We start from the raw sequence: 61291 nt of genomic DNA, 5'->3' as shown, positions 1-61291 counted from the left end.
CAGCAGGATAACAACAGTGAGGGGTGAATGTCAAACAGTGAAATAAGTGTGCTGTACTGGGGCAGTAACATCAGTGTTCTTTTACAATGTTTTAAATGGTAAATACCATACCTATTATTTTCATAGCATTTGAAAATTCATTAGAAACAAGTCCCTTTGAGCAAGCTTACTCATAAATGCGATTATAACCCAGCCATGGAGTCTTAGTCATGGCCAAGCTCCGCTAAATGCTGTCTAAACAGAGAAAACAAGCCTGGCCTGGAGTTGTTCTTTCATGGGATTACTTCATATACAGGCAGCATGTGGCCTTTCCCCCCCCCCCCAAGTTGTTCCATGGGGGAAGAAAACATTCAAAGGAAGTTCAAATGTAAAGTCTTCACAGGGGGCAAGCAGAATGGTTGGCTCTAGCACCTGAAATGGAACGCAAAAGTGGCTATTTTTGTTAGGGGACAGAGGGGGCTCTGGGGTGCTTGAAGATGCAAACATGTAGAAAGCAGAATGGCATCTCTTTTCCGTGCATCCTTACCTGAACAACACTCCTGCTTGTCTGGTTCAATGTGTTATGTGTATCCGGAGAGAGATTATATCCAGGCCAGTTGGGCTGAAGTTTGCTCTTTCTCTCTCCAGTTCACTGGACAAGTGTTTTACGTTTTCTTCAGGATAACTTCAAATGGACATTGTTTACCCTCTTCTGGGAAGGAGCTGGTATTTCTACAGCTCATGCTGTCACATAAGTAACCTTTTTCTTTTCTGAACAAGGTCATTGCATCATGATGCAGTAATCCTCTGCCTGTGGGATAAACCTTCCTCTCTGTCTGTGTCTCTTGTCTACTGCTCTTATCTGTGTTTTGTTCTTTCTTAAAGTGTGCGCAGGGGGAGGAGAAATGAGGGGAGAGCAAAAGTTTTGATGCTGGCCTGCTAAACTATGTTTAGAGAGAATAATGCATGGGTTGTGAGATGCAAAGGGCTGTTGTCTCATACAGCTGTTGCTTTGATACTTTATCCATAAAGGGAAGCTCCAGAGTCTCAAGTCAGAAGAGCCTGGGGATGAAATTACACCTTTGCCAGGCTCTGACAGGTTAAAACTTCATGGAGATGCAGGGAGCAAATTATCCACAGACTGAAATGCAAAGGAGGGCTTTAAAATGGGCTTTAAAAACCTGCTGGGGAGGTGGAATGAATAAAAATAGTTAGTTCTTGTGTTCCTCTTTTTGTCTGTAGAGCTAAAAGCAATCAACAAAGGAAGGACAAGGTCATTATCTTGGTCTCAGCCCAGAGGAACCTGAGGGATGGAGCAGCGCCACTGTGGATGGACTGGGTCAGTAGGGGAGCCAGCAGCAGGACCGAGCATCCTGCTGCCCATCCCATTGTCCAGCCATTAGACTAAGTTGCCTCCCTGCTTACGGCAGTTTCTCATTTGTCTTGGATGTGTCCATGTGCTCCTTCCCAGTCAGTTTAGAGCACAGTGTATCATTCCTGGCCAGCCTGGGGTGTGCCCCGTGAAGCAGCTTTCATAACTATTTTTGATTCATTTATAAAGGGATTAGGTGACGTGGTTGCACAGCAGAGCAGGGGCTGTACTCGGTGACCTGGTGGGTCTCTCCCAGTCCTGTGTTCCTATGTAACCTGAGGTGATGCCATCTAAGCTGCACCAAGATGCCAGTGATGTAATTTCAAACTGTCTGGCCTGAGCGCCAGTGAAGTCAGGGAGGCTGCACACGTGTAAGATAGGATTGGCTTTGATCCTGTTTATTTTGTCCAAATAATAAGTGGAAGATAGGCAAGGTTTGATTTGGAACCAGTTACCTGAGCAGAGCAAGTAGAGCAGATGCATTCATGGTTGACTCCATCTTTCACCTGCTCTGATAGGAAACAGCCTGTTGTGTTTTACTGTGTGACTCCGAGGTCCTGTTGCAGATTAAGACAAATAACTAAATTGAGTCATCAGGTTGTAGTATCTCAACAAACTACTTTAAAAGATGTCAGGCCCTCACTGTGGGTGGATGGTGAAGTGGCAGAGCTATCAAAGAAACACATCTAGAATCACATGAAGACTTCACTGTTAGCGTCATGCCGTACTTTATAGCTGTTCATAGCATTGCAGTGATAGAGCACATGTCCTGCAAGCTGGAAGCGATAGACTTCTGACTGCTGTCAGCAGGATGGGACTATGATGGACACCTTGCAGGGAGTGCTGGCATGGGTACAGCTCTGCACTCACATGCCTTTGCAGCTATCAAAACAGACACGTGCGCCAAGTTACTTGGAGTGCAAGCAGAGGAGCTCAGCTTGGGCTGTGCTCATCTGTGGAGACTTAGCTCTGGCTGAGCAGTCCCTGTTCCAGTCAAAAGGAACACCAGTAACAGCACTGTATCTTCATGATAATATTTCTACGTTTTTACTTGTACCCTAATTTATTATATCCTAAAATCCAAGTGTCTTCTTACAGAGATGGCATCGCTGGCAGCATCTTCACCCATGTTTCAGCTGCGCTGCCTCTGTTGATGGGAACAGGCTCTGTGTAGTTTGGTCCAACGTCAGAGTGTTTTAATGGAGGAGGGGCATTTCTAGATGAGATGAATTCATTATGCTCTTTTATCAGTGCCTGTTACGAGAAAAATTTCTAGCAAATGAGCTTGTACTACTTCATTATCACTGTTGGGTTGCTTCTGTTTAGTTCCAGCAGAATCTTTGGACCCAGGTTCCAAGGGGATGAGAGTGTTGTAGGAAAAACACGGTCACAGAACATGGTCACAGCAGAACTTCACAGCCATTAGTTACGATAGCTTTGACTTGTCTACCAGGCTAAATTTCAGAGCAGCATTGATTTTTGTATCTTCATGTAACTTGTGATTTGCGAGTTATAGCTGACACCAGCTTTTCTCTGTCCTTATGGGGTCATTCTGCGTATGCGTATGTTTGAAAACTGCAGAATCACATCTCAAAAAGAAAGTCTGCTAAACATGCTTAGCTGGGTGTAATACCTTTCCCTTTGCACTTAGTTTTAAAGCCAAAAGTCGTAAAAACAACTTTCAGTGCTTTGATGTGGGCTCATAATTTTCTCATTGATGCTATTAATATTGCATGCCCACTTGCTCCGTGGTGGGTGTCAGCGCTTGCTAACAGCAGCCATCTGTGAGAAAGGAGCTGCTTCCTGTTAGGGAGTAAAATTTAGGCCAGCTGTGGATGCTGGAATCACATCTTAGAGCCTGTCCCTTTTGGCTCTCCCTTCCCTGTGCTTTGCCTCAGCCTCTGCACTGAGCAGAATGAGTGGTACCCAGGATCCCACAGCCTGTGGAGCTGTACTGCTGTATTGATGTCTGTGCCTTGCACTCTGAAGGTAGGGCCTGAATGATGACCACGTTGGGCTCGTGCTGTTGTCATTCCAGAAAGTTGATATCCCTTTCTCAAGGGACTTGCCTGTTTCAATCCATTTAACTGTGAGGTGGTTACCAACAAATGATGCTCTTGTTCCATTTGGGCAATGCTTGAAACCTAATGTGTGTTCCTGCACCCGTTCAGTTCAGCACGAGTGGTATTTTATGGGTCTGGTGAAACAAGTCAAAATGCAATTGCAACTCTGGCCTGGTAGTTTGGGGAAGTCAGTTTTCCAGGCATGTCAGAAAAATCTTATCACTCTGCCCTTCAGCTTTAATTCCTGGAAGTCAAAATAGGTTAGAATAGAGAGAGCAGGGGAAAACAAACTCCAAGCAGCATCCCAAGTTAGTCTTGCCTATAGAGGATGTTTTGCCACATGTTGAGTTGTTTTGAGATGTGGATGGGTTCTCAAACCTGTGCCAGAGCTCGGTGGTGAGACTACTTTCAGCAAAAGGGAAAAACAAAAGCTGTGCACTGCCTTTGGTGTGCACCTCAAACAGGCAGTAAGTTCTGTGTTGCATTACTGAATCCCATGGTATTCTTTGAAAGCAAATGAATGTAGTTTTAGTCATGGTTGGCAAGAAATACATGGTAAGATGTGCAGCACAGGAGTTTTGTTTCAAGGAAGTCCAGGAAGTAGATGCTGGAATGGTATGGATTCGGGTGGAGATCTTGAACGAAGAGCAAACAGGCTGTGCAGTGAGGTCTGTCAGTGTGATGTTTCTTTGTGAATGAAGACTGGGATGAGCATTGCTTTGCCAAACAGGATATGGAGGCTCTGTGTTTCCTTGGTGGATGCTGTTTGTTGTCTCCTTCATAAAATCCTTGACGCAAGAAAGTTCTTTATGGTGAAAAGTGCTTGTGCCAAGTAAAACAACAAGAGGAGGTGGCTTGAACAGAGTTAAGTATTTCTAGAAGAAGCACAAAATGGATTTTATTTTCAGTGCTTGCATTAATGCCACATCTTAGCTTTTCCTTGATAGCGTTTGTAATCAGCAGGCCCTTATCCATCCTCTACCAGTATTAGTCGCAGCTTAATGACATATAATTATATTGGTTCTTTATCACTCAACTTGCCAAGTCGTTTATCTCTTGGAAGGAAAGGCTGGAGAGGAGAATTTACAGCCTCTCTGGCTCTTGATGTTGTGCAACACAAATGCGCGTTTCGCCAAAGCCCTGGGGAGGTGCATTGTCTGAAGCTGCAGACGATTGCACGCCTAGAGATGGAGGTGCTGCATGCTGCCTGCACCGATAATCTGGCCGAGTCTTTTTAATATCACATTGCCCTGTGCCCTCCAAGTTTGGTGAAAAGGGGATTAGTGAGAAACCAGGATGACACACAGGAATTTCCGATGTGTGCACGCACAGCACTTGCATGCACATAAATGGGATTTTTGACAGCTGTTGCCAGCAAGTTTTCAAAGTGGATTTTTTCCTGAGGATAGATAGGTGAAGAGGAGAGGTGTGTAATTCCTGGGGCACCAGAACAACTGCGGTGGTCTGTTCCAGGGCACGAGCTGACGCTGTGGCTGGAGGGAAGTACATCTCCTCTCCAGCTTCTCCATTAAAGTCAGCGTGGGCCAGTCTCTCGCCAAGCACGTGCTGCTGGGAGAAGAGAGCTCTTGGGTGCATCTTCCAGAGCTGCAGGCACAGCTCGGGCTGCAGAGTGGATGTTTCCTTGGTTCTTTGGCTTGCAAAGAAATGAAGGTAATCCGTCGTGTCAGGCTGGGAGGGGGAAGGTCTGGGCTTGTCACGGAAGTGGCAGCGACTTCACTGATCCGGTTACAAATCACCTGCTTTGAGTGGTGTGGACACTCGGTGTCAATGTGCTTGTGCAAATTCCAGCCTTTGCTTTGATCCATTTTGTGCACTTGGGTTGTCAAATGAAGGAATACTGGCTGCTGAGAGAGTTAGACCCACATTAAAGGGTCTGACTAATAGTTAGACTTTAATAAATGATTTTCTAAGAGGAGTCTGGCAGGTATCTTCTGTGGTGTCAGTTTGGGTGAAGCAGCTGAAGAGGAAGCTGAAGAGATCCAGTAGATCCAAGTCCTGGTGGTCCTCTCCTCCCCTCTGGTAGGAGTTACCATTCTTAGAGCCAAGCTGCAAGGAAGTGTGCCTCGACTTTTGTCACTGTGAGGTTGGAAAGTGAGCCCAAATCCCTGCAGTGGCACTTCGGGCTCAGTCAGCAGATGCTCCGTACACATGGTTTAGTTCAGACACATCTTCCTTTCTGCCAGCTCTTCTGGGTGAGCAGTAGCTTTTGGCAGAAGGGCTTCTTCAAGCAGTCTCATGGGGCAGAGTGGTGTCACACGGCTACGTTTGCACGTTAAGAGCATGGCCCTGTGCCCATCTCCAGAGCTCTCGTCAAAGGTTCTAGGCCAAGATCATCGTTCCCTTATTATAACTCATATGTGTGCTTGGAAGAACTGATTCACGTTGAGTCTGGTGTCACAGATACACAGGAAAGACAGAGCCAAGTTGCCTGTGGTGTGTGTGTCAGAGCACAATAATAATGGGAAATGGTAGCAATACCTTTTACCTTCCCAAAGCACTCCATTAACTAATTACTATGTGCACAGAATCCCTGGGAGGTGGCCAGCAGGCTGGTTATTTGTTGGAGGGAGCTTGAGTGGAGATTCTCACATCCTAGGACTCTTGACAGCTCGGCTTGTGATACCCTGGTCACTGTGTACACAGCACCACTTGCAGGTAAATGGAATCTGAGCTCTTTGCCTGTCCTAGGACCAGGTGGGAGATGGTTTGCTCTTCTCTATCTCTCTGGCACTAAGATGCTTTAAAGCTTCTTTCAGAAAAGAGTGGGAGTGGACAAAGTGCTATGAAGAAGTTTTCACAAAGGAGTGGGGGGGACTGTGCCTGGGGAACCTGGATCCCCTGAAGTGTTCCAGGGCAGGTTGGACAGGGCTTGGAGCAACCTGGTCTAGAGGAAGGTGTCCCTGTTCATGGCAGGGGATGAGCTTTAAGGTCCCTTCCAACCCAAACCATTCTATGACTCTTCTGATACCTGTCAGGCTGGTGCCTGCACTGAACCCAGGTTTCTCACTCCTGTTAGCAGCCCCACAGCCACACTTTCTTCAGCTGCTCTCTAAGGAAGCAAATAAGCTGTTCCAGAAACATCCCTCTGAAGCCTTCCAGAACAGTCGCATATTCCAATAAAAAGATTCTTTTTCAAGCCACTGAGATGTAACTTGCTGAAAAATTCATGTCCAGCTCCAGTCAGAGACCTTGGCTCTCCCAGGAGCACGGCCTGTGCTTGTTGGATTGCGATGTGCCTGCAGGGAGGCAGAATCCTAAGTACAGGATCAGTCCCAGGTGACCAGGGATTTGTTACAGTATAATTGTAGTCACTGAGAAATGAGGGAATTGAGGCACATTGTAATTATGCATTTGGCTGGAGTCAGCATGATAAGTTGGTTACAGAGCAGAAGAGAACATCAGATTCTGTGGTGTCTCCTGTGTTCCTTCACAGGGAGGCAGGGTGGGAAAAGCCCTTCCAATATTTGGACTTGATTTCGATATTGAAGGCTGTATTTCTGAAAGACCTGAGTGCCCTCTGGAGAACAGCAGAAACTGTGGGGATGACAGGAGCAAATTAATGAGATGTTTTAAAGAACTCAGCCACTAAGTGTTGTAGGTGAAGGACATCAGAGGCTGCAGAGGGGATGTGGTCAGTGCATGTAGCAGAAGAGTATTTGTATTGATGTGACCAGGTACACCTGCCCCTGTAGCTGCAGGCCAGTGTCTGAATGTCAGAGTATCAGGATAAACACAGCAAAGGGTATGCACCTTTACAAGGAGGAGACAACTGTGTGCCAGGTAAGATTTAGTGTTGCAAACCACCTGATAAAGCTGACTTTCCATAGACCTTTATCTGGATGGGACTGTTCTGGATGGTGGATAGCTAACATGTGCAGCATTATACCAGGGCAAAAGATGATTTTGCTGTCACTGTTGTTAACTGGCAGTGATTGCTGTTCCGTAGAGTACAGGAGATGCTTTGTACAATTTAATTCAGAATATAGAATTGTTATATTAGATGCTGTGTGTACAGGGTGCAGAGCTGTTGTGTTTTCTGGCTGGAGAGCTTGCAACTGCTAGTGGTGAATGCTAGACAGCAAGAGGAGGAGTTGGGGCTCTTGGGATGTATGTCAGGGACAGGTGGTGGCATGTTTGTTAATTTGTCTCGTTTCTACATCCATAGATTTATTAGGGCAATTTGGGATGGTAATTGAACCTCTGTGCATTGATTTCCTAATTTGTAAGCTCTTTGTAGGCTGGTGCCTGTGTCTGGCCAGCTCAGGTAAGCTCTGCTCAGCTTGTGATGCCGAGGGTGAGCTTTGTCTGGCACGGGCTGTGTGGTGTACAGTCTGCAGTGTCTGGCTCTAGGGTTTTGTTCTCATTTAGGCTGAAAGGCTGAGACTTTTGGCAGTGGAAAACCCAGGATTCAGGCCCTGGCTCTGCAGACAAGTGTGTGATTTGTATGACTAGAATTCACTGATCACTCCGGATGTGCTTTGAGATCATTGGAGTTAGGGCAGGGTGTTACTGAAATTTGCCTATATGGTGAAGGGCTTTGTAAACCTGAGATAAATGACTCTTCGGATGCACAAAATGTTATCATTCTGTGTAAGTATTTTCTAGATAATGGAAGAAAACGATTTTAAAACACAGGAAGCAATACAGGAACAAGATCTGTCAGGCATTGCGTTTCGGAACTGTTGCAGGCTGAATTGAATCGGAAGATAATGAAATAGTCATAAAGCATGATGTGATGGCCCACATTTTCCAGCGGAGGCTCATTCAAGTGTGCACAGCATTCTGCATCAGCCCCGATCACCCTCGCAGGTCCCAGGGTGACATGGAGAAGCGTGCCCACTGGTACAGCAGGACTTGTGTGCCTGGCCTGCACAGTAAGGGATTCAGGGCTGGCTGTTCTGAGCCACGGGCTCTGCCTTCCCTCTTTCTTCCTTCCCAGGGTTTGTGCATTTACTCAGCTGGAGTCTTGGCGTTTGGCTCCCGTGTGGCCGGCAGCCGGGGTTTCAGCATGCTCAGCCTTAGAGATGCCCTTGACTTCAGTGGGAGCTTAGTCCTCTGCAGGACTGGGCCAAGTGTGTCTGAGTCAGAGCAAGGGCAGGCAGCCAAGGCATCTTCCTCACAAAGGCAAGGAAGCTGAATTCATTTAGTTCTTAAAGGAGTGTTTAACTCCTCAGATTGGAATGGCCCATAGAAACCTGATACAGCATTACTGGAGTCTGTCTGTTCGGTGACTTCGGTGGGAATTGAATAAGACTCTAAATGTGTTAAAGTCTTCACACTTTTAGCTGTAAGATGATGCTGATAAGCAGAATTGAATTAAAGATAATAGAGGAAAGAGCTGTCTTTCCTGTTCTGTTATCTGGTTTCTTTAGATAGGAGTGTCTGCTTCTAGATTATTTTAGGTTTTGTTTTGTTTCCCTGTGGTATCATACTCTCTTTAATAAATAATTTGTGGTTCTTTGTAACGATTTCCTTTACTCCTGAAGAGAGGAGATCCAGTTTCCTATCACTTCTGGCTTTGAGGTGTGTAGTTGCAAACAGCTCCTGCCATCTTTTTTCTTCTTCACGTTTCCTCCTGTTTACAGTTGTACCTGCACCTTGGGAAAAGTTGGCTTAATGCAGGGTAAATACTTCTCCTCTGGTGAGCAAGATTTTATTGTCTTACTTTGCTTCTGATGACAAAGAGCTGTTTGAGCTGCAAGAAATGGTTAGTTTTGCTGAAGAACCTTCATGTCTTAAAAGTAGAGGATGCTTTTGTTCAGGTATAAAGACTAAGCAGACGGGACGGGTGGTTGCTGCCTTTTCATAGAGGCTGCTTTTGGGTTTCCCTCTGAAGTTTACCATAAAGGGGGGGGGGAAGAATACCTGGATGTTTACACGAGCAGATCTGTGGCTGGTTTCCTACTGTAGCTTTCTCTTAGCCCTGGTCTGTGTGTCTCACTGGTGGGGATCTCTGAGCTCCCAAGCAAAGACTGGACCGGAGGCAGGTATTTTGGTTGCTGTGACTTGTTTCACGCAGGACGGTGGCACTCTGATGGGAGTGAATGGCAGAGGTGCATGTTAGCAACAGAAGTTCTGAGGACGATGTTGATCCATCATGACCTGTAGTCTTGCAAAGAGAAGGTACTGGTTTTCTCTTGCAATCTGGCCCATCAAGGACCAGTATCGCATTGCTGTGTGCAGCACTCTGAAATCGCTTGGAGTCTCCCATTATGATTGGGTGATAATTTGGTGTGTTCTCTCCTGTCTTCTCTTCCATGGAGACATGCACATTGCATGCTGTAAAGTTTCCCTTTCTACATGTCTTTGCTGCCATTAGTGAGCAACTGGGAAGTGCTGGATGCTGCTGCTCTCTGAAGAACATGGGCAGTTTGCTCTTTAAAGGCCTCGGGTAAATATAGGGCTAGGAATTAACCTCACTAGGAACAGGCTCACTTGGTGATGGTTCTTAGATCATGCTTAGTCTTTATGACCTGTTAGTTACTGTGGCTTTTAATTGTTTTAGTGTGTTTTGTGGTTTTGTTTAGCTTTTGTTCTGTTACAGTACTTCAATCAAAGCCTCTTGTCGTCTAAGGCCTTCCAGAGACTTAAGTTTCTACAAAAATGGTAATACTTCTTTATCATACATGTTTATGATTTCCTGCTGCCAAGCAGCGGATGGGTCTGTCTGTCAGCTTCTGTCAGGCTAAAGTGATAATACCTCTGGTTTTTTGAGGTGGTTTTTTATCAACACCTTGTATTTGCCCACTGGCCTCAGAACATGAGGGGTTTTCTGTTCTACGTTTGCAATGTTTGGTGGCATTTCTCCAGTCTGAGATTGCCTCTTGTCGTTGCAGCTGGCTCTGCAATCCAGCTGGAATCAAACTGGTCTTCACTTCAGTGGCACGGCAGCAGGCATAGTCATAGAATGGCTGGCAGCTTCTTTTGCAGAGCCTGACTCTTGAGAATCAGTTTGGTGAGGTGGTACTGCAGATACCCTTCTTTCCACAGGAGCATCCTCAGTCACTGCATTCACTCTTGTTACTTACTCGATGGAGATACCACATCATGAAGGTGCTTCCTGTGTGGCTTTACCCTCTTGCTCCGAGCTGAGCATTTATCTTTTTCTATATCTTCCTGTACTGTGCTCAGGACCCAAAGCTGTGTTTTCAGCCAGTCTGCCCCTGTGCTTCCTGGGTTCCTTCGATCCTGTTCTTACTGTCACTGTTCCACTCCCACTGGATGGTTCAGGTGTCTGTGCTGTTTGGAGGCATTTCTCTAGAGCTGGATCTGGAGCCCCGCAGCTCCCCTGTAAGTGGGAATGGTGCGTGTCTCAGGCTATTGCCTGTTTCACTGGGGGCCTGTAGTATCTTCAGAGTTACTCATAGGCATGGTGACACACAGCTCTACAACCAGTTCTTCTCTCTACTTCATCATTTTGCCTCGACAGTAGTGCCTTTAGACAGGTTCATTTTGCCTGAGAGCAGGCAATGTCTTGCTTATTTCTCATCGTTTTCTGCCACTTACTAAAATCATTTCATCTCTATTTTCCTGTCTTTTCCTCAGGGACAGGTCAGTGCACAGGCCCTGTTCTTTTTTCTGTACTTCTTTTCTCTAGCAATCCAGCATTTCCAGAGGTTTAATATCCTCCCCAGTTCTCAGCCTGCTTTGCTTCTTACAGAATCTATAGCAATGTAGTTGTCATTTTGTGCTTCATAAAATCCTCAATTGATACATTTCGGTTTTCTTTCAAGGCCTGAAGTTGTTGTAAATGGAAAGTAGGGGGTGTCAAACAGTAGTAGGCTTCAGCCAGCAGCGGGGTAATGCTTGATGAGCTGTTTTAAGAACAAGTTTCTTTGCAAAGCTTTATGCCATAAATCTGATGTGTGCCTGGCACAAGGAATCTATTTTGGGTCCTGTTGTTACCCTCTTTCCTCTTCCCTTGCTTGTTTTCTTTGTTTACTTGTTTTCCTGTGGTTTATGATGGTTCCTTATTTCTGGTACTTTCTCTGACCTGATACAAGATTGCATTAGTGTCAGCTGCTCTGGGAGTTTGTGCTTTCGTAGGGATTGGCATTAGGCTGCTTTAGAAACTCCTACAGAGCAATGGAGGCTCTTCCCCTTTAAAGGAGCAAGTGCACACAGCTCAATGCATTCTGGACAGAGACTATTAGAGATGAGGGTACCCTCATGTGTTGGCAGCAGATGTGGCTTGACTTTTGTCTGCTTGTAGCCAAAGGTTTGTGTCCTCTTGCATCAGAGACTTAAAAATGCACTCGCAAGTTCTTCAGACAAGGCATCTGTGGTTGTATAGAGGAGCCGAGTGGTTTGTCCTAGTGAAAATTTGCAGTAAACAGGAATGAAACTGAGACACGTACCAGTGGCTCTGACAGGGATTTGCAGCATGGACACAGTGCCATTTCCCAAACTAGAATGGTCCCTGCTGGCTCAAGCACTCTTCCTTAGTGACTGAGGATGAGATGTCCTTACTCCTGGATGCCACCACCTTCTGGGGTATTGTTCCCTCCTGTGCTGTGCCCAGTGTTCTTTGCTGTGGTGGTCACAGATGCTACGCAGGAGGCTGTGGACAAGTGCAGATGGATTGGGAGTAGTTCCCAAACCCCTTTATTTTTTCAATTGGGTCTTAAGATGATGGTGAACTGTTTCCCTGTTGTAATGTGGAGTCAGACCAGAAGGAGTAGTAGAGCACTACTCTGGAGCAAAAGATCATTTTGGGGGGCAGTGAGGTGTTAACTCCTGGGTCCCTGTTCTAGCAGTTTAAAAATACCAGACCATTGTGGTAGCTGAGAAAACAACAGATTTAGTGTGTGGATCTTGTTTTGCTTCCTGCATCCAGGTGTCATTTTTCCCCTGACCTATTTAAGAACAGCATTTGTACATTGGCTTTTCCAGTCTTCCCATCCTGCTGCTCTGAAGCCAGGGTCTAGCTGGCAACTGGAAATAAGTAAGTGTACGCAGCAACTGCTCCATTTCCCCCCCCTGACTGCTCCAGAGCCATAATACCCCCAAGGTAGATGTGCCATTACGCACGATAAGATCACTAACGTAGCAGGTGAATATTAGATATATGAAGCTAGTCAGCTGTAAATAAAAGGCCTGGCAAAGAATAAAAGGCAAAATGTTGTCCCTGAGGAAGTAAATAGGGATATGAATGCCTTCCTGCACCAGTGCCCTAAAGAGACGATGCAGAATCTAGACCACATCCACCTCCTGGGTGAAAGGCATGTGTCAGCCTGGGCTTTGCCTTTTCCTTACCTGGAGGCAGCAGGAGCTGTGTCCTTCTAAATGTACCATAATGTCTCAAGAAGATCAGTACAGCAAATCTCATGGTCTCTGTCTCTGCTTGTGGCATTTGGGGGCTTGAAGTCCATCCCATACTCTCCTGATTAGATGTCTTTGTCTTCAGCCCCAGCAGCAGAGCTGGAGACATCCAGAGGACACCTCATTCTTTATTTTTCCCTCTTGGAGTGGGATTTGCCTCTCAACAATGCCTGACAGTCCTGAGGTGGCCTTGAGTTAAGTCTTTTAAGTGCCATCTTCATCCTTCTCCTCTGACGGAGGAGGGATGTGACACGGGTTTTCTGTTGTTTACTACAGCAAGTTTCTCAGCTCACAGAGTAAGAATTGCTATCCTTAGCTTTGCCTTTTTGCAAAGGCAAAAAGACCTAAAAGGTGACTTGAAGGTGCTAGAAAATGGCAATTCTCTGTATTTTTCAGTAACTGGTACTGTATTGCTGCTCTTCACCTCGTCCTCAGTGGTTGTATGGTGTGTGTTTAGTGGGGCATGGGCCAGTGGAGTTGTAGTTGGCACATTATGCCCTCCCTCTTGTTGGCTTCCTGGAGAGCTGCACACGTGTCTTGAGGCAAAACCAGCTCTTAGTCTGCCCATGGGGACCACTGCAGGGGAAGGCACCATGGCCATATCTTCAGTGAACTGGTGTAGGTTGGAATGGTGCTGGGATGAGGGGTTCAGCTTGTTGTGTTTTTCATGGCACGTCTTCTGTGAGCATGTCGAGCAGAGAAAGCACCGACACCTGCAGAGAATATGAGGAACAGGAAGAATGGTCCTTTCTTTTTCCTCTCTTTCTTCTTCTTAACCTTGTTTGATTCTTTTTATGTAAACAAAAAGAAAAATATAATAGGCAAGATGCCAGGCGGTTTATTAGAAGCATCTTAATGCAGGAGCAGGAGTTCAGTAGGAGTTTAGAGTGCCCAAAAAGTATGAACTCAAGGGCTTTTTTATAGATAGAATTCTCATTCTGGAAGTCTGAGCAAGAAGAGGCTTCTTTTGATATTACTTACATGGTAAGAGAGAGAACAGTGATGAGAGCAAGCTTATGTCTGCCAAACCCTGTGACTGGTGAATGCTCTGCCCAGATTGATGGTCTTTAGCCTGTGTATAGCTGGGCATCAAAACTCTGCTTGAGAGTGGCCAAATTCAAGCTCCCTTGGTGGTGTTTGCAGCGCTGCTGGCCTTTCTCTTGCTGCAACAGAGCAGACCTTGGGTCTCTGCCTCAGGGTGCAACAACCTGGATGTGTCAACAGCCTGGATGCTGGTGTAGATTCACCTTTGGAACACCAGAGAAGAGAGAAGGTGCTGAGTTGCAAAAGTTGTGATCCTTGAACACAGTGATAGTGTGCTCCCCACCATATAAATATGGGTATTGTTCAAATGCTGTCAGGTTAATGTTTTGAGTGTCCAGGTGCTGGTGCTGTGAGGAGCAAGCCCAGGTTTGGGATCTCTGGATTGCTTTGGGCCTTGCCTTTTTCCAACTGAACTAACACAACCACAGCCCTTTAGTGGAGACACTGCTGTAAGGCTTCCAGCATGAGTGCTCTCTTGTAGCAGAAGACGACGAAGTCTGAAGAGCACAGATGCATTTGCTCTGTGCTTGGGTGGACTGCCCAGCTGAGTGAGCCAACAAGTGTTCAGCTTGAACTTGCAGAAGTCCAGCAGCATGGGTTACAGAGCCTTACTGTGGCCAAAGGATTACTGCCTGGCAGTTGAGCTGGGGTCAGTGAATAGTCCGTTTTAATTGTCAGTTAGAAAGCATTTAAATCACTTTGAGGATGCAAGAGGCATGGGCAGGCTTTGCTGCCACACTCAGAGGACTCATTCAGTCACAGCAAGAGGATTGCTTGTCACTGTCTCTCCACATGTAGCTTGCAGTAGGGGCCGGCTGCTTGTACCTGATCGTCGACACTGCTTCAGGATTGACTTGAAGTTGCTATCTCAGAAGAGAACTGAATTACTTTATCTTGCCTATTGTAATCTGAATTACAGCTGCAGTTGTGATGTTGGTGTCTCCATTAAACGGCTTCTCTTCGTTTGACTCCTCTTAGAGAACAGAAGTGGACCTGAGGCTGAAGCTCTGAACTAGGAATAATAAAGTCCCTATGGAGAACTATTTCAGGCTATCGACAAGGGTTTAAATCTGCACTTCATTTCACACAGGCACTTTCATGGGTAGACAAGGGCAGTTCTGTGGAATGTGGGTATTTGATAGGCACAGTTGATTTTGAGACACCCTTTTCTGCTTTGCGGATCCTTTCAGCTGTGTAAATAAAAAACAAGAGAGGGACTGGTAAGACTCTTGGGTTTTGCTCTTGCATATGGATGCTTTTCCTAGGTACTTCTCATTATGTCTTATCAATCCCAGAGAAGTGTTTCCCAGTACATTAGAAGAGAAAAACAGAATAAAAATAGACACACCAACAAAACAAAACCAAAACAGGGAAAAAAAGGCTGTGGCGCATGGAGATAGTCGTGGGAGCTTCCACTTGGTTTTGGTGTCCTTTTACCTCCTTCTGGAGTGTCCATTGCTCTGGCAGTCTAAGCCTGGCTCCAGATTGCATGGCTTAGAGCAGAACCTTTTTGTTCCAAACCAAGATTCAAAAACCCATATACAGAAATAACCATGTAGTGGTCTGGGGTTGGGTACGAGAGGGTGGAGGTGCTGGGGGCTCTTCCCAAGGCAGCTAGGAGAGTGAAGTGTCCCCCAGACCCAGCTAGCTTTTTGGCCTCATCAGGGTAAGATGTGACCGTACCATTGTCATATGAATTAACTCACTTTTCCTATCAAAAATAGTTACTTGAAAGTGTGTTTCTGAATGATTTGAAATCCGTCTGCCCTCAATATTTTAAAAACAATAATGACCATAAGGCTGCCTGGCAGCCAAGCTTTGAACATGCCAGTACCTAAAGGAGCCTGCAGGAAACCTGGAGAGGGACTTTTCACAAGGGATAGGACAAGGCGGAATTACTTTTGAGCTGGAAGAGGGGAGATTTAGGTTAGAATTTTAGAAGAAGCTCTTCCCTGTGAGGGTGCTGAGGTGCTGGCACAGGGTGCCCAGAGAAGCTGTGGCTGCCCCATCCCTGGCAGTGTTCAAGGCCAGGTTGGACACAGGGGCTTGGAGCAACCTGCTCTAGTGGAAGGTGTCCCTGCCTGTGGCTTGGAACTGGATGAGCTTTAAGGTCCCTTCAACCCAAATCATTCTATGATTCTATGATACTCTTCCTACCTGTACTCCCTCTTTCCACATTTCATTTGCTTGTTTCTGTTACATGACTGTGTGTGTTGGGTGGATTTGCAACCCTTTTGCCCGACCATCTTCTGATGCTGTGAGGTGCTCACTTAATGCAACCCATAGCCATGTACTTCCTTTCCTTGCTATGCTATTATAAGGCTTAATTACTGAAGGCCTGGACAAGGTTACATGTGGAAAGCAGTTTCTCTGCCCCACATGCTCTGTACACACACTTCTTCCTGGCCATGTAACCATCCCAAAGCTCAAGTGGTTTGAGTAAGCAGCCAGGAGCCCGGCATGAGCACAGTTTGAGCACACTGGTTTTGGTTTGATGTGATTAAATACACCCACAAGGAAAACACATTGGGCTGGTACTCAGCCCTGTCCCGTGGGATGGAGAGGGTCTCTACAGTTGTTCTTTCACAGTGTCTCACAGCTACACTGAAGCCTCAATGTTCATGTTATCTCATACATTAAGCACTGGTTAAGCACAGCCCTTAAATATACCCCTAACTTTAAATATCACTGCCTTTAGTGGTGCAAAAATAATCCATGTTTTGCTTTTTGGGACTGCAGCCTGAAGAGCCATGGCTTTGTCCAGAGAGGGAGAGTGAGAGGTGCTCTGTTAGAACCTGGCCAAGTCCCAGTGCTTCTTGCACTTGGAAAAGTGGAACTGTGTGAAAGAGCCATGAGGGTTTTTAGAGGGAGCAGGTACTGGGTATTGGGAGTCTGCAGAGATTCCACATTGTGGGAAGAGGAGCGTGGATAGGGTGGGCTGAAGGGTGTTGGGAGGTGGAAATCATGCGTTTTGTAGGTCGTTGCCTGTGGTGGCATTGGCAGTTTACAGAGAAAGAGTTGTGGAGAGAAATGTAATTGCAGAGGTAACTGAATGTTTGAAGAGGAGAGATCCTTGAAGGTCTTTACTGGAAAATGCTGTCAAAGGTAGATAAAGCAAGGAAAACCCCATACATTTGCAGGTGACTGCGGTCGGTTATGACAAGCTCCACTGCTTCAGTCCATTCCCAGCTCTTGGCAATTTAACTGGGTGACTCTCGAGGTCCAGACAAGGGGCATAATAATCTAAATTTGAAGAAATATTTAATGTAAACCGTTAAATGCATAGCTACTGCATTCACATCCCTTCTGTACTCATTTTGTGACACTATTGCTGCAAGTGCACTGTCAGGAGTGAATTTTAAACCAGATTTAGTAAGTCACTTAGTAAAACTCTTAATGCTGCAATTCTAACAAGAACTTGTTTATCCCAGCTCAGAAAACAAACAGTTACAAGTCCTTGTGGCCCAGGTAGTTTTGCTTGGACACAGCCTGATTTCAGAATGCCTCCTCCACGCAGGGAGCTGCTTATGAACAGCCGGTTCAGAGGCCAGAAGTTACTTGTAGCAAGTTTTGGAGGATGACTTCTGAATAAAAGAATATATTGGAGGAAATCACAAGCTGCTTACAGGGTGTTTGCAAACAGAGAGTACATTCATCAAGGAAATGACTCAGTTTGAATAATGTGTGCAGCTCAGAGCGTGTTTACCTGCCTGTGAGGGGACTGGGGAGGCTTAATTGGCAAATGTTTGTATTGTGCTTTGAGACAGTTGTGTGAAAGGCAGCATGAAAATGAAGCATTACCGATCAGCTCCTGGGGCTGTGATTCCTCCTCTGGTTTGTGTGAACGCTGCCTGTCCCCAGGGTTGCACAAAGAAGGGGTGCAAGGGTTGTTTTGCCACGCGTGCACGTGGGGAAGTCCAGTGTCATGTCTTTGCTCCCAAAGGCACGGGGCACCCTGGCTGCATCCACCCTGCAGAGCAAGCCTCAGCACCCAGCTCCCAGGCTGCAGGCACCCAGGGGTGCCCTGGGGGCATTATGGACGCTGGGTGCCCAGGCAGAGCTGTGTCTGCTTCAGCTGATGCAGAATAGGGCCCTTTTTAACCAAAAAGTCAGCAGTATTTTATTTTAACTTAGTGCAGCTCTGCAGAGAAGACAGTGACCATCTTCCGAGCAGTGAAACTCCGAGTGCCTCCGTTCTGTGCAAGTAACCAGCTGCTCTTTCAAATGAGCTCTAAGAAAACTGCAAGTAAACAGGCAGATGTGGAAAAGCAGATACAGTTCTTCTGCAGCTGGGCTGGGAAGTACTCCATAAATACCTTCGGATGGTACTTAACAGAGTGTCTCAGTAGTCCATCTAGAGAGAATCCCTCTCACATCACCATTGATTTCTGGGAAATGGCTGAGTGTCACTGGGAGCAGAATTGGACCATATAACAAAGTAATAAAATAGCTTTTCACAGGAAGTATATTTTTAAACAGAGTGAGCGTTGCATCTTCAAGTTACTTTTGCAAAGCTACTGCCTGGGAATTGGCATGGCTCCTTCCAGCCAAGAGATCTTAGAGGCAGTTTTGCTGCATCACAAGCTGCAATTGTATCTCTGAGGCTTTGAAAATGAACACCAGTGTCTGCAAACAGGATACTACTTGTGAGTTTTAATTGGAACCAGTCATGTCTGAATGCTGCAGACTTTGAAATAATGGGAGTAACCTAGGAAAGCTGTTCCAGATCTATCTACAAACAGTATTCCCCAGATACACAGGGGTGAAGGGCTTACTGGGATGAAGGCCCAGGGTGAGATTCTGCTCTGAACTTGACCTGAATTGAAGCAATTTTTTGTGTGTGCTGTTTTGAAGACGTTTGGGTGCTTCAAATATCTTCCTTCATCTCCTCTCCCCAGCTTGGCAAGAGCTAGATGCAAAAATACTGTAAGGCAGGCTTTTGCAAAGGGGGAATTGAGTCATGGGGAAGCTGAATGCCATGTATTTAAAGTCAGTGTTTGCCTTTAACACTTCACAAAGCTGGTGATTGGAAGAGGTGGGGAGGAAGTGACGTTGGATCAACTTCTATAACCCTGTAATAGTTGTGTAGAAACAACTGACCTGTTTGAGGTTTTAATTTCAGCTTTTGCCACTTGGCTGTGAAGCCCTAGCTTACAGACTCGAATGTGCCTTTGTGTTTGGGTGCAACAGTCTGTGGTTTCTTTAAATGCTTCCATAAAGCCAGCGGGCACTGGAAGAACTCTCTGGAAGTAAGTGGTTTTTGGGTATCTTTGTACACATGCTGTTATCTATGAGTTTCTTTTCACAGGGTTACCAGCACTGCCTTGATTGCACTAGTGTAGGGTCTGTGAGGACTGCGATGAGGAAACCCCATTTGGCTGTGCTCTCCATTGTCTTGGTGAGCACAGGCTGGCCTCTTCCAAAGCAGCTCTTCAGCCCTGGTGTGGTGAGGGGCTCTGGTAGCTGTATTGAAGCAGCACCAGCAGCAGGGCACAGTGTTTCAGTGTTTCTGTGAGCAGGGTTTGCCAGGATCTCATCCCTGCTGCAGAATTACTCTGCAGTCTCAGTTCTGCTTTTCTTGAAGTTTACTCTCTAGTGCTCAGAGCTGCAGGAGGAGCCTGGAAAATGTGACAGGAGAGTGAACCAGTGCCATGCTGTCTCCTTGAGCTTGCGAGGGCTGCAGAGTACTAGCTTAGAGGCCCTGGAACTGCTCCCTACCCTTCTGTCAGTCCTCTGGATTTTGTGATCCTTTGGGCATTGACGTGTGCTACTTCAGCCTTGTTCTCCTAGAATTTGCAATTCTGATACAGGTGGGAATTGGGTGGGTTTTTGTCTTGTTAAGGGTTTGCTTTCAATACCTTCTTTGAGAGGTCTTCAGTGGATTATGCGTTTCCTGAAGTACTGCATAGGAACAGCCTGAAGTGAGAGACTTGGGAATTCATCTTGCACCTAAGAAATGGACAATTTGTTACCATTCTGGAGAATGCAGTCATCAACATCTTGCAGGTTGAGTTGAGACAGTGAGTTACAGGGAGCCTGCCAGGAGGTGTAGGCAAAACTCAGGAGACCAGGGTGGAGAGACTTGTGTCTGTATGAACATGAGGTGTATGAAGGGGATGAGGTAGCAGAGATTATTTCTGGAAGGCAGGAATTGGTGCTGTTGCAACACTTAAGGATCCTTAATGAGGCAGTAGTTATTATTTCTGGGCATGGAAAAAAGGATACAAACCCCATCTTATAATCAGGAGGCTGAATGCAATGTTTTGCAGAGAGTTTCCTAAAAGTGCTTGTTGCATGCTTGCTGGTTTGATGAGAGCAGTGAAAGCATTTTGTTTTGAAGGGTAATCTCCAAAGAAGTTCTTTGGTGAACCTTGCATTTGTAGGAAATCAAAAGAATTAGCTTCTAGAATAGACTGTTTCAGTTGGAAGGGACCTACACCAATCATGTAGTCCAACTGTGTGACTACTTCAAGGCAGACCAAAAGTTAAAGCGTGGTATTAAGGGCATTGTCCAAATGCCTCTTAAACAGTGACAGGCTTGGGGCATGGACCTTCTCTCTAGGAAGCTTGAGTTTCAGTGTTTGACCTCCTTTTCAGTAAAGAAATGCTTCCTAATGTCCAGATATGGCATAATCGTTTCCAATAGACAGGAGGTGGGTTTGGATGGGGTCATCCTATGCAGAACAAGACTAGCAGAACGAATGACTTACTATGGTGGGAAAACCTGGTCCCAGGGTAGAGTTTGACTGGGGCTGTCATGCTGTTGGCACTTCCCTGCAGTGTAAACCTGGCAAGTTTCTGAGCTGATTATGTCTTCTTGACCTGTCAGGTTTTCTCCAAGTTTTAAGGGTGGAGTGAATCAGTGCAAAACACTTAAAATCTGAAGTCTGATGCGATAGTGAATGTTCTTTTGTCGTGATGCAGTACATGGCAGTTCTCAAAATTAGAATGAATGGAAGAGCAGATGGGCTCTGATCAGGAAAACCACAAATTGTAAGTCTCTTGGTGTGTGTTGCCTTGTGGTTTGCTTTAGTTTTCATTCAGACCAGCTTTAGAAAGTTAATATCAACCGTTAAACCTTTTAGGCTATCTTCCTTTTTTTTTCTCCTTTCCTCTGGTTTAGAAGTGAATAAAAGAGCTTTGTATGGTTCTTGAAACTGAGCCTGAATGAGCTCTGAACAAAATACAGTGTTCCTTTCAAAATCTTGGAAATAATTACATCATAGGCAAATTGGGCCAGAAACCGTTAATAGTATTCTTTGTGGAATGAAATCCCATGGGAGGACCTATTTCAGCAAAGTGGCATTGTTTACAAATAGATGCAGTGACAGATACAGTTGTCCCATTCTGAGGGACAGCTGAAGCCGTGCCTGTAATGGACTCACAGAGTGACCGTCTGGCTTTGGTAGCAAGCTGAGAACATGCCCGGGTGGTTCTGTGGCCAGCCTCGCGCCGGTGAGCTCTGGGGGGTGAAGGCTCTTTGGCACTGGAGAGGTGTTTGTAGGTGGGTCAAAGAGCAGATAAAAGGCTTTGTGGCCTTCAGCTGTCTGTGGGCATTGCTGGAGGGACCGGGAGCCGTGTCTGGATGTCCCTGCTGGGCTTCATAAGCTGGGAACTCCCTCATGCATCCCTGTGCAGAAATCCCTGAGCATTGCGTGCTTCCCCTTCACCAGCGTAACACATGCAGCACGTGCAATTCTCCCTATTACCTTACAGTCGTTTTCATCACTGGCTCTTCTTTTTCCTCCTTCTTCTTTTTTCTCCTCATTACTGGCAAGCCTTCTGCATTTCACGATAGAAAACACACGGATTAGTAATGTTAACTGCTTGACTAAACCTGCAAAAGCATTGAGTTCTCTAGGTAAATAGGTTACTCTGTGCTCGAAGGTTAGATTAGCAAAACCCTACCTTGGGCACAATTACAGCTATTCCTTGGTGATATGAAGAACATTATTGCCTACATATGTGCTTCCACAGGAGGGTGGGCCGTGTTCCTCCGTTGCCAGAGCAGGTCTCCTGGTAGCTCTCCACCTGGATAACAGGGCTGTGTTGGCAGCGACCTCTTCCAGGAACTGGGCATGTGCTTGTGAATCAAGCTCTCCAGGACATCAGCTTTATGCTGTAGGTACTAGGGAGAGGGCTGGGACCAGCAGTTGCTCTGGAGTTTTCAACTGTGCAACTCCAGGACGGGTCCCTGGGGCCCCTTGGGAATCCAGATGTTCAGGAACCCCACTTTGTGGACCTAGGGAGTGGAGCAAAACGGAGATGTGATGGTATATTACGTTTATTATTCTTGTCATGGGGCAGATGCTTTGAATCTCAGATCTGACATTTTGGGATCTTATTCAGATCAAATTAAAAATATAGCTCAAGTAATAAAAAAGTGATCATTTCATATGTGGTAATTTGAAAATGGTAATGAAGATCAAAATGCCCATGTCATGAAAACCAGTCTGGAGTGTTTGAGTTGGTCATTTGCTTTTTATGCTGGAAATCCCAGCAAAATTCCAGCTATGTCAAAATAAGTTCAGTTGTTGAAAATGTTAGCTCAGGTTTGGGGTTTTTTTGGTAAGAAAAGCAACCAAAGAACCCTGAAACCGCTCAACCACAGCAGCTTTACCTGAGCAAAAGGAGAGCAGCAGCACTGTTACCTTTTGAGCTTCAGGACCTCTGTGCAAGTGACAGTCCCTGTGCTTGGCTGATACTTCTGAGATAAACCTACGACTTTGACAGGGGAAAAACATCATTTGCTTCACTTTAAACACGAGAGAGTAGCCAATGACCGCAATAGAACTTGTGTTATGTGTGAATCAGCACAGGGAGGGATCCATAACACATGCACAGTGCTCTGCACGTGCCTGCCATAAAAGGAGCCACATTGATTTTAGGGGGTTGGAAACAAGGTGCCTGTAGAATTGTAACCTTTAAAAACACGCAGTGTTGCCCACATCACATCTGATCTGTCTGAAATCATACTCTATTTTCAGGTTTTAAATCAGTTGGTTTGTTTGTTAACCCAGCTGCTTAATCCAGACTTGAATTTTAGGATTTAAGATACATTGGGAAAATCAGGAATTGGGAAAGTCTCACCTGCCCTGTGTGTTCCCAGCTTAGAAAAGTTTTGTGACAATTTCTGGCTATTCTTTTCCTTCGATCAGTACCCCTGTCCTTTGCTCATTTTTATGTGCAAGGAAGTTTTTAATTGGTACTTCTGAATGAATTTCCTTTGGGAAGATCATGCCTTTTGAAGCCCACATTCCTAGGACTAAACCCTCCAAAAACACAGCAGGGAGGGGGAATAGAGACCTTAATGCTTGCTATCCGTATCTCCCCTGACATGCACCTTGTTTCTTGTGTCATAAAAATGGTTCATTTTCATAACAAGTAGCCTCAGTAAATCATTTAAATTTTGCTTTAGAAGTCTGGTTTCAGAGGAGAATTTGGATTGTTAACGAAAAGTTGTAAAACCCCTTTAACAGGGGTAAAAAAAAAGCTTTATTTTAATGGTAATACAGTGATTTTTAGGACTTGGCCACTGCATTTACTTATAGCAACCAGCAGTAACCTTATTTAGAGCAAACCTCCACTAGAGAGACTTCCTTATTCCACCAGAAGACTTTTCTTGCCCTCTTTCGTCCCCAGGAGACCAGCCTTGGCACTCTCCCTTGACAGATTTGCTTTCTGTTCTGCCTTTGCAGGAGGCTGTGAGGGCCGCTGAAGATGTCCGATAGTCTGGATATTGAAGAGAAACCTCCAGCCCCACCGTTGAGGATGAACAGCAACAACCGCGATTCTTCAGCACTAAACCACAGCTCAAAACCGCTCCCCATGGCCCCTGAGGAGAAGAACAAGAAAGCCAGGCTTCGCTCCATCTTCCCAGGAGGAGGGGATAAAAGTAAAGTATCAGCAATGCCAACGGGTTGCTCTGTCTCTGTTTGCCTCTGTCGGTTCTTGGTTACTGCGTTTAATTTCTGCCACTGTTTTCTTTTTGGTTTCAGTTGCAGGACATGGCAAAGTCCTGCCAAAACTTTCTGTTGCCATTGCTCCAGTAACATGTTTCAAAAGAGGAGGAGGAGGAGGTGTTCAGCCAGTGACTTTCTTGTCTTTGAAAATCCAGTAAAACGTGTGCACGTTGTGCAACTTGCCTTTAAAAAGTAACTTTATAGTGAAGCTGGGGAATCCTTTCCTTTGGCTTTGCATTTGCAGTAAAAGCAGAGATAAAGTTGTGTACTTTTGAAAACAGGTTTGCAAAAGTGAGAAGGCAATGTGCCTGGTATTTTGGTTTGGTTTTTAATGCACTTACATTCCAGGAGCAGGAGCAAGGCTCTTCTTGCTTTTGCAGCAAGAGTGGTGGCAGAATGGCTTGGTTCAAAACCTGCTAGGTGTGGTTACAGCAAGAGAGTCTTTTGAACATGCAGGAAACAGTATTTCAGTTGCACTCTTTTAACATGCATTTGCAGAAAGGAGTATGTTTTGAGTTAGTGTGTTTACAGAATTAAGGGAAGGGATTTTGTAATGCTGTGGGACCTGCTGGGCTGCCCCCACAAGTGCTGAGGAGCTGGCTGATGTCAGGGCAAAGCCACTTCTGATTGTCTTTCAAAGGTTATGGTGACTGGGGATGGTCCTGATGACTCTAAGAAAGTAAATGTCACTTCTGCCTTTAAGAAGGAGGATCTGGGGAACTGTGGGTCAGTCAGACTCATCTTGTCCCTGGGAAGCTGCTGGAGCAAATCCTCCTGGAAATCATTTCCACACAAATGAAGGACAAGAACGTGATCAGGAGTAGTCAGCAAGGATTCATTCTGCCTGAGGAACGGGCCCATCCAGGCACAGCCTCTCATGTGAAGGATGGGCCTGTTCCTCAGGCAGAGCTGGCTGGTTCACTCTGTAGAGTGCTTCCAAAAATGTCCCCTTTTGGGAGCAAAATTAACTTTCAGTTGGTTCTTTCTAAAGGCCAAAATTAAAATCTCTCCCGGCTTGTTTAATTCCTGGGAAGGACTTGGGTCACTTCTTGCCCTGACTACCAGCAGGGTGGTATTATCCCTCTCTGAGGGAATGTTTCTTAAGCAGGAGATGCTGTGTGAAATGCATGCAGAAATGGGCAGCTCTAGAAACAATCCCTCCTGGAAATGATCAGTGACATTAAAAATGTATTGAACTACCAGACAGAGCAGTCGTTGGAAACATACAAATACCATGATTTTAAATGTGGCTGCGAGGGAAAGTAAGCTAAGATTTATAGCTTAATTTTGTTGCTGAAATAATAAATAGAGGACATTTAGCTTGGCTGGCCAAGCTGCTTGAGGTGGTTTCATCTTGGGGTTAGTTTGCGGGTCAAACAAACCTGGCCTGGGTGTGCTCCACAGGCTCAGTGACACGTATTTGAGAGTCCTGCTTATAAAACAGAAGGTGATTGATGCGGCTGCTCTCATCTAGTGCAGTGCTTTGCAGCATCACAACTTCATAGTAACAGTCCACCCGTAGTAAACAGAACGTAAAGAATCCACCGTAGCAGGAGGAGTGTATTTTGAGGGGCATGTATAAGAAAATGAAATACCCCTACATACAGTCAGTCATTGCTACAAAGAAGTCATGCCTTTTCATATCATTTTGCCAGCTTATGTAAAACAGAAGTGATTCGAGTTGCAGGGCACAGACAGAAGTGTCAGGGATTTTAGACTGGGGAGGGATGAGGGTGTTTCAAGGTGTTTAATTGTGTATTAAATTTAGAGCTTTGCAGCATTCGGACCATAGGTGTTACATCCACAGTCTGGTAGGCAGAGGTTCATGAAGCAGATGAGCCAAATCCTGGGGAATGAGCTGGAACGCTTGTCCCTGTCAGGAGAGGCCTGGAATGGGCAAGTGCTGCGTTTGATGGAGTGCCTTATTTTGCTTCTAGATTTGACATTTGCTTTGAACTGAATTTGATGATCCTTTAAATCTAATTTTCACTGCATTTACTTGCAAATGATGAGGTAGGAGAAGCCAGTTTTATTATCTGCAATAGTTACATATGCTGAACGGAGATGACATCTTGTAACCGGCAACATCTATCCTGAAAATTAAACAACATCATCTTAGAGATAAAAGAAGGGGAGAAGCCTTTGCATTTGTATTTGATATATTGCTGCAGTATTTACTGAATGCTAAATGGAAATAATTCATCAATAAACATTGAATAGGGGTGTGCAGTGCAGACAGAAGGTGACAGTTAATTTTTTAATGAAGATAAATGGAACCGTGCAGAGAAAGGATTAGAAACATCCAAAATACTCTAGACTATAATTATGAAGAGCAGAGAATCTTCCAACTGAAAGAAGATACAGAGTAAGATCCAGCTATTTTTGATGTGCATACACATGAGAACTGGCCCTGTGCTGAGGGAACATGTCAGGCAGAGACAGGACCTGAACAACTGCTCCTTTCTCTCCTGCTGATGTGTAGCTATGGCATGTGTATTCAATTTTCATATCATCATTAATAAATGGTGATAGGCTGGCCTTTAGAGAGCCTGATGTCGAGTCCCCTTGTGATAGGCACAGTATAAACCTCTCATGTATCTGTGGGCACTGTAATATTTGTCCTGTTCCAATCATTAGCATATAATCTTTCCACAGTCTCAGTGTCAGATGTATTTGGTGGGAAGGCAGTTCCCCTCTCAGCTATTACAGATACACCACTGGCACTGGCGAGGATCCCACAGATAGCTCTGTACTGATAGATTATTCAACCACGTGATAGTTAGTCTTGGAGCACACCGGTTCTCTAGGGAAGCCAAATATTTCAGGTACCTGCCAGCAGGATAGATGTTTGAAGATGGGTGTACTCTCTGTTTATCCGGATGTCTGGGAGTGGTTCAGAATTGGTAGTATTGTCACCAATAGAAATCTCTATTGACCATGGATTCTTGATGCGTCAGAGTGGAGGCAGCTTCTCTCAGCCTTTATTCCACTCATTTTTTATCAGAATCAATAAAACTGGGCTGAAGTGAGATTTTTCAATAGTAAAAAGCAGGGGAGATGGATGACCACCAGGGATGTTACTTTCAAAAGATGGTAAAATGGGAGGGAGATGAGAAACATACGCAAGATTGAGTGACTTCCAAGTCTGTCTCCTTCAATAAGATACTTCACACTCTGTGAATACTGGTAGAGTGATTTAAAAACAAGGAATTCCTGGAGACTAATAAAGCCTGGCTTTTATGGCTATATGTCTTAGTTAATTAACAGCTCAAATGAAGCTTTTCCAATGGCATTTATGGGATCTTGTTGCTGTGCAGATTCCGTGGTTTCTAATAGAGAGCTGCTGCTTCAGCCTTTTAATCTGAGAGGAGCCTTCTCCTGAGCTGCCTGTTTTCACAGGGCTTGTAGGAACCTGGTTATCTTAAAAAACTTCTCCTCTCTGACTTGGCTGAGCTTGAAAACAGGTTCAAAGCGTGTTGGAGAAGAGACATGCATGCAAACAGGCATGCACATGTGTGTGCTGGGAGCTTTGCTTCTGCAGGAACCCACAGAGCAAAGTCAAACAGGGGTTAGTTGCTAGATAAAAAACCATGATGAAGAACAGAACTGATAGCAGAAATCATGCTGCTTAAAAATAGCCTAAGATGACTACTTCATGAACAGCTTGCTTTGGCAGCAGTGACACTGATTGGAAGAAAACCAAATGAGGTACCACCACCTAGACTTTCCCAGGCAGGGGTTGACAGGTAGGCTGGTGTGTATTAGCTTGGGTCTATTTGTCAAGTAAGATGGATGTTAATTGATTGGGTTTCCGCGTTTAAAGTACTGTTCTGAGCACACCCGACTGTGAAAATGTTTGAATGCAAAGCTGTGCAGAAAATAAGTGCCTGTTAACGTTTTGCCTCTAGCCAACAAGAAGAAAGAGAAGGAACGTCCTGAGATCTCTCTTCCTTCAGACTTTGAACATACCATTCATGTGGGATTTGATGCCGTCACTGGAGAATTCACAGTAAGTAACCACAGTGTATTGCGTGCTTACCAGAGCTCCTAGTTTCTTGATGGTGAAATAACCTCCTGTTGCCAGAAACGTCAGATGACAGCAGCCAGGCTGTGAAGAAGGAGACTTTTATTTGTTGGGCTTAAGATTTGCAGTGGGTTACTTCTGATTCAGGCTGCTTTATGGGTTTTTTTCTCCAAGGATTGTCAGCAGAGTGTCTGTGGCAAATGAAAACTAGGAAGAACGTAGGTGTGTGCTTTTATCAGTCCCACAAGCTGCTACAGGGGTTGGTTATTCAGTGTCTTGGGGAAAGCATAAAGAAACCCACGCACATGTGCATAGTCTGTGTCTGGCTGTAGACAAATCAGTCCCGAAGTGCAAAGTCCAACTGCTCTGCAGACAGCCCTTGGAGACACCAGACAGCAGCAGCGTTGTGGATGTCCGTTCATTTTAATTTAATAGCTTTCAAAATATGTCCATAGGCCAGGTGATCAGACACATGTGTTGATAAACAGCAGTCAGCTTTTTCTACCCGTGTCACAATGAAAAATGAGTCTGATAGAAGCTCCTTGAAGTGTGCAGGGGGCTTCAAAGCATTTTCTTTCAGACCACTAGTTAGGTGCTGAAACCATTAATCCTTAAAGCTAGGGTGGCAGAAAGCCTACACTTGGTTGAGCTGTGGAGGGGAGAGGAAGCATTAGCAACTCTCTGTACCATCAGTAGTACCCTGTGAGCTAAGTGGTCAGACTGTGTTACCACCATGTATCAGATTGTAGAGTGTGCTAGTGATGACAGGCTGCATACACCAAACAGGATGGGACAAATCATTTGCCTGGACAAAGGATGGCTCATTTTCAGAATTTGAGTCCTAAATGTGACTTCTTCGTCATTTTTTACTCTGATTGCTGCTTTTGGGTCTCAGGAACATTTCAGAAACTCTGTGGCTACAGTAGCAATAGTAATAATAACAGTAGAAGAAAAGACACATCTAATGACAGCATGTCTTCAAAGGAGTAGTGGAACTGAATTATCCTTAGTAATGAGGAAATACAGCTACGTTTAAAATATGCAGACTAGTTCATTAGCCTTTATAAAATAGATGTCACTTATGCAATCTTACTTCAAAATTTGTTCTGTGCCAAACCCTAGGGCTTGATTAAATGCTCATTTAAAAAGCCCAGATGTGGTCATTTTGATCAGAATCTTAGCATAAAGCTTTTAAAATTGTGTTTTCCCTGCTGCCTGTCCTGGTTTTCTTCTTATTTTTCTCTCTGTCTCTCCCATGTAGGCACTTTGTTCTGGTTAATCTTCAATGCCATTCTCTTTATCTTGGTATCATATTATGTTACTTCCTGCTTTTGGTTTCTCCCTCTTGTATGTGCATCCCTTGCTCTTGTTTATCTTCTCTTTTCTTTCTTTCCTTCCCCATTTCACTGCTCTTCCCAGTGTTCAGCTGTTCTTATTCTACATTTATTCTCATTTCAGCCTTCTGCCTTTATTTCTACCCTGTGCTTCAGACTTTTTCCTTCTAGCTCTATGCAAACGTGATGGGTCACAATCATGTTCTTTTGTAGACTGACTGGTAGTGAGGATCCCAGTTAGTTTCAGGTCCCTGCCAGCTGGATCAAGAAGGGGGGATGTTGAGGTTAATCCACTTGAGTTCTCAGCACAAACACTCTATCAGTACTTCAGACATCAGTTTGAATGTTTTGATTATCATCCCCTGTGTCAAAACAGTCTGTAGCATCAGAGATTTCCGTTATTGTTTTTAATTGATTTTTGGTGTCCAATGCCACCAGCACAGGTCCTGGCCTTTCACAGAACAGAGTGATGATACAAGGCTAAACATGTCCAGCTTTATTGCTGTAGCACAACTTCTTTTTAATATCTTTTTCCCTTTCAAAGCAGCAGACAGTAGGTGGCTGCTGTTTTACAATTACACAATACTTCTGCAATAATACTTGTTCCTAAAGTTCCTGTCAGAACCCAACTAATCCCAGATGCAAGCGTTACGTTACACGTGACATTAGGCGTGTTTGATTTGTCCCAGCCTGGACACAACCCGTGTATCAGCTAGGTGGTTACGTGGTAAGTACGTCCTGCTCAAGGGACTTCCACTAGCCATATCGTGTACAACTATTCCCACTGTCTATCAATCACACTGTCTGTCTCCTTCAAAAGTTTGGAAGTGAATGTCCAGTAAATGTGCAAATACGTGGGGTTTTGTTCTGAATTATTACAGCTGTCATGCCAGTAGTGTCTGCTCCACTGGTTATGTGCAGTGCATCGGGCCATTTCTGACACCTGACAGTCACCCCCCAGCTGCATTACCTGACTGCTCTTAGTTGCATCTCGAATCGAAGTTGCATGGACAGCTGAGTTTCACCTTTCAGGCTTGAGCACCAAGCTGCATCATGGCTCATGAATGCGCGTTCTATCTTCATTTCACTGTGCTTGGAGCAACCACATTTGCTTAGAAGGAGAGCTTTTAAAGCTCAGAGTGGAATTGGTTGGAAACTGTTGGGTGGGAGCATGCTGCTAGAGCTTTGTGTCGGTTTCTTTAGAAGGAGCAGTTGCATTTTCTGAATGGAGGAAGGAGTGTGGTTTGCAGGGCTTTGGGGAGTGCATTTTGTAAGGCATGCGTTTTTGAAACAGTTTCCTGATCCCCAGTCTAGAACAAAATGTGGTCACCCACCAAACTTTTAAAGTTGCAAGATTATGACATTAGCGAGTGGGAGGAAAAGTTGTGGCTATAGATCTAAGGAAGTTACAGGTTATTAAACTAACCAGTCATTTCTTTAGAATTGTCCTGATTGTCAGTCTGACACACACGGGTTACTTGTGTTATGACCATGCCCAGTCTCCCAGTGTGAAATCTGAGTTTGACCAGCTGCTTTCTCCACTGCACTTTGTTGACTCGTGCACTGGCCAATCCTGATCGTGGGGCTGGAGAACCATTGGAAAACACTCGTGTAGAGCCATTAAGAAATGCTAACCTGGCTTTCAGATGAGGCAAACAGCAAAAGATCTTTCTCTATTTTTATTTTTTTTAACTAAAAAAATCACAGGTAATTTTTCCAGTCACTTGCCTTGAATCCTCAGTGATGTATTTTTATGAGGGAGAGAAAAACTGGCTTAAAAAAAGAGGAGGGGGAATGATGCTTCCAAACTTTGGAACAGTTGTGATTTTTCTGTGTTCCTAAGCCTGCCTTCCTGTAGCCTGTCCACCACCTAATCCGTTTGTTATCTACCTCGTAACTCCCATTTTAGATGGGATTTCCCCATTTTGGCCCATTGGTTTCCTCCTGCCACCTTCTAAGTTGTCCCACATTCTGTTTTAACTTTCTTTTCTTTCTTTATTTACGTCCATTACAGCCAGATCTCTATGGCTCACAGATGTGCACAGGGAAGCTCCCAGAGGTGCGTCACAGGCCCAAAAGAATCTTGCATCAAAATGCTTCTTTGAGATGTCATAGCACTGCAGCAGCAGGTTGATGTGTGTGCAGTAGATTTGTTGCTTGGCTTATCCCACTTTTTTTTTCGTTAATCCTAAACTTTGGAGGCCCATGTCACACATTGTTTTGTGGAGAACTTCTTAGGAAGAAGCTACATTAAAGTGTTTCCTAGATTGGGGTGGCACCAAGGCTAAGTTTAAATGTGCTTCAGGTGTAGTTTCTCAATCAGTAAGTCCTACAACTTGCTGGTAGATGTTGGCTGGGCAGTAAGTGGGGGAAAATTACAGGCTTTTGAATTTAGGAAATTATACTGGATATTTAAAGCAATTTTCCATCAATACCCTTCCAGTGCAGAGCTGCAGCTTTCAGCAATTGGATCAATTTTCAAATGCCACCCTCGCTCCTAAGATGTCTGAGAATTCATCCAAGCCTTGGGCACTCTCAGCCTGTTCCGAGTCCTGGTTTCTGTTTATTGACAGTAGAGAACCTACAGAGCTACAGGAGCTCGAAAAAGAGCCGTCCTCAGCAGCAGGGCTACAACTCAGGGTCACGATTTTGAGGGTTTAAATGCAGATTCTTAACCCCACAGTGCTCCCTGGTACACTGAAAATTAATTGTATGAGGGTGGGGTTAACCTTTTAATCAGGCATCAGTGAGCATCTGACAAAATGTGTTTGCGTTATTAAGCATTAAAAATCCAGTGTAAAGCTCCTAAAATACACTGTGTTGTCCACAAACAGAATAGTCTTGTTATGTCTGCACTGAATCACCAGGAAAACAAGCTAAGCCTTAAATCATTATTCCATGGAAGAGCAGAGTTGATTTAAAGACGAGTTTCATGCACTTTTTTTCCTATCACTGTCATAACTTTCTTTTCTTTTTAAAGTTGGATCCTGGTTTTAGCTCTGTATTTTGGTAGAGAAGAGAATGATTGCATCTAATGTATAAGCTCCTAATTTTACTTGTAAGGTGTCAATCAATATTTCTGAAAGTAATCTTACAGGTAGCATGGGATCTTGGTAAAGATCTGTGAGGCTGTGGCTGTTAAATACTCTAAACTTGCATTCTTTCCACTTGACACCTACAGGGCATTCCAGAGCAATGGGCCAGGCTACTACAGACCTCCAACATAACAAAACTGGAGCAGAAGAAGAACCCACAAGCTGTTCTAGATGTTCTCAAATTCTATGATTCCAAAGAAACAGTTAACAACCAGAAATACATGAGCTTTACGTCAGGAGGTAAGTCGTCATCTCACTGCGAAGAAGGGAGTGTCAGGCCCCAGAATGAGTCAGACCTAAGTTCCCCATTCAAGTGGTCAAGCAGCAGTCTTAAAATACTCCTGAAATTAATTACATTTCTCTTTCTGTCCCATAAATGTCATTGAAACTGACTTTCCTTTGTTGCTTGTTTTCAGAACTAAGTAAGATGCTAGATGGAACAATCGTTACCATTTTTAGTCAGAAGCATTGGTGGCCAAAGGCCACGTTTACTTCTGTTCCCCCTCGTCCTTGTTCCTTCACAGTGTTCACAACTGGGGTACAGGGTATACTTGCTTTGTGCATTTCATGAGTTATGCTTCCTTTAAGCGATAGGTTGTGAATTATGAGGATTTTTGGCAATACTTTGTGATAGAGGAGGATTTTCCAGGATTTTTATGCAGTAGCTGTAGAGAAGTTCCTATGCATAATTCACAGACAAACCTGGAAAGGCTGCTTACATTGTGATGTGAAAGGATGTTGCCACAGAGGGTGAGCAAGAAGGAGTCAGTGTCAAGAGCAATCTCCATAGCAGAATCCTCATGATTTAGGCATTACCATCCAAAAGAAGCCAGCAAATATGATGGGGGTGTCGTTCTTTCCCTTCCTTGTGTAGAGTCTGCAAAACTGCACTGTGTGTGCAAGACTGTGCTGCAGCTTGGGGTTTGCTTTATTTGGCTCATTCTTTCTTTTATTTACTAGACAAACTCCTGCAGCTGACACAGCGAGGAAGTAGCAGAGGGTGTAACTAGGTGCAGCTTATCTGGCTTTTGTGTCAGTGTGTTCTTTTGCTATTCCTTAATAACCGAGTTGATTCGTAAACAAAAGTGCCATTAAGATATCATAGTTTGGTAAAGCTGGTGTCAACAGCTTCAGCTAATAAGGGGGTGTCTGTCCAACAGGGTGTGGACAGCATTTGTAACTTCACCTGCTGTGGGTCAGCTCCATACACATGGAAGCCTGTGGCAGCAGAGTCTGTAATTTCCTCAGTTTGCTGGTTCAACCAGCACAACTTCCAAAATGCAAACTGGGGGAGTTCCCAGGAGTTTTTTTCTGGGCAGTGACCTCCAACTTTACCAACATTGCTCTCATTCTGAGGGAAAGCATCTTTTTCTTAGAAACTCCCATTGACTCTTAAACTTGACACTTAGGTTTGCTAAAATAGCCATTGCTTTGTGATGAAATGCAACTTTTAAAGCAGTTAGTGTATGCTCCTGAACTCAGGAGCTGCTGCTGTGCTGTGTCGGGACAGAACTGCCACTGCTAAGGGTGATTCTGGGGAAGCTTTTATGGTGAAACATTTTCAGCAAGTTAAAGAGAATCAATGCATGCAATGTATTAACCAAAAAAAGGAAATAAAGAAAAAAGCTGCTTTAGCTCTTGTGTGGAACAGAAGCATTGGCTCTTCAAGAACAGTTTTGACTTTGTTGACCAAGTTTCTATTTATTTTATTGACTGGCAAAACAGGAAAAAAAATAGACATAAGAAACTGTAGAAAAATAATAGCTTAGTATGTTATCCTGTTACCTTGCTTGCCACATCAAATAACTGCTGCTAGTGGAAAGATGTTGTCCAAGAAAAATGCTATCTATTCGAATTTATTTGTTCTATGGGATTCCCCAAAACAGGCAGTTTTCTAACAGCATCTGGTTAATCTTCTCTTGCACACTGCAGATAAAAGCGCCCATGGATACATAGAAGCCCATCCTTCGGTGAGTGTGAAAGTGAGCTCTTACTATCATAGCATTTAGAACTGTGGAGCAGGCTGTGAGTTTTGCTTTTGTGATCAAGTGCCAGCCTTGCAGGCTGAGTGGCAGTACACTGTAGTGCTGTGAGTGGCAGTACACTGTAGTGCTCTGAGTGGCAGTACATTGTAGTGCTCTGAGTGGCAGTACACTGTAGTGCTCTGAGTGGCAGTACATTGTAGTGCTCTGAGTGGCAGTACATTGTAGTGCTCTGCAGCAGCAGAGCGGGAATCACTGGCTGTTTTCTGTCTAAGATCTGTTAAACAGATGCAAGCCTGGTTCTGCAGACAGAAGATTGCTTGCTGTTCTTAGCCATGGTGGAATGTGCAATTCACAACAATATGCAGTGCTGTCTAATTAGCCCATTTTAATTTAGTTTTAACAATTTAGAATTTGTTTCTGTTAAATTTTATGATTTATCCTTAGTACAGCTGGGTGTGTGGCTAAATATATATAAGGTTGTAATTGATACATAACTCACTGGAACCATTGAAAGGAAGTTTTAACTGTTCACCCACTCTAATTAACTCTGGCTTACCATAGCAATCCCAGAGATGTAGCCACAACACCCACATTAATATTGACCAGATTTATTAGTGTTAATGTTAGTGCATTAAATAGCAAATGACCAAATGGGGATTGGGCCTTTATTTTCAAGTATTAAGCAACTTAATTTTAGGTCTGTGATTACACAGCAGAGAGTGTGTATAATGGAAAGAAAATTATCGTTGAATATTCCTGCACTTCAGACATTCAATAGATGCCAATTTCATTATCTTTAGTAAAACACACTTTTAAAAGGAGGTTTGGGGTTCACCAGAGCATAGTAAGCATTCCCAATAGCTTTGCCAGAGGGTATGGACACATGGCAAATGCTGTGGTATTTTGTTCTAGCAGACATCAAGAGTGATGAGACAGTCAGGATGTCAGCTTTCAAACGTTATCAGCTCAGGTCGCTCCTGTAGGACGTCCCTTACTGATCTTTATACTGGACTAAATTGATCCTGCTTTAAAGATAATACAAAGAAGATGTGAATATATGGAAGAGTGCCTTTGATTTGCTTCGGTTCTCCGAGTGGCTTCTTGTAGCCAGCTTTAAAGCAGTTGCTAAACACTGAACAGGGCACCTTTTCAGTCTTTGTTTCACCAGCAAATCTGTGACAACATGATACACCCCCCTGCCTCTGAGTAGCTGCTGGGGGGGGGATGCACCTTGCTCCTGAAAGGGCTGCATTCACCCTGGGTTATTGCTGTGGTCAGAAACAGGCAAACAGTAGAAAGATCAATGTGTTAATTTAGGACTAGTTAAGAGGAGGATGAGGCTGAAGAAGGAGCTACTAAACAGTGAAATTAAGCAGGGTGGAAGCAGGCAATACCTGCGGGTAAACCAGTAAAGGAACAAACAGCCTTTCTCTCTTTCTCTCCAAATCCAAATTCCCAGTAAGATGCTGAAGGAGGCTTTGCGCTTCTAAGTGTGTTAATTAACCAGCCAGTAGACACCTGTTTGCTTAATTACCTGTTACCATTGCTGCAGATACAATGCCAAAGCAATTAGCCAGCAACTGCATGGGATTTCTCGTGATAGATTCAAGCATCACGTTCTGTGAAATTAGACTTCGAGCACAGGAATGGTTTAGTTGTTCTTAGCAAAAAATGAAAACCACCAAGACAAACGAAGACAACAGCACAGTAATTTGTAACCTTTAAGTTGTATTGTGCTGTGTGTAACTTGGAACTGAGGCCCAAAGGGCTACGGGCATGTCTAGGTAGGCTTCTGGTGTCTAAGCAGACACCTACTGAAGTCGTGTGCAGTTACCAAACCTCCCGAGTGCAGAATGGTGACTGTCATTCATGCTGCTGTCTGTCCACAGAGCACAAAAACAGCATCAGAACCCCCACTAGCTCCCTCTGTTTCTGAAGAAGAGGATGAAGATGATGATGAAGAGGAAGATGACAATGAACCTCCACCAGTTATTGCACCACGGCCTGAACATACAAAATCAGTAAGTCCAGCTTTGGTCAGCACTATATTTGGTGTAATTCAGAGCCACATGTTTCTGATCAGACAGCACTTGCCATTCTGGGTGAAGGCTCTGAGGGCCGGAGTCCTACCATGACACAGTGCTTCACCCAAGCTGCTAACACCAGGAAAAACTGGTTTGAACCTTCACACTGAGTCATGAGTTCCCTGTGATGCTGATAGGGACTGTGATTTCATCTTAGTATCAGATAAAAGGTGGCATTGTCTCTTCTAATGCTACTAGTGTAAAAGTGAGCAACTTTGTCCAAAGTATCTGTGCAGGCTCTGTCATCACTGGAGAGAATGGTCATCCGGTGCAATTCAGACCTTTTCAGGATCCATAGGAGAAACTGTTCCCTGGAGGTACCTGTTTCTCCCCACAGACTATATAAGTAGCTAAATGAACAGCTTAGGCTACACCCTTCAGTTTTATGAGACTGAAGTTTGGTGAGAAGAATCCTGTGCAGCTATGCTTTGTAAAGAGAACGTAGGTCTCTGAATGCAGTTCCTAATTGCCACTCCCTAAAGCTTGAAATACTCATGAGAAGTCAGTTCAACAGTGATGATCAGAATAGGGAAATGCTCCCTGCTTCTGTTTCAGACACTTAATAACTAAAGAGTCATTTTGTTACTCATCAAAAGACATGAGCATCACGAAAAAGGCTCTGGGGCCCTGGACAGGTCTGTTTCTGTATCCTTCCAACACAGTAAGTTCATTGTTTCAATTATCTTTCAGAAAAATCAATGAAAACTGAAAGTGAAACTGGCCATGAACTTGTGTCAGACTGGCCTTTTGGTTTTGCCTGTTCAGTTTGAGAAGTGGACAGCAAAGCCGAACATTTTAAGAGCCCTGGATGTGGCAGACAGCATCTTCCTAAGGGTTTCCGTCACATCAGTTTGAAATGTGGTCTCAGGGGCAACTGTGCAACCACCTGACACAGGGTAATTTCTTGTCACAGATCTACACGCGCTCTGTAATTGAACCTGCCGCTGCACCAGCACCAGCTAAAGAAGCCACCACTCCCCAACCTGAAAACTCAAACACAAGCACTTTGTACAGAAACACAGACCGGCAGCGAAAAAAGTCCAAGATGACAGATGAGGAGATCCTAGAGAAACTGAGTATGTATCCTGTATTTCTTGCCTGCTGAAGCAGTGTACTCTGTCTGTGTCTCGGGATTGTGTGCACCAAATGGTCGTCCTCAGTTTAGTGTCAGAGTTACTTACGGTGCCCTACACAGACTTAGAGGAAGCAAGAGCTCACTCCAGATGTTCCTTCTGCCTCTGAGGGCAGCTATCAGTGGGTTGGATTTGCCTGAGCTTCCTGCTATGCTAAAGGCAAAAGCAGAGATTGTTTCTGGTTGAGCAGAGGGCTGTGACCTAGTGAACTCCTGTGTGCTAGTGGCCAAATGGAACAGGATATTTGGGTGCTTAAATTCTCTTCAGACTCCTGAAGTCTAAAGAGAATTTTCTTGGAGCCAAAATACTTTGCAGGAATCTGTTGGGTCTGGGGGTTCTTGTTTGTTTGTTTGTTTTGGGCTTGTTTTTTTGTACCAGTAGACAGCCAGAACACTCAGCTGATTCTTTAGCCTCAGGGAGCTCTCCTCCCACAGATACTCTATTGGTGTCATTTTTATGATTGTTTTTACTACTTCTGCTAATGTATCAGAGTTATGAGAATTCTGTGTTTCTGTCAGAACTCCTTCGAAGTTGACACCATGGATAGAGAGGAAGAGGTGTTCTTAATGTGCTCCAAATGAAAGAAAAACAACCTTTATAACAATTCTTAATTTATTTCTTAGCTTTGTGCTTATAGAGATGTATCAAAGACATACATCTACGTGGTGTGATCGGGTAGAAGTGCACTGCAAGCATTTCTCAGGAGCCAGCCTCCAACACATCCACTTGTGTATTCCTCACATACATGGCACTTTGTCATAGCTAATTCCCAGCCAGTTAATACTATTAGAATCCTAACTATTGGCCCCAAGCCCCTGTGCAGATCATGCTCTAGGAGAACACATCAAGCCCTTTGTGATTCTGCAGTACAACCAATTTAATCTACTTCTTGCACGTAATAGCTGCCAGTGCCATGCTCCCAGATGATAAATTGTTGTGTTCGTAACGTAGCCCAGTTTACTCTGTGTCTACCATTAACTGTTAGGACAAAAAGTGGGTTGATCTATGCCTCCTTGTGTTTGATCTCAAAGCCAATAATGTTCTGTCTTTAATGGGGGCAACTGCTTGTAAAGGGGTGCAGTCTGGCTGTGGCTTCTTCCCAGTGGTTGTCAGTTCTTGTTCTTGTGCTGACACCAACCGTTTTGTTATACCTGCCCTGCCACTGGTGGCTGCTGTGACTGCAGAGGCTGAAGCCTTCCTTAGCTCTGAGATTTCAGCTGCTTTTGTGGAGTTTTCTGCACCTGCAGGTTGACAGGACTATAAAGAACTGAATCTCTATGCAGTTAGGGAGTATCCAAGGAATAGGTTCAATAGCTTTAGCTGAGGGCACAAGGAAATAAATTCCAGAGCAGATAAGTTACCTGCAGGTATGTCAGCGTATAAAGGGAGGAATTACAGCTGCTGCAGCTGAGGATAAATGTTTGAGGCAAGCTTCCACCATGAGATGTGCAGGTACCCTGCATACATGAATGTGGGTATGCCTGTCATTGCTCAAGCGTCTGTGTCTGCCAGATTAGGGCTGAGCCCTGGAGTTATTGTGGGGTTATATCTTTGGAATGTTACATGCTTTCATGCTTTTTCTTTCTTATGAATTCGATACCAAGTGAGCAAGGTCAGAAGGTCTGCCTGGGGCAAATTGTGATGTGGACAATGAAAATCTTTCTGGGCTTTCATGAAGCTGTCTGAAAACAGGGGTGATGCTTTTTTGTTGTGGTCCTGGGCTAATAAGCATGTGTGGTGGTTGGGTTTTTTCTGTTTTGGTCCGTTTTAACTCTTATGACTTCTCCAGCTGCCTACTTCTGCACAATCAATTTTATGCTACTTTCAGGAAGAACATCCTCTGCCCTCTTTTATCTTCGATTGCTTTCATAATTCTATTCTGCTTGAAATAGCTTTGGTTTTTTGGAACCACTCTCATTGCAAGTTTTACTGGGGAGCAAAGCCTGTAATACTGAGATAAGATCAAACAAAATTCTGCCTGTAATGAAATCATGAATATGTTCCACAGTAATTATAAAACAGAAGTGGCCCAATTCTGCTTCTTATCCACTTAATTTAGGACTTGATAAAGGAAAGTGCTCAAAGACATCGAAACAGCTGATATGTTTATCTTGTGTCCAGAGTAAGGAGTGCTGCCCTGAACTGCAGCCATGTACCAGTCACTGTGTTGATTTTAGTGCTGTCATATTAGAATGGGCATTGCCTTAAGCACAGGAAACCAGCTACAAACGACCAACCTGTGAAAGCAGCTACTCCAGCTTTGAGGAAAAACTCCAGAATTCTGAACTCCAAAATCGGTGGCAAATTTGGAAAACACTTTCTCAAAATATTTGTTCTGTAGTCTTGCCCCAGTGGGCACCCCTGGTGTTCCTGCAGTGCCAGGGAAGGGGAGTGAGTGCCACAGGGCGAAGGAAACCTCTTCTCCCGCAGCTCCCATTAGGGATCTTGCCAAGGCCAGCAATGTTCTTTTAGCAGGGAGTGTACCAGATGGTGCTGATGCCCTGTGTTCTTGCCATGCTGGCAGGCAGGATTCCTGGCCAGGCATCCAGTCAGATGCCCATTTGGATGCTAAAGCCCTCTGCTCCAGAGGAACGGTCGGACAGGACGAAGGTATTTGTTACTACACTTACAGTGAAGGGTGCTCACCTAGTTTTGTTTTGGATGCACAAGTGAACAATTAAGTGTGTGTTTGTGATACAGGAGTAGTGCCAGTGAGTCAAAATACGCTGCGACACACTGGAAGTCTTCCCTCCTCAATTAATCTTCTTAAAGTGTTTCAGTGATGTGCTTTTCCAAGTCAAATCTTTGGAAGTCATTTGCATTGACCCATCACGTTAGGCTTCATTGTTTGTACTTGATCTAGGAAACCACTGGACCAGAAAAAAACATCTTGTTTTTGTAATGATTCCCTCAGATTTGAGCTTATCAGATGGTGGCTCTCACATTCGGTACAAGCAGAGCAGTGCATGCTTGAACTCCAGCTTTCAGGGGCACACGAGCTCCTCCACGCCGATGGACCCGGCGTGCCGCATGCCTGGTGCCGGACAGGCCGGCTCTGCCTTCCCGCTGCTCCAGCGCGGAGCTGCCGGGAGGCGGCAGCACCCCCCGTCTGGCCTGGCTCTGAAGGAGCCACAGCACCTGCACTCAGCAAAGCAGCAGCAGCTCGAGGGTGCAGCTGCCTGTGCAACGCTGGTGCCTGGGGAATTCTTGTATCCGTCAGGGCTGTGCCTGGGGAGATCAGTGTGTGCTCCCGGGAGCGCGAGTCAGATGTGAGTTACTGATCTGAGACGAGCAGTGTGGTTTTAACATGGCACAGACAAGGTCGTCTTTAGAACCTAGTGATAAATTATGAGGGTCATAGTTCTTAAAGCCCTGTAATTATTGATTAAAACATGAGATGCTCTTTAAAACCATAAAGGCATTCTTCTGGCAAACTGCTGAGAGGTTGAGAAGATCCCCTCCTGGAAACACTTTGCACTATTCTTCCTGTTCTGAAAATGGCACCTGATCATAAAAACTGATTCCAGAACACAAAGTGCATTTAATCTTCTGAACTATTAAACCTTCTGCTGAATCACACACAGTTTTTATTCATAAGAAGTTAAAAGCTGTGGTGTTCCCGCTCTCATTAATGTCTGTAGTCAACAAACACCTGCATTAGTACTCGTTCTTTTCTGGTATCACTCTCTTGTGAATGTTTCTCCATGTTCTTAGTCTCCTGTCAAGGTGACTCTGCAAAGGGCTGTAGAAAATCAGTCTTCATGGAGGCCATCAGTGCCACGGAGCTGCCTGTGCTGGTGGTACCCAAATGGCTACACACAGCTCACAACCCCAGACAGCGGAGCTGCGTTTCTGATCTGCTGGAAGGTGGTGTCTCCGTTTTTAAGTGAGCATCTTTCATTCTGTCTCTTTCAGGGAGCATTGTGAGTGTGGGAGATCCTAAGAAGAAATACACTCGATTTGAGAAAATTGGCCAAGGGTAAGTCCAGTCCCAGTTACTTACACAAAAACATGGGCCGGGTATTTTGCTGGTGTCATATCAAGCATGAAATCAGGCAATCTCTGAAGCCAGAGATAAAGAGCAGTAAAACCCAAAAATTAGTAATAAACACAGTGTGGATCTGCAGGTACTTGATGAGAAAATGCATCATGTGCCTGAGGACACATCCTGGATCCTGCAGGTTTTAGGTGTTTACTGAAAAGAATCAACAAAGCTGCTCCCTTTTGAAACCCAACTTTTCTTACTGGAAATAGGATTTGTTTGAATTATTTCCTATATGAGCATTCAGGAAGAAAAGAACTTACATCAGAATTAGGCATCTGATTTGCATTTTGAATGTCGACAGACTCCCTGCTCAGTCAAAGTTTCCTTGGCTGGGCTGTAGTTCCAGGAGGGCTAGAGCCATGTGTGTAACCCCAGGATCACACTGCTGTCAGCATAGGACAGAAGCTGTTCGCTGACATCAGGAGATAGTTTTCTGCCTTAGCTGTTTGTGAGGTTTGAGCTCAGGGCAGCATGTGCTGACCTGGAACTGATGCACACAGCAGAAAGCCAGACACGCTCATACTCTCTCTGTGGCAGGCTTCATCGTAGATACGTCTTGTTTGGTAGGGCACTTGTGGGAAGGTGTTTCGGCTCCATTCGCTGTATAAAACCCCTTTCTCAGATGGCAGATTGCTTCCTACCCAAAGCTTTGGTTCTTGCTGTCGTTTGTGAAATGTCAGTGGACACTCAGAGCTGTGCCAGTCTCTCAAAAGGTGTCAGCTGAAGAAGTGGAAGGCAGAATAAGTGTGTGCGTGAAGCAGATTGTTGCTGTCACCGTGAAAGCAGGACCATCACCCTCACAGTCTTTTATTTGACAGTCCTAGAAGTGAGCTTGAACAAAGGTGCCTCAACAACTGGTGGAAAGACAAGTGGCCAGTATCTGGCTTAGCACGGGATCTAAACTGATTTCCTTCAGCTTTTAGTCCAGCCGGAAGATTGCATGCCCTTCTTAGAGAGGAGTGAGTGTGCTGCTGTACCCAGCCCATGACTAATGCCACTGGTCAGTTTACAGTGATGGGGAAAGATCCTAAAGAAAGAATCATCACAAAGGTAATCAGACGAGGTGATCACAGGAACCAGCCTGCTGCATGGCTGGGGTAGCATGGCTGCCTGCAGCAGGGCTGACATGCAGCGCCTCAGATGGTGCTGATGTTGATGCAAGTGCCAGTTCCTGAGCTGCCCACCTTTGCAATGTGTGTGTATAGTCATGTCAAAGGCACGAGTAGTGTTGGAAGTGAGTAGTTTTTTAGTAGCTGCTAATGAGAGCACTGCAGGGCAGCAAGAGACATGGCTGCTTAGAGAACTGCAGCTAGAGAGCTTGACCAGCATGTAGCACCTCATGGCCTCATACAGCTGGTAAGTTAATAAACAGTGTGACAGCTTCACAGTCACTTTGCAGTGAATAGTTGTCAGAAGGTCTGTGCTGAAGAACAGGTCAGCTTCAGTGCTGAGTCTCTGGTTTGTCATCAGTCTCCAGCTGAGGACTGAAAATGCTGCTGACACTGGAGGAAACTGGGTTAACTCGTGCTTGATAAAGAGGCTGTGTTTGCTCAAGCAGTGTTAACTGTTGCTCGAAAGACAAATGAGTGTGGAGCCACGGGCAGCTTGGGTTCAGGCTGGTTTTCTAACTTGCACTGCACTGCATCACAGTGACACAGATCTAATTGTGGGCCCTGGTACTTGCCTGACTGCATTAAACCCAAGATACTACAGGAGCTTTTAAAAGTTAGATACAGATCAGGAACTGTAGTTGCTTAGAAGTAACATTTGGTAATGCACAACTGCAGAGCCCTTGCAATTAATTCACAGCTTTACTTAAATTACTCACCTTTATCTCAACTCCTCACTGATGGCCTGGAGCAGAGCAAAAGCATCCTAATTTAAATAGCTGGTTTTAAATGAACCCTGATAGGACTTTGCTGAGGAGCACAGCACAGCGTTAGTGAGTCTGAATAAATGGTGTTGGCTTTTTATGAAAACAAATTGGATTAATCTTGACAATTAGTCATAGGAAAGTGCATTTGCATTTATATTAAAAGAATACACGGCGTGCCCAATGGGAACATTGTTCTCGACACAGACACACAGTCTCTGTGCCTGTTGAATTACAATGCTTCCAAGTATTTCAGCCTGCAGGTAAACAAGCCAGGGATCATGTCAGAATGGGCAACCTAATGTTGGTGTTTTCAGTCAGTGGGACACTTGCATGTTCCCAGAATTCCCACCCTGGCCTCACTGCCCATGGAGGCAGTGGGCTTCTTAAATGATGGGGTTTAGCCCATTAGGGTTTACAAGCCCCAAGTTGTTTATAAACCCAAAAGGATTTCCTCTGATGGTGGCTTTTCCAGCCCTTCACATCATTACAAGGGAAGAACCTCTTGCAACAAGAGGCAGATGGCAAACAACCCCCCACACTGTCTAGTCTGCAGGTGAGCACACCATCTACTGCTGGTGGCTCTACAACACAGCTACTGCCTGCCACAGAACCAAAACATCAGCACCATGAAGAGCCCTTCACATGTCTGGTGATGGAAGCAGCTGCTGATGGCTTTTGACGCGCAGAGAAGCTGTCTAGAGATCCTCTGCTTTGAGCAGGTCTCCATCTGTGTGTGAAACAATATGTCCCTTAACCTGCCGTAGCTGTGAGCTCACAGGATGGCTGTAGAATTGTTTCCTTTGTGTAACCCACAGCCACAAAAACAGGGGAGGAAAAACCCCAAAAAGCAAAACTGGAAAAAATGGAAAAAGAATAAATATATGATTTTCCTTGTTTTGTACACACCCCATCTTAAGTTTTGAGCTAAAATGATTTAGTTTGAGATTTGTACTGGCCTTTTTTCTTCATGTTGGACACAGTTTTATCTTGGGTACTCTGCATTGCAGAGGGCTGGTGCGCTGCTGGCTGAGGGAACAAAGGTGTTTTTATTTATAAACACTACAGGCAGCAGAGATCTGGGCTTGTTTTCACCCACAGGGACTAAACTGCTTCTCCTTTCTTTGCTGCTGTTCTGTTTCTAGGGCATCGGGAACTGTTTATACAGCAATCGACATTGCCACAGGACAGGAGGTGAGTGCCAGCAGCCCCAGTGCATTTTGCAGCTATTCGGGGCTTTCCCCTGTGGTGCAAACTGTGGATGGGGCTTTTGGGTGCCAGTAGATCTTTACTGCAAAGATATAAATACCTCTGAAGCACAGGCTAGTGTCAGCCTGCAAAATGCATCTTCTGCTGAGGCTGTTCCTCCTAAGTATGGACTAGTGTCAGTTGGCAAAATACATCATCTGCTGTCTTCAGCTTTTCCGTGGAAGCTCTTTAAGGGCAGTGTGATTCTGTGCCTCGGTAGCTGAACACTTACTGTGGCCATCAACTTCCCAGCAACCATTACACTGAGGTGCTGATTAATGCCTGAAGAGGTGCCTGCAAGTTCCTTGGGGGTGTCCTGCTCCCCCTGGAAGCAGTAAGAGCCTTGGTGCTTTCTGCTTGGGCTGATGCTTCACCCATAGCTTTTAACACCAATTGTAATGGAATTATGGTTTTATTTATATACTACATTTTACTACATACTACATTTACAGCATAAAATCTGCCTTTGGACGTGGCCACAGATGGGTTAGCAATCCAAATGGTAAAACCTAAAGATCTGTCATAACGTGAGGCCTCAGGAGAGCCCATGGGGTGGTCACAGGTTCTCCTATTGCTGTGAGGAGTAAACAGCTTCATTACATAACTTAATTCCAGACATGTCCTTATTAGCAGCCAGAAAGAATGCAGGGAGGAAGTGGTATCTTCCAGAGAAGGACACAGTAGCTCTGTCTTAATTACTAAATATATTAATGCATCAGCTAGCTGATGGAGGCTGCCAACGTTCAGTCCCAATTTATCTTAATCACAGGTTCAGGCAGTAATGCTATTTAGCATTTTTCCCATCATATACTTTGCCTTCAAAGCATAATGTGAGACCTAATTAAGGAGAGATCATGTTTAGCACACAGGTTTGTGTTCTAGTCATACTGAAGCTGGTTGACACACACACACTGACAAATGAGAAGACATGTATCAAGAGCAACAACCCATCTAAACCTTACAGCTGTGTTTAGGTCTGGTGGCAGTGACAGCCCGTCACAGCCTGTGAACTGCTCACAGGGAAGTGGCTGGAGCTGAGCTGGGTGCCAGGGAGGGAAGCTGGGCTGAGCCCAGAGGGATGGGGCTGGCAGAGCTGGGCGCAGGGGGGAGGCCAGGAGAAAAAGCTCAAGTGGAGACCATGGGGTAGATGGGACCTGGCAGAGGAGGCAGGATGGGGCAGAGGCAGGATGGCTGCAGTGGTGCAGAGCAAAATGCATCATATTGGTAATAAACAGATATGGTCTCTTAGAGAATCCTATTGCTCTTTGGTGCTACAGCTTAAGACTCCTGATTTACCACTTCTGGCTGTCATCAGTACATCTGGATCTTACTGGTAGTTTCTCATCCACCTGCAGTGCTGCACTTTAGAACTGCTCTTAGACAGAGTCTACAAGGGGACCTAAAAGTCCTAAGCCCTGCTTATAACCCTGGTTTTATCCATAAAATACCACAGAATGGATTAATGTTTTTTAGTCCAGGAAGTATTTCCAACTCTAAACTCTGTTAAAGAATGTTATTTAGAGTTGCAAAACCAGAATGGAACAAGTTAGGAAGTCCTAGGATTGGTTGTGGGGTTTTCATGTAACCTTGGTGATCTTTTTGTGCGAGTGTGTGTGTTTTCTTTGTGCAGCCAAGTCAAGTGTAACAGCAGTAGCCGAAATAATGATCAGAAATCATAAAATTGCAAAAGTATTACCAGCTGGTTTTAGATCTTTTCACAGTAACAAAAGCACTTCCTGCTTGCAAAACGTGCATGAATAAAAACAGTGGTCATAAACGAAGGCTTTTGAGAGTGTAGATCCAGAGAGTGGTGTTAGAGATTGGTGGCTGAGAGTTTAAGAGACCATTTTTGTAAGGCAAAATGTATATGGCCTTGTCTCCTGTAACTAGCACCCAGGCCTGCAGAGAAACAGGGTGTTCTAATGCAAGTTCCTAAGCTCTTAGGCCTAATAACAAGCAAGTTTGGCACAGCTCTGCTACGTCATTCCAAAAATGCTCTCTCCATGTTCATTCTGACCTCGTGCAACAGACTACTCAAGTTAATGGTTTTCAATGTCATTTTAGGTGGCCATAAAGCAAATGAATCTCCAACAGCAGCCCAAAAAGGAACTAATTATTAATGAAATCCTGGTCATGAGGGAAAATAAGAACCCCAATATTGTTAACTATTTAGACAGGTAAGTAAATGGTATTAGACAGTGGTATTATCACGTGCATGTTCATTTCCATACTACAAGCCAAACATTAAAAACCCCTTTGGATGCTGGCAGCAAATTGACCTCTTTATTATTTATCTACTCGTATACAGCGTATGGGAGGACATTGCACTTTGTCTGCATTCATCTCTTCTGGCATCTGTAGTTTGAAGACTTGTTTTCAGAAACCTGGATCAGCTGTATCTTACTGACACAACAGCCCTAGTTGCACTACCTCCGTGTTGCTTTGCTGGGTGGTTTTGTTTTGCTGATATTTTTCAAGTTGATAATATTTTCTGTGTCTTATAAGAAGTGCTGATAAATCATCTTAGAAACTATTTCCTTGGGCTGTTCCCACTATTTCCATGGCTGTGGGTGCCAGGAAGACTGGGTTCTGGTTTCCAGAAACATGTAATTTGCCAGTTTTTAAACTGTTTTCCCTGTTTCTGAATGTATTTTATGTAAGGTTTTCCAAACTGCTGACCAATTTCTGTCCTCAGTGGTACACACCCTCCTACCATGGACAACTTAGAGCTGCGCTGCCTTGTTCCTGGAATTAATCATGGAATTTATGTGTTAAGATGAAGAGCCAGATGATGTGCTATGTCCTGGTGCAAGATTTATCTGTGCCATTACGAAACTGCCTTTTTCACTTGCTTGCCACCTAAGACATCTTATTTTGCACTTACGTGCTCTCTGATTTAGGCTGCACAGATTCAGGGTACTGTATAGCCTAGAAGGAATGAGCTGGAAACACGACTCAGCTGTAGTCTTTTGCATAAGGTAACTCAGCTTTGCACATTCATCTCATGCTGCTGTGTTCTTCTTCCAGCTACCTGGTGGGTGATGAGCTCTGGGTGGTTATGGAGTACTTGGCTGGCGGCTCTTTAACCGATGTGGTTACGGAGACATGCATGGATGAAGGACAGATAGCAGCTGTCTGTAGGGAGGTAAGGGATCCCATGGGTGCTTCCATTTACTTGCACAGGATGGTGCTTCTAAACAGATGGTAAGAACATGAGTGATACCTTGTTCAGAGCTTTGTTTCTGTGTTGCTTTAATAATATGGAGAAGAAGGAACAACTTAAGTGAGCTGCCTGCCAGTATCACTGCACTTATTGTGCTCTGTTATTCTATACTGTTACTGTACTATCTCTTCTTTAGTTCTGTTCTCAACTTTGCCTCTTTAAACATTTGCCTGGAGCACGTCTCTACTGCATTCCTGGCCTGTAAAAGCAAACATGCTGGTGGCAGAGTTTTAAAATAACAGCAAAGAAAAATAGAGGCTCATTTATCACAGTCCTCAACTTGAAGGAGAGCATTCCTCCCAAAGTGGTGTTTGCTTCTGAAAAATGACTAATGTGCTATTTCCAACCTGCTGTAGAGCCTAACAATAAAATCTTTGTCATGCACCCTCCAACCCAAAAGTGATCCACTTCGTACTGGAGGACAGGACTACCTCTTTTTTGGCAAGCAATAGTTTTTCATGTGGATGGAGATAGCGTGTTCGCTGCAGCAGCAGACTTCTCTCTGTGCTTGCAGGGGATAGTCTCTAGCAATAATTGTCATTTCTCTTTCAAAAGCTAATTGCCTTCACGTAGAAGTTGTAAGTCGAACAGTGTTGACGCAGCACGAAGTTCCTCTTGACAGCACAATATTCTGCCATTACTCACAATTCATCTAGAAATTAAATCTTTTAGAGCCATTTCCTTTCTTGTGTGATGAAATCAGGTCATTAATTTTTACCCTCATGTTTCTTTTTTATCTGTCAGTGCCTGCAAGCACTGGACTTCCTCCATTCAAACCAAGTGATTCACAGAGACATCAAAAGTGACAATATTCTGCTCGGAATGGACGGCTCTGTCAAATTGAGTAGGTATTCTTGGCCAGGCGCAGCATTCCCAGGAAGTGGTGTGGGGCTGCTTCTGACTGATTGCCAGTTACCCAAATGTGCTGCCTAACTGCTGCTGCAAGCTAAGAGCACAGTTCCAGCCTGCAGAGAGGTATAGAAGGGAAAAAGGTGTGAAGAGTAGCTTTGGTTTTGTGTGTCCTTTTCAGAGGGAGGGAGTTACAATCTACACCTTCAGGTGAATCAGAGCCACTGCGTGACACTTGAGGGGCTGTTTTAAATGGCCAATTCAGTGTTTCCTTGGCTGCAGCACTGACTGAGCAGGGCACGGCTCCTTTTCCAGAGAGATTCAGCAGCACGTTCTCGGGCATGTAGTGGGATTTCTTCTGCTTCAGCCTGGCTTTAACAATACTTGTTTTTCTCATCAGCTGATTTTGGCTTCTGCGCTCAGATCACCCCTGAGCAGAGTAAACGGAGCACAATGGTCGGGACTCCTTACTGGATGGCACCAGAAGTGGTGACAAGAAAAGCATACGGCCCCAAAGTGGACATCTGGTCACTTGGGATCATGGCAATAGAAATGGTGGAAGGAGAACCTCCGTACCTTAATGAAAATCCTCTCAGGGTAAGGTGCAAATAAAATCAGATACTGCTCTTTCTAACCTGTCCCATGTTTTGTATCCATGAGGCAGAATCCCATCCCATCAGCCTGAACCAGCTCCAGCAAGAGCTTCTGAAAATGACACTGGAACGTACCAGTGTACCTGGTAGTTTTGGTTACATCAGTGGCAGGACCTCAAAGGAGGAGGGACCTGTAGCCAGTTCAGAAATGTGCCATTTTTGCCTTCAGAGGTGCTTGAAATTTCTCACGTGGTTTTTGAATTCTCTGAGCTGCATCTGAGTGGCAGGAATTGCTCAGCAGCAGGTTTCTCCAGTTGGGGAGCTTTTATGAAGAGATTTCAGCTGTATCTGCAGGCAGAGCAGACTCAGAGCAGTGGCGATGGCTTACCTGAGCCTTCCCGGAAGTGTCACTGGTTTTAGGAATGCCAGAATTACTCATTACCAAATACATTTCTAAAAGTATATTTTAGTCAGATACTCGCAGTGAACTAATGTATTTTTAATGTTTTGAAGTTTTCTCTCTTATCCTCATGCCTTAAAATGACTTTTCCTGCAAAGAGAGAACCCCAGAGTTCATTTGCTTCCATGGAAAACTCTTGCAAAAAATGCATTTGCCTTGTATAAGGCAGCAAATACAGATGAGGAGAATTAGCATTACTGGTCTGAATGCTGGAAATTCCCAGCTTCCTTAACCTCAGATGTTGATGAGGGCTCCTGGAAAAGCCCCAGGTTAGAAAGATAACTGGATTTCTTATCTGACCAAATTCCTATTCAGCTCTTCCTGCCTTCACCCAGATTGAGATGCTCTTTTCTCCATACATGGCTCATCTCCTGCTGGGTTAAGATCAACTTGAACACTCAGAGCTGCAGGGCACCTCAGGTGTCTGGGAAAAGTTGCAGTACATTAAAATGGGGCATCTCAAGTCAGTACCATCTGTATAAGCTTGTGGCCTCTTCTGCAGAGGTTGCTGCCCCTGAGCTGGGAACAGTGAAGAGCTTGTGATGGACTGCCTGAAGTTCCCCAGTTGTCAGGTAGTTTTATTAAGGGAGATCAACCCCAATAGGGACAGGATCCATCTACTGTTGTGCATGGAATCAGAGACTTCAGTGAGAGGTCTCAGCTGCATCCAAACAGGAGAGCTTATAAGCAAGACCTGTTTTTTATAGCTGTGTTTTTTAGCTGCTGGCACACAGTGGTGGTTGGTTTAATAAGCACATGTGGACCATATTCAGGGAGTTCTGCAAAGCCTGGAAACAAAAGGATGCTCTTTCGTTTTTAAGAACGATTGTTTTAATAAAGGAAGGCACACAGGAGCTTCAGTTACTGAAACTCATTTAAATACATGAATAAATTATAAGGGCAATAAAGGATTGTTAATCATAGAGTGAACAGCAGTCTTGATGCAGATGCGTTTGTGTTTCTGTGTGTAGAGCAGACGTGTCCCATGTTGTTCAGGTTCTTTCCAGCCTCACAGGAATGAACTGTTTTCCAGCCATGAATGTCCTGGATATTTCTGTGATGGTGTTTGTTTTCTCTCGCTGTGATTTCCTTCCATAAGGCATATGCCTGGGGCCTGGAGGACAAACACTGGTGTGATAAATACCCTTTGAAATGTAGGTTGGACCTCCCCAGTTCCAATTTAAAAAACCCAAACCCTCACCATTTCTGTTTGCTTTTTCATTTATTAACCACAGCACATCAATTTCCTTCAAAACTGTAGCATATTTTCCAACTGCTTTGGATCTTCTACAGTTTCAGGCTTCTAAATCATCTGTATATTGTTCTGTCATGTATCTGGGTGGCCTGGATAACTTTAGGATATCATTTTCACAGACTGCAGCTATAATTGCGTGCCAAATCCTTTCTTGTTTCTTGGTATGTTAAACAAATCAATGAGCTTATTGCCCCTTTGCAGCTACTGCAAACACTCGTTTCCTATGTACTGCTCTTGTTTTTCTTTGCTGGCTGTATCATAGGAAACCAAAAGATGCATAAGAAGCCACTTCACCTTCTCATGGACCTTTTCCTGTAGTCCTAGAAGTATTTAAAAGGTGCAGTTGCAAGCTAAAGATGACTCTTCCTTGCAATTAATGTGCTGTGAAGAAACAAACCACTAAAAAGAGCTCCATTTGTCCTGGCACCCCTCGTTCACAGGCAGGTGAATGTGGCTGGAGTAAAATCTCCAAGGTTGACACTGGTGTTCCTTTACCACAGGAGAAGTAACGTCCCTTGGGTAGCACAATTTCAGTGTAGCGAGGACAACACTCCAGCTCAGGTCAGCTGCAGATGGACGGCAGGATAAGACTGATGTTGTGACATCTGTGTTGTGGGAAAAGTGCAGAAACTTCCTTTTATTGTTTTTACCCCAGGATAGTTCATTTGCCTTTTTAGGCTTGGAAATTTTCCTCTGTGTTTAAGAGGATAATAACAAAGTCAATTCGGTCACGGTCTATTTAAACGCCAGTTGTACAGAGCTGTTATTATCATGGCAGACATTTTTATGGAAGACTCCTGGGCCTATTTCTATTCTTATTTCTGTGTATTTTAAACGTATTCTGTGAGTTAAAGTTTAAATAGTTCAAAATTATTTGTCTTATGTTTCTAAGTAACATCTTGCAAAACCAGAATGAATTCATCTCTCCAGCTCCTCAGCGTGTTAGACCTTGGTTACAAGAGAACCACGCTGGGTAACGCTCACCCTGTGTTCTCCAAAATTACACTGTAATTCCCAGGCCTATGGAATATCAGGAGGACTTGCTCAGATTCATGAGCACTCATGGAAGTGAGCATTCATGGCTTTGCTTAAGAAACGTAAGCTTAGCTTAGGCTAGCTGCTGTTGAGGAGAAGAAAGGCTGGGATTTCCAAGTGTTTGGACAGGGCTGTGTGCACAGGTGAGCAGCTGGATGCTTACGCACATCGTGGAAGGGAATCCACAGAGGACTCAGCAGATACTCCCAGTGCTCAGGTAACACTTTATTTTGGGTTTTAAGTAGTTCGGGCTCTTCTGCCTGTGAAGATGACCCTGAAAACATGAAACAAGTGTAGCAGATGTAATCTTACCTTTAAAAACCAAACCAAAACAAACCCCCCAAACCACCCCACCAAAAACCCAACACCTTCCTCAACAGGGCTTTTGAGAGATGAATTGCCCCCACTTCTTCTCACTGGAATTTGCTGGGAACATGAAGATTGTAGCTCAAAGGCAACATCATCTGTTCTGTCTCTTGCTCCTTTTTGCTGAAACACTGAGTGAACATATTTCTTTGATAGTTCACCTTCTCCATGTCACCAGCCCTGAGCTTTCAGTAACCAAAATGTCAAAACCTCCCACTTCTTCCCTGGCAATTTCTGGTATGGGGACATCATTAATGTGTTTACTTGAGTATCCAAATTAGCACAGGGCTGCCATAGTGATGGAATTACTCATTTCCCTGCTTAGACCAGTAAGTAAGTTTTTCTTTTACCACATAAGCTGACCTGGAATTTGGAGACTGCCGAAAGACATAGTTGCAGGTGGCTCCTGTCTGTTCGGTTACACATTTTCTTCATAGTTGTGGATGCAACTTAACACGTGTGTGTTGAAAATGAGGTTCCAAATGTTTCTGTTTCTTTACCCAAGGAATAAGCTGATGGATTTACTTTTTTCATCCAGTTAATGTTTGTATTAAGAACAGAGCAAGAAAACTTGGCTGGCTTTTGTTCCATGGAAGCTGTACTGTAGGGACCAGTGAGCACTGCAGAGACACATTTTTATGTAATAATCCTTTGAAATGATATAGTTGGACCAAATTTGCTCTTTAAAATAGCCTGTAAAGCTAGTGTCAGTACTTAGAGGAGCAAAATGTGCTTTTGCTGATGTAGTTCATACTAACTAGGTCAGGCAATGAAATCAGCTGTCAAGGCAAGATCGTTCTGATGCTGGAATAGCTGTGGCTGCATCAGGGGTTTTTTGTTGGTACAGAAAAATCCTCTCACCTTCAGCCAGGGAAGAAGCTGCCACTGGAGACAGGACCTTAAAGTGGGGTCTGTAGGAGCAGTTATGGATGTGACAGACACAGGAGGAGTCTGGTGTTTCCTTCTTCCCTAGGCGCTGTATCTGATAGCTACCAACGGGACACCAGAGCTGCAGAACCCCGAGCGACTCTCGGCTGTGTTCCGAGACTTTCTGAACTGCTGCCTGGAGATGGACGTGGACAGGAGAGGGTCTGCCAAGGAGCTGCTGCAGGTACGGTGCGAGTGGCTCCGAGTGACACAGCTCTACTCTGGGATGGCTTTTTGTCAGCTGCACTTGAAGGCATCAGATGGGGCCCCTCGTATCAGTTTCCAGCACTTTTCAAATGGGAAATGAAGTAGAAGCATAGAATGGTTGGGGTTGGAAGGGTCCTTTTAAGCTTATCTAGTCCAGCTCCCTGCCATGAACAGGGACATCTTCAGGTTTCTCAGAGACCCATCCAACCTGGCCTTGAACGTTTCCAGGGATGGGGCATAAACCACCTCTCTGGGCAACCTGCTCCTGTGTCTCACCACCCTCACTGTAAAGAAATCTCTTCCTTATATCTAGTCTGAATCTCTCCTTCTAGTTTAAAAACATCACCCCTTGTCCTGCCACAAGAGGCCTTGCTAAAAGGTCTCTCCATCTTTCTTAAGTATTGAAAAGTAAGGTCTCCTTGTAGCCTTCTCTTTTCCAGGCTGAACAATCCCAGTTCTCTCTGCCTTTCCTCACAGGAGAGGTGCTCCATCTCTCTGACTGTTTTTGTGGAGTGTTTTGTATTTTGATAGTATATTCAGTCCTGCTGTGAAGGTTCCAGCCAGCACAGTAAGGGCAGTGCATGGGCTGCTGGGTACTGCTCAACTCAGAGCTGAGCCCATCAGTGCTCTGTCACTTGTCTGCCTGCTCTTGGTGCTGGAAAGCTGTACCTCAGTGGCCTTTAGAACAACACGTGGGCCTAAATTTTATTGGGATAAAAGTTTCCAGAAGGTTTCTGTAGTTCCCTGAGGAATGGCTTATGCCCCTCATCTTTTTTGGTAACTGAAATAGTCCGTGGCTTTAGAAAACAGGAATCTAAGCAAGTATTTCAGGTTTCCTGAAAGGAACAAGGCCCTGGGACATCTAACAGCATTCCCACAGCGCTGGCAGGGTAAAAACTCCAGCAAGCTGAAGACTCCTTGATAAATGGATTAGGAGGATTATGGACCATGTTTGCCTGTGATAGCAAGGTCCTGGACACGAGGATGCAGATGGTCCCCTCAGTCCTATTTCTGCAAACTCCTGGTAACCAGAGGACGACTGCTTGAGCCTGTGAGTAACCGAGTTTGGAAAGTAACGGTTCTCTTTTTCCTTTCGGCAGCATCCATTTTTAAAGTTAGCCAAGCCTCTCTCCAGCCTGACTCCTCTGATCATTGCAGCAAAGGAAGCGATTAAGAACAGCAGCCGCTAGCGCTCCAGGCCGGTCTCCCATGCCAGCTCAGAGCAGGACTGAGAACAGAGACTCTGTGAAACCTCAGCTCTTGTGCTGCGGGACAGGATGGATGAACACACCAACGGTCACAGTCATGGAGGTAGGAGGGAGAACAACCCAGTCCCTCGAGGAGTAAAACTTATCATTTGTCTTCTTCCTGCTTTCTGGCTCCTTAATTTATTTTTAAGATGAAACAGGGCTTAAGACAGAGAGGTAATGACCGAAAATGCTTTGCTGCCTCCACCATTCCCAAGGTAAAGCAAATTCAGTTGGAAGATTCCCTTCCTTCTCACCCTGTGAATAAGCTGTACATTCACTTTTAAATTGTCAGTTGTTTCTTAAAGACAGAAAGTCCCTTTTATGGGTTTTTTTTTGGTACGGTTGGAATTGGAGAAGGGTCTCCTTCATTCATAAACTCCAGACTGCACTGCCTTTTGAATACAGCCCCCTCGCTGGTATTTGCCCAGTCATGGTACTTGCATTGTATTTCCAACCAAAATCCAATCGAGTGGGGCAGACAAAACATCCTGTTGAGATACAGGTTTTCAACTGTGAATATGTAGTGTTTCGGTTCTTGGCAGTTTGGTTTGTATAACTAATTGTAATCGGTTTGCCTGGTGCGAGTCTTACTGAAGTGAAAAAGCAGAAAGGTCACTCACTGTGCTCGGAAAGGGCTCAGCTGGTGCAAAGCTGTAGGAGAAATGTGAGAGCAGGCCCGGCCCTGCCTGGCGCTGAACCCCAGCAGACCCCTTGCAGAGCACAGAGCAGCCTCAGCACCCGCAGACCCGGGCTGCAGGAAGGTGATGGGAGCAGGCCGGGGCTGGGTGCATCCCTCTTCCCGGGACTGGAATAATCATTCTGTGTCGGAGCCAAGCTGGCAGTGGGCTGCTCCCGAGGTGAATCCTGGCCATGCTGTGGAATGCGCAGGCTGGTGGGATTAGCTGTCTTGAGCGTGTGCAGGAGTCGGGTCGAACAGAGCTGGGTGGTGGTGTCACATCAGGATGCCTGCTCTCCCGGAGCTCCTGAGAAGGGTTCGTAGTGGCTCTGGGCGGAGGGTGTGGGGCTCCCGTGCAGGTGAGTGTCCTTCAGGCACACGAGTTCTGACATGGAAACTCAGGCTGACAGCGCGTGAATGAGGGAATGGCAGCTCAGATACGTGTGGACCAGGGCTGCAGCCACCTCTGGAGGGAAGTGGTTAAAACCTGGGCCTCTGAGCAAGAGCCAGCGTGTGGGATGCAGAGTACTTAGCAGACACACAGGCACCGACTGCAGCTCTGAGTTGCTGGGAGAGAGGGAATCCTGGATGTGAGTGAGGATGGTGCTTGACTAGTCCACTGGTTTGTAAGGGAGCAGAGTAGTTGAAGTATGCAAGTTGTGGTTTATTTATTCATTTCTGAAAGAAAGGCACAATGTGGCTTCACTCTGAAAAAGCCATGTAGAATTCCATGTAGAATTCCATTCAGCTCCTGCATGCACACCCGAAAGCCGGCACAGGGTGGACCTTACAGCACTCTCACTTGTGTCCAGCACTCCTGTAAGTACATGTGTGTTTATTCCCCATCTCTGCACACAAATGAACCCAGTATTTTTATAGCTGTTTGTGCTGAGTTTCTTTGAGACCAGTGGCTGTGTGTCAGCAGGTCTTTCAGTCAGTCCTGCCACCGAAAATGAAGCACATTCCAGTCACCACAAGAAGGGAAGTAAGTACCTGTCTCCTGTCCTCTAGTTGTAGGAATGTCCCCATCCCCTGGTGTCCGTATGGGAGTTATTTCCAGTGTATGGTCAGTGGTGTGGCTACTGAGTATTCCTCACACTGAGCAGGTAGATACCCATCTGTCCTAGTCCAGGCCTGAGCAGTGAGCCAGGAGCCCTTACAGACAGGAGCCGTGTTTCCTTGCCTGACACCAGGACACGAACACCACTTCACCTTGCCAGGCGTTAGGGAGTTAGTGGTCTGCACACCTTCCCGGCGGACTGTTGTTCATTCATGTGCAGACGTGCAGCAGTTTAAGGGTGGGTGATGGGGAAGAAGCTGATGACCCATAAATGTAAGTGTTCAGCTTTTCTTCTCCCCTCCTCCTGACCAGGTAAATACTTTTAATTTTAGCCCCCAGGTTTCAGGAAGCAGGCAAAGGATGACCTTTGTGTCATCCACCCAAGGCTGCTTTGAGTGTGATTTGCAGTTCAAGGATCCTTAAAACTCTCTTTGCTTCTATCTGTCCTTGAGCTGACAGGGTAGTTTCTTCTCGTGGCTGAAGCTTGCAGGATCTTGCTTATACATCCTCTCTGTGGATGCAGTTTAGAGCCGATTGCTGTAATCCTCAGCATGCGTTGACTGTATAAACCATCAGTGGCCTGAGCCTACCAGTGGTAGTGAACTTGTCAGAGCTGGGTTAATGGTTGGACTTGATGAGCTTAGAGGTCCTTTCCAACGTAAATGATTTGATTCCAGCTGCTGGATTCATGTAGTTCCATATTAGCAGCACAGGTTTTATCAGAAAGTTTACTCTCAATCGGCTCTTGTGGCCAAAGCTACTTTAGCTACTTGTGCTCAGCTGCTAATGCTAAATGAGACTCCTCAGAAGAATGCAGTTAAACACATTTTGCTGTAACATTGAGGGAGGAAGTGTGTGAACTGAGACCATGAGTATTGTCCCTATGTCACCTCCTTTCTGTCCTTCACTCCTTTCAGGGCTTGAAACAGAGAAGAGTTTCCCTAAAGAGAGAAATTAAGCAGTGTGTTACCTTACCTTTCACAGTCTTGCTCTTTCCAGTCTCTGTGCTTGACTGATTTTGTCACTCTTCCTGTATCTTCTGTTCTTCCTCTGCTTGGTGGCTGCTAACCAAGACTCTGCAACTGGCTTAGAGTGCTTGAGATTCTCTTTTCTCTGCCCTTTGAACTCCTGCTTCCAGCAGCCTTTTCAGCCTGTAAGCTTGGTCTGGAGAGGGAGTTGCCAGTCAGCTCCAGTTAGTTAGTGCATCACCTCCAAGGGCCTGACTTCTGAAGGCCGTCGAGGGCTCCTAGGTGCCTCAGGCTGATGTGATGCTATTGCAGATGTGAGGGAATAGTGGTAGGTGGGTGCTTTCAAAGTCTGGTCCTCTTGCTGCTGCATGGTGCATATGTCATGGGGTGTGTGTGTAAGCCCAGCCATAGACTTGGGGATCAGATACAGGCACTGCTGTTACTCCCAGCGAGGTCAGTGAGAGTTTGGTTGTTGGCATCAATGACAGCAGAACTGGTCACCTCCTGAGAGGGTGCTGGTAACACCCAGAGCATGTGGGCTGGAGACATCCTGGGTGGCAGGGAGCTGCCCATTGTTTTCTCCATCATGCAAAATGTCCAGGTCAGAAGGAGGTCTCAACACAGCAAACAGGAGCCATGCACACCTCTTACATCCATGTTCCAGCAGCCCTTTGAGCTCAAGGTGTGTAAAGGCAATTGCATTTGTCTCGCTGTTTCTATCTGTGTCAAGCAAAGCTGCTAAATCAGTCTGTAGCACAGCAACAGGGAAAAAAGCCTCTCAGCTGTTCAGGGGCCACTCTCATGAGCCGCAGTGGCAGGTAAGCAAGTGGAAGGCTGCTGCTCTAGCTGGGAACGAGGAGCAAAGGGCTGTGCATGCCATGGCCCCAGTGATGAGAACAGCTCCTTGGGCAGAGCCCAAATCCAGTGTGGGAATTACAGGAAGCTTTTCTGATGCAGTGGCGCCGTGTCTGCCCTGCAGAACAACTCTTGACGGGGTCAGGATGGAACCGATGTAAAACTCCACTTCAGTCCAAAGCAACCAGTTTACACCTACGCTGGTGTCTGCTAGCTTAGTTTTTTCTTCAGGGTATCCAAACAAAAGTAAAGGGAGGAGGAGCCTACATCGTCGTCGTTATCAGAAATGTATCTCATTTTGCCGTACATTCCTTTTTTAGGATGTGTTATCTGTTTAAAAAAACAAGAAAAAACAGAAAAAAAGAAAAAGCTAAAAACAAAAAACAAATGTGTAGTGAAAAATCTTCTGTAACTTTGGATCAAGAGGTAACGGATCTTTTTAAAAAGAGAACTAAGTTATTTACTTTGTAAATGTGCTGATGGCATGGATCCATCTTACTGACCTCAGCATCCTTTTTTTTTAAGATTTTGGGTTTTGTTTCCAATATTAAGTTATTTTAAATTGTGGTTGAAGCAATAGAAAATTGAAATATGGATTGTGCATGACTGTGTCTTGAGTGTAAAAATATTGCAGTTTGAAACTTGGACCTAAAGTATTGCAAATAAAAGTTATAAATACCAGTGATGGTGTGGGTGCAGCTTTTCCTGCAGGACCAGCTGGCTGCAGGCCCACCAGCCTCCAGCACCTGGGGGGGAACCTCCTGAGCTTTAAGGTCTGTTCCACCCCAAACCATTGTGTGATGCTTCCAGAGAACACACACCACAGGTGGCTGGATTACTCAGTCTGGACCTATCCATCTACATATGATATACCCATACAGGGATATAAAAGATCTGTACATATATATGCACATACATAAAAGATACAGTGATATATAAAATTACACATACCTTTATATAACTGAATTTAAGTCTCATGCATATATATTATTTTATAAATAAACAGGTATATAGATGTACATATGAGCCAGCCATATACACATATATATATGACCCCTACACACTCTTCTCTGGTGACCTATGTCTGTACACATTTTATATGTATACACACAAATACAGTGGAATCCTTAGAGCTATATAACATACTCTTGCTATCAATATGTATGCTATATACCATCATTTTATAATTATGTATTATAAAGCTGTGTATTTCTATATGCGTATATACATATATGTGTGTGTATATATATGTGTATATGTACACACATGTATATGTATAGATATACATAGGTCTATTAATTAGTATAAGCACCTACTTACATACTGGTAAAATACACAATATATTACATAGACAGACTGGTCTCTGTGTATAAATAGTATATTTTTATATATAGAACATATGTGTGTGTGTGTATATATATATATACACACATACACACGCGCACATACACAGAGACCCTTATAGAACTCTATAATTCTCTTTATGGACATAAAAATGTATGATAATGTATATACACATACACTAAATATTATACATATATAAATACACTAAATATTATACATATATAAATACAGCTATAAAATGCATACATAATACATACAGACTGAGAAAGCGAGGGAACATTATATGGGGAGATAGATACATACAAATGTGTGAAATACATACATGCGATATCCTACATAATTACTGTATTTCTAGACAGCGAGTTCACAGTGCTATAGCCATACATGTGCTCTATACTGTATGTAGGGGAAGGTTTGCAGGCACACAGCCATGAGCACACACACTCTGAACATAAGCACGTTGCCAGAGCGTGTGTTCTGTAGTTACGGACAGGTTTCTATCTATAGATGCGAGTACACGTGGGGCGGGGATAGGAGACAGAGACCCTGCTGTATCCATGCAACATCAGCCAGATATATTGAAGTATACATACGAATACATGTATGAATACATAATACATGCCCACTAAAGCCAGAGCCATACAACTAGTTAACGCGCACTCTCCGTGGTGACATATCTATATATATAGATAGATAGATATAGAGATAGATACAGATAGATACAGATATAAAAAAATATATTTCTCCTGATTGCATAGTTTAAATAGTTTACTTGTGTGCACACATGCAACCCATCCATAGAACTCTCTTGTGCTGTAGCCCCTTATACATAGTGCTCCCTCCTTAGCCAGCTCTGTAGTATGTATTTTTATATATACACACAGAGGCCCTTCTATAAATCTTAGACACTAGCTAGCTAAAGAGAGAGAGTAACGTGACTAATACAATGTGTGGTATCTTCTATAAACTACATACTATTTATATTTTGTGTGAGCCCTTCGTATATTTCTAGCCTTATAAATATATAAAAGAAAGACACTTAAAATACATGCTAAAATTGAAAACAATACATAAAAATATTTTTATATATGCACATACCCTGTATGTGGGAGAGGAGAGACACCCTTCTATAACTATGTAACACGCCCCATTTTATGTATAGATAGGTTTAGATATGCATACGAAAATATTTTCATATATGTATTCCCAGATAGACACCCCCCCATATAAATACATAATTCTCCATATTTTATATATACATTCAGAAGCACTTACTTATAAAACAATCTTTATCCAGCCATATATTTTAATATACCTCTATATGTAGCTATAGCACTGTGGGCATGTATGTATGTTACACACTTTATATAGATGAAAGAGCACGTAAGCAACTCACCTAACTACATAACCCTTTGTCTTGCATTATCCATGCGTGTTCGGTACAGGTATGTAGAAGACATGCAAAAGAGCCAGCCCCTTACAGAGGTGTGTGCCACTCACTCGCCCTAGCGTGGTCCCGGCAGTGTGCGCCCATGGGTGCCGCGGTGGTGCCGCTCTCCAGTCGGGATCAGGGACACCCTGGAGGAAGGCACAAGTCACCCCCTCTACCAAGGAGGGCCCAGGGAGCCACAGGCACCCTG

At 44.6% G+C, this 61291-nt stretch overlaps 1 protein-coding gene across 3 annotated transcripts; it reads left to right on the top strand.

The window, feature by feature from the left end:
* Positions 1 to 23494: 23494 nt before the first annotated feature.
* PAK3 (p21 protein (Cdc42/Rac)-activated kinase 3) lies at positions 23495 to 54851 on the top strand. 3 transcript variants are annotated; one of them, XM_010011214.1, is made up of 15 exons: positions 23521 to 23695; positions 27671 to 27771; positions 31135 to 31179; positions 32302 to 32455; positions 34148 to 34185; positions 36090 to 36221; positions 37198 to 37360; positions 41333 to 41396; positions 44481 to 44529; positions 46648 to 46760; positions 47611 to 47728; positions 48551 to 48650; positions 49056 to 49252; positions 53338 to 53475; positions 54599 to 54851. In XM_010011214.1, the coding sequence occupies exons 1-15, from the start codon at positions 23521 to 23523 to the stop codon at positions 54686 to 54688; spliced, it is 1677 nt and encodes a 558-aa protein (XP_010009516.1). In that variant the 3' UTR covers positions 54689 to 54851. The 3 variants fall into 3 exon arrangements, with proteins under 3 accessions (XP_010009517.1, XP_010009516.1, XP_010009518.1); XM_010011215.1 differs by lacking the exon at positions 31135 to 31179 and having other exon boundaries at positions 23495 to 23695; XM_010011216.1 differs by lacking the exons at positions 31135 to 31179; positions 34148 to 34185 and having other exon boundaries at positions 23521 to 23700; positions 27679 to 27771; positions 32302 to 32462; positions 36092 to 36221.
* Positions 54852 to 61291: the final 6440 nt, after the last annotated feature.

The sequence above is a fragment of the Nestor notabilis genome, unplaced genomic scaffold (genome assembly GCF_000696875.1).
Source record: "Nestor notabilis isolate BGI_N333 unplaced genomic scaffold, ASM69687v1 scaffold13713, whole genome shotgun sequence".
NCBI lineage: Eukaryota > Metazoa > Chordata > Aves > Psittaciformes > Psittacidae > Nestor > Nestor notabilis.
The sequence above is the reverse complement of the archived record's forward strand: the minus strand, read 5'-3'. Positions and strand labels throughout refer to the sequence as shown.

What these genes read in the sequence shown, in the direction of transcription:
- PAK3 (XM_010011214.1), top strand. Translation starts at nt 23,521, where the DNA reads ATGTCCGATAGTCTGGATATTGAAGAGAAACCTCCAGCCCCACCGTTG. An exon ending in GCACAGGGAAGCTCCCAGAG is followed by an intron (nt 31,180 to 32,301) that starts GTGCGTCACAGG and finishes TGACACCTACAG; the next exon opens with GGCATTCCAGAGCAATGGGC. An exon ending in TTAATGAAAATCCTCTCAGG is followed by an intron (nt 49,253 to 53,337) that starts GTAAGGTGCAAA and finishes CTTCTTCCCTAG; the next exon opens with GCGCTGTATCTGATAGCTAC.